Raw genomic sequence first — 68,900 nt, 5'->3', positions numbered from 1 at the left:
AATCTTCTCATCTAACTACATTTTTAAGCTGAATTTATTGGTGAGATTACCTTTTGACTCACTCTGTGAATCATCTGATCCATCGCTCTCAGTAGTTTGATCCCGTCTTCTCAGCGAGTGATTGGAGAGGTACAGTGCTCAGCGATGCTGGTTTCTGTGAAATAAACCTGGTGCTGGTGGTAGCGCAGTGTCCGTTTATACGCTTTGAAGACGCCCGTGGGTAAGTCTTTACAGAGAACAATACTTGGTCTCATAAGCTTTTTTCTTGGCACACGTTGCAGATTTACTGAATGCCGTACTTTGTTTCCAGCTCCTCGGCTGCTTGTCCCAGGTGTATCATTCTCAGTTTGTCCAACAACTCGTGCAACAAGGGCCAGTGCAGCATTCTACCTCGACCTCCTCCACCTGCACGTGACCCTCTCTCGGCCCACACCCTCAGCATCTGGTAGTTAGCCTCGCGGCAGGATCGGTGATCCATCTCGGCTTGTTCGATCTCCGTATCCTTCACACCGAGAGAACGCACCAGCCGCTTCACTTGCAGCACGGGAACCAGATCCAGCACAAAGTAGATCAGGTCAGGGACTGTAGAAGGGAAGTATGAGAGGGGAGGGGGGTGTTGAGGGAAAGCGATAAGACTTAGTACAATCGTTTTGTTTGAGCTGAAACACACTATACCATGTGCTGCTGCTATGTAAAGTATAAAATACACTCACTCCTGATCTCCAGGGGGACACAGTCGGGCAGGTTGGACGGCTCCTGTTCACTCGAATAACTTTGGGGAACAGCCCGAACACTCAAGTTCTCTAAAGGTTCCTCACTGTGAACTAGGACTTGCTATGAGACAAGGGAAGATTAAATGTTACAGACTGTAAACGCACATTCAGCAGACGAAAGTAACCACCAGTGTCATTGCGCTCAAACAGGAACACTTTTTGAGGGTTTGATTATTTTATCAGAACATTTCATGGTACACTCACACAAGCACTTATATATTAAGTATACAACACTAAAATGGGTGAATGAAGGGTGTAGTGCCCCCGTTGCCTGTACAACTACGAGGCTCTACTTGGCTGCTCACTTGAGTGTTTGTTCTGACACGTTTAATTGAAGACGTTGCCGCGAGGCCATGTTTATTCTTGTTTTCATGTTTATTCTTACCAAATAAGCAAAATAATAACCTCATCGGCATACCTTAGTTGCCGGGATTCAAATCATAAAACAAACCATAAAACGGTTAAAAACTGTTTGCTTTCCTCACAATGAGCAACACCAGGCCCCAATACCTCTCTTAATTATTTAGGGCCGACAGCCATAGCAGTCGGCCTTGCGCCCCATTGATGGGAGGTCCAACATACTCAAAACATGCAAAATGGCCCTCACAAAGAGGAACATTGACTTCAACATTGATAACCACAGACTGTTAAATCAATGTACCTCGCATGAGTCTGGGGAGACGTCCGATGGTTGGGCGGTTCGCTTCAGCAACTTCTTCTTTGTGGACCGTTTTGTGATGAAGTAGGTGATTATAACCACCAGCATTAGTGATACCACAGTAACAACTACAACTCCAGCAATTATGTTGATAAGATATTCGTCAATTTTAGGAGCTGCATAAGGATCCGAAGGGGCACATAAGAAAGAAGACATGAAGATGGATACACGTTAGAAAAACGATTGTGTTTTAAAAAAAAAAGAAAAAAGATTGATAGACTGATAAGTTGAAAATGATTTCAGTTCAATTAAGTTTTTGCTAAAACTGACACATTAATGTCTATAATGATACAATTAGCTTCATAGCTACAGTATAGCTGTAAAGTTTGCTACAGGTCTGAAGCTGCCGAATAAAACTCCACAAAGAAGTGGCCATTATGCAAAGTTGTGTATGTGTGTACTTGCTCTATAACTAATTTTCTCTTCCGTAACACACGTGTGGGTGCATGTGTTAGGTTGACTAAATATGTACTCAATTAAAAAGGTATTTGCTAAAACAGGACGTGTATGATTAATTTCCCTCAGATATTTAGAGACTTTACATTTAGACTTAGTATTAAGATTAATTAAAATAAAATGTAGATGTTATAGATTTAAAAGATAAAACCATCTGGTATGTCGAAAAGACACAGTGAGCATGTGTTCATGTCAGATAGTTGTTCAACACCTGGGTACCAACATCACTACAGAGCAGCTGTAGTTCATTCAACATGGACAACACAGAATCATTCCAAATATTGTGTAATTCATTGTGCCAATGTGTTAACGCTTGCTAAAAGCTGGTCAGATGATCATATCGTTGTCACAATTGCTCACCTCTCGTAATCTCAGAAGAGGGGACTGAGCAGTGATGTTTGCACTCAGCGGTACAACTGTGAAGAGAGGACATTTTTACAACATGGAAGTAGCACATATTAAGAGGAAGTGATGACCACGAACACAGACATGCCTTCTTCATCACCAGTCGGAGTTCAAACCGTTGACACTATAAATATGGTTTCACAGTTGATACTCCACATAAAACTGGTATCAGTTGAAAGAACTGCAAAGCTAAGAGTGTAGCTAAGGATTAAGGTTCCTGTGGGCTCCCCTACCGTTTCCTCTTTTAACTGGGAGAAATATCTTTGTATGTCCCCCTACATAACAATTTACTCAACAAATAATAACTAGACACATTTCTCACTGAATTAAAAACTTGTTGGGCCACAGCCGGATGAGAGTTGATTGGCTCCCCCTTTATATTTCACTAATAATTACCGTTTCAAATGCCTATGTAAGCAGTTTAGTAAATGTAAAAAAAACAGTACCCCAGCTAAAGTGTGTTGTAACTTCTCTTATATGTTGCCAACAAATGGAAAGATTTAACAAAGTCGGAAGTGAGCCACAAGTTTCGATTCAACAAACCAACTTCCCTATTAACCACTCTAATAAAAACCATCCCTAACAGCAGAATGGGAACAATGCGTGTACAAAAACGGATACACAATGGTGTACTCACTTCTTGCAGGGTGTACACTTGCCCGCGGCTCTGTAGTAGTTCTCTGTACATTCACACACAGTGTTTTTCTCTGGTGTACCTGTGCACAAAAAAAACATTATATTTAAACTAAACTGAGGAAATACTTTATGAGCCACAGAATGAATAAAGAAAAATATTTTGCATAGACATAACTAAGGGTTAGTAAACCATTGCCAGGTGTCAAGACTCACATGTCTCTTTTTTCTCTTCATCCTGTCCACATTGTGTACATCTGTAACAGTCGTATGTTTCTGAGTCGATGTTATACTTGTAATAACCGGCCTTACAGCGACAAACTGTGTTTTGCTCTTTTTTACATGCTGATATCTCCACTTCATGCTTTGATGCTGTAGAAAAGATGAAAACATTAACAAAGCCAAATAGAACTTATTCAGAATTAAAGGTAATGTTGCCGTACCTTTGCAACGCCTGCAACTTAGACAGTTGGGTGAATAGTTCATCCGGTCTGTGTATTGTCCAGCAGGACAGGGTTTGCAGTTACTTCTCTGACCCGTAGCATTGCACTTTTCTACAAGCTTAAAACCTGGAAGACAAGATCGTCACATGTAAACACAGTTACTTTGCAGAATGGATTTAATAGTCAAAGTCTGCCTGGGCAATATATACAAAAAAAATGAGTATGCAACTGTAAATCATGCACATTGCGCTGAAAGCCACAAAGTACCTCGAGGGCATCTGTTGCAACAAATTCCCTTTTCAGCAGGATAGTCCCCATGTGGACATGTCTGCTCCTCTAGAGTCAGAGTGGGGATGGACATGCACTGCAACACACAACACACAATGAATGTACATGGAAAAGCTTTTTGTCCGTCACAAGGAAACTTCTTGTGTATTTAGGGAGTCACTTAAGTTTTTTCTCACCACGAGGAGCAGGATTGTGCACACAAGGTTTGTTTTTATCCATCTTCCCCGGTGCCCAGCTTCCTCCATTATCTTACAGGTTTGGCTCAATCCATCTGAAGAGACATGAAAGGAAAACAAGCTTCAAAACAACTCTAATAGCCAATGTAGTAGCGATATAACTCACAGGTTTCGTATACTACGGGGTCTATCTGTTGCTGAATGATGGACAGACAACATCCTCTGGGCCCACACACTACTCATTCAAACAAATAATTGAATGCCTTAAATTCCCTTTAATATACAATGGAATCAAGATGAGCTCATCTTTCTTAATGTCAGAGGTATAAACATCTGAAGGTTAGCTCAGGCTGTCGTCAACCAAAGAAATTATTAGTTGAGTAACACACAAATTATCTTGTTGTCGAGTGTTTCCACAAATAATGGGTTTTTACTATCTTTATTTGGGGTGGTTTTTCCTGATCCGATGTGAGGTCCTGGAACAGGGATGATATGTGTTCAGATTGTAAAGTCCTCCGAGGTCAATCTTGTGTTTGTGATTTTGGGCTATACAAAATAAACTAACTTGAATAATCACACAAAAGCTCCACTTTCAATCTTGTGTTTACCAGAAATCGTTATGTGCTCATATGTTTTTGAGAAAAAAGTTATTAAGTATGAAAAAAGCATAAAAAACAAATCCACTAAAGAAATCACTGTTGAGTCGGACCGAAACAATTGATTAGTTGACTAACTAAATAAGAGGTGGCATCTTTGGGACAGCCACCTGTTTGTTATAATGCCACCTAAAAAGTATGTAAAAACAATTACAACCAAATAACGATTATTTACATTGTTGATAAATTTGTCAATCCTTTTCTAGATCTGTGTTCCCCAAAGCCCAAGATGACGTCCTCAAATGTCGTCATTTGGCCACAACTAAAATATACTCAGTTTACTCTCATAGAGGAGTACATACACCAGAAAATAATGCCATTTAAGAAGATGGAATTAGTGAATATTTACTTTTCTTTTACTAGAAAATGTACTCAAACCGATTAATAGATTTTTAAATAGTTGACAATTACTCAAATAGTTGACATCTAATCATTTGCAGCCCAACAGTTATCGATATACGATACACATTTTAATCTCGCGCCATTGACGGGTCAAAATGTATTATTCTAGCAGCTTCATCACCTTTGTATTGAAAAATAAACCTAAACACCATCATGTTCAGATAATCCTGTCGGGGGGCCCATCATTGGCACACAATGACGACAACGGGGCCTTGGGTTTCAGTGTATATCACGCTTCAGTGGTGCATATTCTCATTTACAGTTTTAAATATAATATTACAAATGATGAAAACCCAGTTAACCTGGATTACATGTCAAATTAAAGTTGAACCAAGTCTGACAATGTAAAGGTGAGCCTTTATTCAGGTGCTAACTCAGGATATATTTTAGAAGAATCACCACCTTTTCTCTAAATATTTCCGTCCATGAGTCAATAATGTTTTCTACAAAAGATGTGTATTTCCACATGCACCGCATTTAAACAGTGTGTGGTTTTAGATTCACCTGTTGAGGTTTTGAGTCATCTAACTCTGAAATCATAATAAATGGTGGTCAAGGAAGTTTCCTTTGAGGCGTTAAATATTAGTGAGGATCATCAACAAAGGGACTACTCTATGACAAGTTAATAATTAATATAAAAACAGTATAAGTTTTAGGTGGTCTTCTCAACACAAATCAGATGAAACAAAAACACCTGCAAAGAGATAAGCAAGAAATTGCTGATTAATATTTGGATGAAAAGTCAAATCCACTGTATTTTATTTTGTTTAAATAAAACACCATATCACATCATAACATACAACGCATTTGAAAACAAAGGCAAGTTCCTGGCAGATTTTTTTTAAATGTCCCATGCATACATTCTCCTCTGTTAAAAATAACCCTTTGTCAATTACACACATAAATACAAATAAAACGTATTGAGTTTATTGAGTCTGTAGCCCGATAATAGCTCGTGGAGAAAATAGAATTAATTGGTCTCGAGCCATTAAAAAAACAACTGTTGCATATTTTGTGCCACTTGTTTGGCCGCTTCGCCCCTCACTTCCCGGTCGTAGAAACTTCACTTTTAACGATTCACTTGAAAAACTAGACAATTTACGTGTTCATAGATAACGTTAAGAACTAAACCTACTCAAGATTTTTACTGTTTTTCCTGCTTATCGCTCTGGTTTCGGTTTGACTCACACGACGCCCACCCCGGGCGCCTCTATCTCCCTTTCCCGCTGACTGACATGCAGCTACTCGTTTACCGTCACTTACCTGAGTCACACAGAGGGGAATCGCTTTTACTTCAGGTCCATACAATCGACATGAATGTCAAATTAATTTAACAAAACAATCTTTATTTATTTGTTGTATCGACGGTAGAGCGACCGCTGCCCCTCTCGACCGAGCGCGAGCGGCTTGGGGGCGGGCTCGAACGGGAAACAGATTGGTCACGAGACCAGTTACAAGGAATGGGCAGTACGGTGAGACGCGAAAACACACGGGCTCGTTGGCAGGACGTGTGCACAAGCAAACCTTTAAGTCTGGAGGTGAGTCACTTTCAGGTGATTACATCTATGGCATGTACGTTCATTTATTCTAATTAAATTAGTTAAGAGCATGTTCAGAGGAAGAGATACGCATCGTGTCATTTTGCATGCTGACCTTAATCAAACCCTGAATTTATTTTTGAACAAAATCTTAACATCGTGAACATTTCAGATAAGCACTTTCTACTGTTATAACTAATACTTACTAAAGTTCCAGTTGACAGTTCACAGTCTTCCCTATTGAGCAAGTAAACAAACAGCATGCACTGTTAACACATTCATAGGTCTGTAAACAATTTTATTACTTTACTTTAAAATTCCCAGTTATTAGGGCATAGCGTAATCACTTTAAATCAGTATTTTTTAGGAATGGCATTTTAAATCATTGTTAATTGTGGGGACTAAAGAGGATTTTATTAAAAGGATAGAATAAAGATTCATAGTGAAAATGCCCCATTCATTGTTGGGCCATTCCTGTATAGAGTAAGTGCATACTATGATGTAAGTATGACTAGTTTCACTGTAATTATGAGGCCTATATTTGGAGTATAATGGTACTTTAGTCGGTGAGCCACCAGAGTGTATCCTCATGTGACTTTGCTGCTACAGTACATACACATTCAGTCAGCAGAGCAAGACAAGTGCTTTCTCAGAAAAACCACATCCTTTTTCTTGTCAATGAACAAACCAAAAAATGGGTCTTCATCTCTCCACTCTTCCTCCTCTCCGTCTCTGTCTGGCATGTCTCATGCACATATTCTGTCAAATACTAAATGGCACATATGGTATACAGACACTTCAAATAGATGTTTTCATTCATGCAAACACTCTCTCTAATGAGTTTCATACAGCCTGTGAGGACGGATCTGAGTCTGCATGTGGAGTTTGTAAAAGTAAAAAAAAAAACGTTTTGTGTATTTTCTGTTTACTTCATTGCAAACCACCTCAATATGTCCCTGACAAGTTATAATCAAACGTATTTTTTCGTTTCGGTCAAAGAGCCTGATACTGAAAACCTCTAAGCATGACCAGGTTTGCTCTCAGTCATCTACGACTGATTTTAATGCTCAGTCATCTCTCTTCCAGTCATCCCTGTACTTTAATGTTTTAGAGGCAGCCCCTTTATGACACTGCCTCATCACCCTGAGGCCCGTTTCACAGTTGACAGGATGTCACGTGTTGTGAGAAGAGCATTACATGACACTTGAATGTTGGATGTGAAGGAAGGCTGTCTAATTCAGTTTGTGTGGATTAGGATGTTTTTGTGAGTGGAGACTGTTCGTTTTGTTTTTTAAAGACACTGGTGGTGAATAAAAAGAAGTGTTTGGGAAATATCTTCACAACAATGCAGATTAGCTGGTCATCACCAAAGTAAAGACACAAAAATGTTCTCACACTTACAATGTTTATGCGGAAATAGAAGACTTCCCCAAACACTCATTGCTCTACTTATTGACCGCAGAATTTTACTCTCATCTGAACAGTGGACACATCTTAGCTACCACACACAGGAAATGCAGTTTGGAGAAATTCAAACATTTTGTTACTAATATGTTACACGCCACTATATCTGAAGGCAGGCACATCAGATCATTCACAAAGGTATATCTTTATATCTAAATGTCATTTTTGTTATTTGGTATGATGATGGAGATCTGTTTTTATTGCTCAGTCATGTGTGTCATAAGGTTGCAGAGCAGCTCATCAGAGTAATGTAGTTTCATAGTATAATGTTTATCCCCTCAACAGCTTTCTGGAAGAGCTTCAGGAGGGCTTGGAGTCAAAGATACTGAAATGACCTTGTCATGCAAGTCGAAATAGAGAAAAAAGAGAGAGAGAGAGAGAGAGAGAGAGAGAGAGAGAGGGAGAGAGAGAGAGAGAGAGAGAGAGAGAGAGAGAGAGAGAGAGAGAGATGTTGTCTGCAGCCGAAAGATTGATTTTTGATGAAACGAGAGAGATGTGTCTGTGGAAAGAAAGTGGAGGCTGGAAAAGCGCATGTTTTTGTGCACAGAGCCAGGGGGTCGCAGCGAGAGACAGAGACAGACTGAGAAAGTGCGACAAATAGATTTCTACGACACTGTTAAGATGTAAGATCTCATAATGAGTCATCACTGACTCTTTACGATCTATCCCCTGACACACTTCTGGTCCCTTGTTCAGTCTCCCACTCAGAGGGTCCCAGGTTACATCTCGTCTCAGCTTCATGTGCACAGTAAGTAAAGACTTTTTCAACCCAAGCTGTTTGTTAAACCTGTTTAAAAAAACGTCCATAATCTCCCTCGTACTAGGATGTAAAGTTATACGCTGTTTGTATTATTCAAGACTTATTTTTGTCCATCATTACTATGTTATATGAAAAGTGCATGGACAATATTGTGCAACTAAATGAACAAATAATGTATTTATTATGATGTGTGAAAATTATAAAGTGTGACAGACTTTTTACGGTTGTTTCACTCAGGCTCTGTTTCATGAAAATATCTGATAAAATAAATCATTATTTTCCTCCACCTCCACACTATGGGTTAGGGTCATCTTCTTTGTCTTCCTCTGGTTTTCTTCTTTCCAGATGCAGCCACTCTGTTGTCTTGTTTTTACTTTCCTGTGCGGTCTCTCTTTCCTCTCTCCTGTGCTTTCCTTGCACTGCAATACAACACAATATGGCTGGCCAATGGAAAAACAGCAGTTTTGCTGTAACATGTGCCCACCAGGTACTGTGCAATTACTTCTTTTTGTCTTGATAAATTTCAAAGTTTTAATGCAAACAGGTTACATTATTGTGTAATTCCAGGTAAACGTATGGCGCGGCGTTCAGTCACCTCTTGTGAAATTGAGTGTGAACTCTGTATCGATAACCGATACATGGATACCTACAACAACAAGATGAGCTGCGAAATTTGTGAAAACTGCTTGAAACGTGAGTCATTTTACAGCTTTACTTTTGATGGTGTGTTAAATACATGTTGGACCTAAACTGTATGAAAATCCTACATATAGACACACAACTGAAACAGCATTTGTGACAGAAATGATACCACTATCGTTTATCTGATATATGTTATTGTCAAGAATTATGAATGAATATAATATGGACATGAGACTCTATCATTATTGAAGAATAATGCTTGAAACAGAAACACAAAGCAGTAGATGCCGTGTGTAATAGTTTCAATTTTAAGTGATTAAATATTACTAGAGCAATTTTGTGAAACATTGCGGTTCACAGATGTGCGTCATATCCTTTGAGCGTTATATGATGTGAGTTGTGTAATGTGACCAGTCCAGTTACAGGATAAACTCTTACAGAAGACGGGCTGTTGTTAGTTGTTACTCAACTCTGTCTATAGATCATGATTTCACAGAAGTTTGCTGACAGAGACCTCTGGCCACAGATGCGAGGGGATTTCCCGTGATGTGTTTCATGGTGGGATACAGTCAGAGAGAGATTAAAGGGGAGAGGAGTTTAGGGGGGGTCTGAGAAACCCTCTGTGAACAAGCTCAGGAAGTTATTAGGGTGGGATTCAAAAGCTGTAACAACACCATCAGCAGCACAGCCTACCAAAGTGTGGTAAAGACAGGAGGAGGATAAAACATTAGACTGTTATGTCGGTGGCACAGAGAGAAAAACACTGTCAAGTGATAAACATCGGAAAGAGCAGCAGACACAAATGTCATATTCTATGTTATTACTCAGGTCTCTGCCCTGTTGCAAGTGAGCAAAAACACCCTGTTGTGCTTATTTTTAAATGTCACTGGAAAACACAGAGGGGAGAAAACACAGAAGTGACATGTGTCAATCTAATGTTAAGTGCAGCCGTAAACAAACCTGTAACACTCTGACATTACACTGACAGGTGGGTGTTCAAAAAGTCAAAAACATCTAATCCTGCAGATGAAGGGGCTTGATTTAACGTAAATTAAATTTAACGTAAGTTAAATCAAGTCCTCCCTATATATACATTTAAACAAACAATTAACGTCTATCGAAACTAATTCAAATGGAAATGATTCAACCCACACAAAAACCTCATAAACTGCTCTGACAGTACAACAGTATTCATATTTTATTTGGTTATACTTTGGTCTCCATCAGGGTTTGAAAGTGCAACAGTCTTAACAGAGGCAGCATTACACACATTATAGACCTTTATACAAATATGTTTCTATGCAGTATAATATTTCAGTTTACAAATCCTGTTAAATTAGTAACTTGATGTATTATGTGTCTGGTCTGTGTCGGGTCTGGCTACATAGCCTATTGTATGGTGACGGTTATAATATCAAGCTAGCGATTGATGCTAACATGCTGTCTAGGCTAGTGCATGGTCAGTGTTTATCAATTTAATGTATCACTCAAGTAGCTATAGAAAGAGGGAGTTTTGGAGCTTTTATGTCCATAAATAGTTCACAGTGAGCCAGGCTAGGACAGTAGTAAAGGCTAAGGTTAGCCATGCTATGACAGTAGTAAAAAAAAACCTAAAAAACATTAAACACGCAATTTATTTTATTCAAAAGGCATATTATGAAAGTATTCTTAGTTTTGTTAATTCATACATTCTACAGTTGGCCAGGTGGACAACATGTCTCAGCAAGATGATGTTCAAGAAGGACTAGAAACAAACACTTTTTGCAGGAGTTACCAGAGCTTTGTTTACATTGAATAGCCCAAACCTGAAGGCTCTGCTATACCAAATTGTGAGAAAATGGAAAATCCTAGTAAAAGTATTTCCTATATTTTAAATACATTTTCTGGCACCAGTATTTTGCATTTTTATTTTAATACATTTAGTTAAAGGGTATTTTGTATTTTCTATGAAAATACACAATAATGTATTTTTGCCCATCTCTGGATACAGAATATAGCCAAGACAAGAGTCCACTGATGGTGAAGTATATAAACTTTCTAAAATGTCTTTATAATTAGCTACAGACACTCAACATGTACGGTTACATTCATGGACAACATTAAACCACTAAGATCTGAACTACGTCTAAGTATTTGAACTATATGACCCTAAATGACACAGAAGCATAACCCTTTATGAACGTCTTTGTTTTTAAACAATATTGGACTGGTTATTAAAACAAATGGTTTGTAATGACTTTGTCTCCAAGACTCAGAGATGTGTTTTTCTCTTTGTTCATTGCTGAATTGATGTTGAAGCATTCACATGAACGCATTATTCTGAGAAACTGAAATTCTGTTTTCACTGAGAAATAACAGTTGTAACCGTCTCTAAAGAACAGGTATCAAAAGTACAAGTACAACCTGCCTTATGCCTCAAAACCAAAATCTTTAGCCGCCAGTTTGTGACTAATTTCTCATTTTCTGATGTATCTCATGTTGTAAAGGTCACTTCTGTGCATGTGTCACACATGCTAACATAGTCAGAACTATGATCAACTTTGATCATTTATTTACTGTGGGTTTTTTTTATTATTTTTTTACAGCAAACATGGAGTATAGGTTGCACTGTAACGTCACTCACAACGCTGTGTGCAAATGTAAAGCTAACTACGAATGCAAGGACCAATCCTGCAAACAATGTGTGCCGATACCATCCACTACCACCAAATCCACACTCCCTCCATCCACTACAGGTACCTGAGAGTCAGCTTCAGCATTACATTTGAACGACTATATTTAATGAGGGGACAAAGCTTTTCCATTCTGTTCAATTGCCAGACTTTTTTTTTTTACCAGGGGCGACAGTGGCTCAGTGGTTAGCATTCCAGTCTTTCAATCTGAGGGCCGGTGGTTCGAGCTTTGCTAGTCAATGTCTCCTTGAGTAAGACACTTAACCCCGAATTGCCCCCTGATCTTAACCAGGCAATAGACTGTACAGCAATCCAGAATAGTTAGGAAGATTAACTGAAAGACTGTCATGCCCATGTAATGATTAAACATAACCCAAGCCATGTTAATAATGTCAATAGATTCTTCCCATGGTCTGACCTTTGTTCACCGTGCAGTATCATTTGTGTAAAGTCACACACACAAAGGGTCATGATTTCATTATAAATCATGTTGTGTGGTTATAATACAGCACTGTTAAAAATAGGGGACCTCAGATAGATCTCACTGGCTAATCTGAACCACAAATAGTTCAATTTGTCCATTGAACTATTCAAAATGCCTGCACTGGGTTAAAACGTTTTCTTTTTGTATCCCTTCCGCTCCCGTTCTGAAACCAGGAGTCATCTCCATTGTCTGGACACCTTCTCAACCAATCAAAGGTACGGTACAGTTCTGTGTGTGCCAGTTAAAAGCAAGGAAATCATTTAACTTCTTCAGTGAGGGTTTATCTCAATCTTTCAAAAATGTCTGACTCTCACATTCTTCCAGATACAATCTGGTTCCTGGTGATAATTGCCCTCCTGTGTGCAGGAATCGCAATTGCTGTTGTCACAAAAATCCATCCCTTTATTCTCTGGATCAAATCCAAACATGGTTAGTAGGTTATCATTATGAGGCAGATAACCTGCTGCAGAGTACAAACACAGGAAGTACACTGATCTAAAGGGATTATGACCTTGTTCTTCAATCACTAAACTTGTCCTTATTCTTACGTTGCTCAGGCTACCTTTTGGCTCAAGACTCTCTACCAGAACCATCAGGCTGTGAAGAAGTGTCTACGCCTGTCCAGGAAGTGCTTGGGAAATGTGAAGTATGAGTTGTGGAGACTGACTTTGGATGAGCAATTTGACAGGCATGCATTAATGTCCAAAACATCTCCTGCTGCTTTGGACATTCATGACAAATTGGGGGCAAAAGTTCCTTGGCCCATGCAGACAAAGGGAACCATTTAAAATGTTTGTTTCAGGAATAATGAAACTTGACTGTTTGACATCTGTGATATTAAGATGACACATGTATATAAAAACACAGATTAAGAATCTGAAAGATAACGAACGTACCGGATGCGACGCTGTATTGGTAATGCAGGAATTGCGCAGTATGTTTCTAAATGCAGGTATGTACTATTGTACACAAAGTTTAGAGATATTTCACATCGTACCATTTATAGGTGTATATATAAATAGACTTTTCTCACAATACATATCAAATGTGAATGTTTTCAACATGCATTTCTATTTTTTTTTCATTCTAAATAAAATTGTGTTTCAATCAAAATGCTTCATAAATGCAAAACATCAAACATTCAGGTAAAATACTTGAAAGCAAGCTGACAGGGCTTATTAAAGAGTATTACTTTATATTTTAAATACTAGGTTACAAAGCAAATCACCCTCCAGCTGTTCTGTCTCCGCAGAGCAGTGAGATCCCTTTACAGTTTGCAAAAGACCGATATGGATCTACTGCACCCTCATCTGTGCTTTCACAGTTGCTTCCTTGAAATGAATGCGTCTGGGATGAGTCTGGACATAACCACCAACACAAATCTTGTTAGGTTTTTTAGGATGCATCATAGCAACTCCTCTTTGGACATGTGGAAGTCTTTCCCCTGCTCCTGGGAGGGAAAGAAAACATTGTCAATCTCTCCGCTGCTCTCCTCAGAGAGATGGATGCTGGGAGAAGATGTGGGATGAAACACAGGACAGTGTTTCTCGTCTTCTTCTTCACCAATAACTCCTTCAGCTGTCTTCTCACATTCAATTGTCGGTCCAACTTGGCCTGTAAACTGATTGAGCAAGCTAAAGATGACCGTCCCTGGATTGTGGACATGGACTGGACCTACAGGGATCAGAACAAACAAAGAGCGCTCTTAAAGGAACGTTTTAATTGACCCATTGAAGTTCAGTAAAATATACAGAGTAGGAAAACTAATCACAACTCAGACTCATTACAGTGACACAGCTGCATATTTTACATGTTTATGTTTTATTTTCTTAATGACTCTACAAAGTGAGCCAAGTATTTCACATGAAAGTCTTCATTTCACTCATCAGTACCCAGATTAGCTGCTGAAAGGAACGGTGGCGGCTGCTTTGCACTGAATGAGTCTGTGGGAAGCTGATGAGTTGAGTCGGTTGGCTTGTGAGAAGAGTCTCTTCCCCCCTAAAGGAGAATGTGTTCATCAGTGGGGTGCAAACAAAAAAAGAAATACATGATATTGTGAAACTTGGAAATAATCTACTTACCTTATTGCAGAAGTTTTTAATAGCTGGAAAACAATAGATACATTAATTAATAATAGAATGTCAGTTTTTACACATGTTTACCAATAATAAATCAACATGTATATGATTTATATACATCAACTAACAGCCTACAAAGCTCAGGCTACATGTCAGGTATCCCAGTAAGGACGTGATCATAAAGTTCAAGGGGTTCGACTGATTAAACTGAAACACCAGAAACTGAGCCTGTCCTGGATGTAAACACCACATTACCTTGCTTGAAACATGTTTCTTCTCGGGGGCGACGTACGAAGAGCAGGATCACAAGGGCCACGCATCCCCCGACAACCACTGGACACAAGATGGCCGCCAGCTCATTGTTCGTCTTGTCTAAGAAAAAGAAACAAGACTTAAGACTCTACAGCCACTGCTGGGCTATTAGCTGGATACCAACATGCTTGCTTTGACAATGTTAATATGCTGATGTGCAGCAGGTAATATTTACAGATTCGCCAACATCGCTGAAGCCTCTTAGCATGCTGAAATAAGCTAATTCCCAGAAACCATAAAGTTCAACTGAGGCTGTTGTAATTAGTTTTGCAATTTTAGTCATAGACTAATTGGACAAATTAGAATATTTACATTATGATATCCAAAGTCAGGGATGAACCACATTTCATCCAGTAGTTAGAGAGCTAGAGGGAACCGTCTGGTGGTGCGAGAGGAAAAGTCACCGCATCACCAAAGTAAGCAAGATGTATGATGAGGGAACCATCAATGCTTGTACACAGTACATGATGAGCTATTTTACAGCATAAACACACAGCATAAACTATAAATCAATCAACAATATTGTGCACTCTCCACAAACCTTCCCCTCTTTTGGAATGTGTCCCATTTCCTGCCGCTTGGCCTGGCCGAAGGTCACACCTGTGTGAGATAAGGGTGAAGTGATATGTCAGGTATCTCAAATATGTGACCCTGTGAACAAAGACCGACTGCGATGTCTGTAATGTCTGAACCAAATGACAAAATAATCTTGATAAAAACACTGGAACTATGGGAGCATTTTAGTTTGGGTTTCATGTAAATATGTACTGTATCTAAGGAAATCCATGACATACTTGGGATATCGGCAGGGTTTGGCAGAAGTGCTGCTTTGTCCGGAGGAAGCTGAGGATGGAGTGTGTTTATCTTTGCCCCGAGTAACAGGGGCTACTTCTGAAGAACAACAAACGTCACGTTTGGTTTGAGATTTGAGGGGAAAACACAAGCTAAATCTCACTGACATGTCTTTGTATTGGCAATAAACTACAGATATACATGAGAAACATCTACAGGCGTTTGAGTCACACCATTTCATGGACAGCTGCTTTGTGTGGAAAAGTCAACGTAAAACAAGCACAATTCTCAATGCCATATAATCTGGTACATGTGCTACACTGAAGTGAAAGTGCAGCTTGAAGCAGATAATGTGTGTGAGAAGGGAACATCGTTCCTCATCGTCATCTTCTGTTTTGGGACTTTGTATTTCTAAATTACTCCCTTTCAGTTCTCACGTGTTCTCTTATCTGAATACATGAAGCTGACAGCTGTAGTTACTTAGCATACTATCATTTTACATTCTTCTTCTTAAAATAAGAATGAAATATCCCTGTTGTTGTGTAAAAGTCAAATCTTTGTGGCTCCCTAGGAGCCTCGGGGTGAAGGCTCAGACCATGAACTGCACGACTTGACATCCGGTCAGCGCTGAGACCTTTGTTGTATGTCCTTCTCTTCTCTCTCCCCCTCATTTCCTGTTATCTCTCCTCTGGCAACTCACATTAAATGCATATAATGTTCCACTTAAAAAAAAGTTTGGAAAAAGAGTTGACATTTGATCCCTTTAATGACTTCAGTGACTTCAGTACCATTATTGGTCATTATTGGTTGCCTCTCATGACGCCCCCTGTTGGTTGACAGAATTAAAACTCTTCCATTTGGTTCAGTATTTACCAGTCGTGGTTGTTTCCTCAATCTGGACACAATATCTGCAGTTTTCAGAGTATGGGACCATTTCGGTGCACATGAAACCATCCTTACAGACGCACTTCACATTTGTCTCTCTGGTGCAGTTCTGAACCACCTTCAAATCAAAATCTGCGACAGTGGAAAACAGAGATGATTTTAATGATGTTAAATCACTAAAATAAAATTCCAGAAATACAAAAAGATATTTTTTTTCTGTTTATTATAGAAACCCAAAGGTCACATTGGCATCATCATCCTCATCATCATCAGTGAGGGATGAAATTGTTAAGTCGGTAGCATGACTCATTGTTTCTTTACCTGGTCTACAGTCTGCGTAGCAGGGGTGACAGTCGCGCTCACGGTTCAACTTAGTTGTGTAATATCCATCAGGGCAGGACATGCACTCTGTGCAAGACTTCTGGTACGTACCTGACGGATTAGAAAAAAACAAATGACAACAACCGGATGAGCAGCGAGAGGCGGCTCGCCCAGAGCGCATATCAATGAAGGATGTGGTCGTATAGCACAAACTCTCTCTGCAGCGAGCGTTATTTTCATCCAGAGAAACAGAGACACAGACAGAGAAAGATAGTTACCGAATGTCTCAGTGCTTTATAGTAATTTCCAAAGATGAATGATCACTGATTTATTCAATAAAAACAGTGACTCAGCACTAAATGAGGAACAGAAAAAAAAACATACAAAAATAGATGACGCTCACACCAGATATCGTCTTACCTGCAGGGCACATTTGACATATTCTGCCGTTCACAGTGTAATACTGGGTCCCATCTGTCTGTTAACACATCAACACAATTAGATACAAACCTCTATAGCAGCAAAGTCCTGATTAAGTTTCTATTCATGTTTATATATGACAGCTATTTTGTATACTATATCAAACAACACTACTTTTTATTCATTTTACAATTATGTAGGTCGATAAACTGAAGATAAAGTTGACTACCAGCGGAAAGGTGAGCGCCAACTGTGCAGAGGACATCAAGAGGATCATAAAGCATTGTACAAGTCCCATTCTACGGAGAAACATTAAAAGAAAATATTGAAACAAATGACTTTTATCACATGATCAGTGAAAACAAACAAACATTAAAAGAGCCAGTTCTGTAAAGTTTAGTGCACCAATAAAATGTATAGTATCATAAATAAGCTGTGACAATAAAATATCATAGAACTTGAAGAAAAACTTTAGTTTTTTTTTTACCTTTGATATGATGCGTCCTTTGTTCTCGTTCTATCGTTTGTTAACTTCCTCAAGGTGTGACACTCTTTCTTTTTGTCTTTCTTTCTGTCCTCTCACTCACTGTTTCCTTACCTGCTGACTTCTTCCGGTCTCTCGCCTACTGATCTCTACCAGTGAGCTGCAGTTGTTTACACGTTCGGCTCTCACATGCAGTCACGTCTGCACTCTGACTAACGTTTCTGAATCAAAGCCTCATCACTTTCCGTGCAAACTGCAAAACCTGACAATGTTGAAGGAACAGACTCCATTTCAATTTTGCTGACAGTACATTTTCGGTACATTACTCAGATTTCCTACACATTGTAAAAGATGTTCCCCGCCAACCATGAGATAATCTTACATCTACAACAGTTATTTGAAATATACCATCTTAGAAGTTTAGAAGGGAAATCTCAACAACCTTAACAAGCTACTAACAACTCACAGATATCTGAAACATGACATTACAAATCGGTCCCTCTTAAACAGTCTGGCAAAGTAGAAGTATGAAGTAATGTAAAAATGGAAGCAACTCTAAACTATTGAACAACATTTCTATACATATACTACACATCTGCAGAAAGTTTCCTTTGTGGGGTTCACTTTTAAAACATCTTTCCAAAACAGTGTCCACACAGGGCTCAACATCAGCAGTTCCTTCTGCCGACTGTTACTGATAATTAACCAGAGTCTCTGAGACATTTCACCTCCATTTGTTATGTTTTGTTGCAATTTTAGGTGAACTGACCCTTTAATTTAAAGACAGACAGCAGAAGGTAAACGGAAACACATGCAGTAGATTCAAAATAATAACACATAATGTTGCTCAGTTGCGTCTTTTATTCTTTCAGTCTCTCTTGACACGTTACATACTGTAGCTCTACAGTGAAGCTTTTCTTTAAGCCTAAATTACTGTCTTGATATTTAAAGCTGCAGCGTCACACGTCTGAAGAACTTGATCAAAACAGGATTATCATCAAACTGTTTTGCGACACAAATTGAATCCATTTATTTTGTGTCCTCTTTAAAAACATTAAAGAAGGGACAAAACACATCATATCTTGTCATTGACCACCCTTTTGTCCATTGAGAAACAAAATCGGGCCATCAGATAATTTTATCTTAATTCAAATTTCTTCCTGTGTGACTCTGGACATTCTTCGCTTGCAGTCTTTGAACATAAGTATATATTCAAAGCTATATATAATTCACACATATAATATCAAAGTCATTGTACAGTCATTTCACGAAAGCATTTGCATTTCAGTAGTTTTTTTTTACGCAACTTATTTTTAAATTGACTTTATTTGGCAACCATATACACTCATAAAGAAAAGGTCTCAATGGAAATAATAACTCCATTGTGATTGGATTTAGACATTTTCAATTTTTGAGGTGAATTATTTTTTTAAGACAACTCAGTCCCAAATGCCAAACACAGAGACAATATCAAATTGGACTTATGTTTCCTTCTTCTTCATGTTGTACATTTTCACCAGTAAAAGTCTTTTTAAAAACACTCACTACAGACATAACACCCACAAACAGACACACTGGCACATGCATACATAGAGACCCACTCAGTGTGTGAAAGTAAAGCTATACAAAAAAGGGAAATGGCGTGTTTTATGTCTCACAGAATTGATCTCTGGCATCCTCCTTCTGTGTTCAAACAGTAGTGGAAACTCTGCGATTAGCACTCTGAGTCCAACAGCTGAGTCCAACAGCCACACATGCATGAGTTTATACAAGATTAAATGATGTCCTCTTACTGTCTTTATTAATGAAAGTGTTGAAGTGTGACTTCAAGTGGAAGCACAATAAATATTTCCACTGGTATTGAAATATCCCAGTTGAAATATTTCAACTGGTACAACTAGAGAGAAGAAACTCGAGCCGGGACTGTAGTCTCTGGTAGAAGAGCAGTGAGGACAGTGGGGTTTTACAGCAGTGTGCTAGTATATGTTTTACTGTAGCAGTGTAAAAAGTTCATGGTTAAATGTACCTAGGAAAACATAAATAAAGTAAGAATGAGGTATGTGTTCGTGGTAAATTCATTATTCTAGTTCCCTACCTGCAACATGTAGAAGATTAGTAAACATAATAGAAGAAATACAGTTTTCTATTTCCAGCGTGTCGACATCTTTATGTTACATGTTTTACAAGTAATAGTGATGATTGTTTCATTTACATTTTTGCTCTGCTCTTCCTTTCTATGTGCAAACAGGCTCAAAAATAGGTTTAGTTATATACATCAAGCACCTTGGTGAAATAGCCTCGGCAGCTATATTAAGTCTTTTTTTTCTTTCTTTTTTTAACAGTAACTTCCTGTTGATTCACATTCTGACCATTTTATTTTGGCACTAAATGGCTAACTTACTCTATTTCTTTTACTTTCTTTTGTTTTCCTTTAAAAATAATTCAATCATGCAGTTCTGCTCAAACCATCCAGGACCTGACTCTAATCTTAGACATTACTGCTGAAAATAAAAGTAATTAGTAACAGCGACACAGTGCACTAAATCACACGGTATGACTATTCCCAGACAGCAGAATAAAAAGCCAACACTGACTCTAGATCAGCTTCAAGAGGGTGCTTTTAAAAATGAAAACAAACACGCTTCCTTTGGACACTGACCACATCCGTCTCTGCCGTCACCTGAAACTTTGGGTTTGTTATGAAGCACCTTTAACAGACGTGTGATGTTCAATGTATTTCAGATGTTTTTTTGTTGTTGTTGTTGTTGTTATGAAATGTTGTCAATGACCTTGTTGGTGCTCTACTTTGATATTTTCCGAATAGATTTTCAACAATTCCCGCTGACATTGATGTTGGTGACTAATAATAAATCACATGTTACATTTTGGTGAGCCAGGAAGTCCAAAGCACAACAGCAATGAATAACATTATTACACTTTTTTATAACGGAATTTTCCATAAAATCTAGTTTGGATTCAGGTAATTCACAGCAGATACATGATGGATTGAAATGATTTGATTTACCGTTTTCAGGATTGTACCCAATTCATATTTATGAGATCAGGTTTGCATTGCCTTTGGTTTAATTGGTTACTACACTGTAAAGCAAGCTCTGAATCTGCAGCTGAAAGGCAGGAAAATGCTGAATCGTGACATCTTATTAGACTTTAAAGACTCAAGCTCCTCATTATTAATATAAAACTGACCAATCAAACTCAGAAAGACACTCCAGGACAACCTTTCTTTCTTCAAGGCTCGAACTATCAATTTTGTTTGTCCCTTTAGTGATGCATTGTTAATAACAGGCCTGTAAATTTGTGTGGAGTAGACTTTACAAGGTCCTTGCATCTGGTTGTCATATTAGTTTGATTACCTTTAAATGCCCAGGTTATGAAGTGTGTTTACTGTGTTTGGCTTTAATTATGCTATGCTTTCTAGTAGCATGCAGCACTGCACTGCAATGACATCAGCCTATTTATTTACAATAATTCCTCTACTTGCTGAATCTTCACACTCCATCATAAGATTCACTTAGTGAACTACTGCTGGCAAACACAAGATGACAATGACCGACTATAAGAAGACCTCTCCTCTCTGGGGGACATCATTGACATCTGCATGAAGTAGTAGTGACAGAAATCCAGATACTCAATCACAGTTTCAGCGCTAAAAAGTCTCCTCAGACCAAAGCGGAGTTGCGTGAACAGCAGGAAGAATTAACAAAATAACTCTGTACATGAAGAGGTTTGTGTAAACATGGTGTTGCCATATTTACAGGTGTGTTACTGCAGCTGGATGCGGTGTAGGTCACGTGAGCACAGCCCCCGTTGCTGCCGGAGGGAGGAAGTGTCACGATCTTCTAGTGCTCGAGGAAGAAGGCGCCAAGGATGATGACCTGTCGTTTTCTTTCTGGTCACCGTCCTCAGTGGACGCAGGAGCCGCAGAGTCACTGTGAGACACACACAGACATATGCTGGAAATGCAAAAATGTGACATTTTTTAAATGTATGCATAAAGGTGTGTATATATATATACATATATATATATATATATATATATATATATATATATATATATATATATATATATATATATATATAAAAGTCTAAAAGTCTAAAAGTTAAAAGTCTAAAAAAAGTCTAAAAAGTCTAAAAAGTTAAAAGTCAGCTAAAAGTCTGTGAGCCTGACTGGGAAGCTATCACGCTATCGACCCCTGTGCAGGCACAAGCTTCCAGAAAACCGCCTGCTAAGCGCTAACGTCAGCCTAGCTATGACGCTAACCAGCGCTTTGACCTAGATAGACCCACGAGGAGCGACTCAGCCACGTTTTGGTCCCGTTGTCCGACCGAAGAACACTCAGTCCAAACAACTGTAGCTTTTTATTTTTATTTTATTATTTTAACAAACGAGATAAAAACAAAAATTGTCCGTCTGAAGTGTGTTTATTTAAGTTTGTTCTTGTTACCCTCCAGAGAGGAGGACAAAAAGGTGACTATACCATCTGATGTCCGTGTTCTTCATTATTGATTATTATCATTTCTAAACTTCAGTCAGGTGTTACTTTTTATTGCCATTTTAGTGATTTATTAATTACTTTTTTTTAGTGAATTTAACATGACTCATGCTGCTCTATATATGTTTTTAAAAGCAACAATTTAGTCATGAAAGTTGAGTGTTGCTAAAAGTAGCTCTTTGTAGTCATAAAATCCTAAAGATAGCTAGATACTTGGAAAGAGAGGCGGAGCCGAGGGGGACGTTGTTGCTTGCGATCTGCAATCTCACCACTAGATGTCTCTAAACCTCACACTCTGTTCCTTTAAATGTTTGTATACTGCTTATAAATGTTGTAAGGGACTTAAGGTGAAGTCTAACGCTATGGACTAAAGATGGAACGTTACCAGAAGAAACACAAATGGACCGACAGGACGGGCAGATAGGTCACGTGGAAATGAGTGTGTTTGTGTGCGTTACCTGTCTCCACTGTGTGTGATGAGTCTCCTGCAAGTCTCCATCTGAACATCTAGGCCTCTTTTCATTGAACACATCTCCATGTACTCGTGGAGGTGCCGGTTCATGTCACTCTTTGCTGTGGCCAGTTCCAGCTGGAGTCAGAAAACATGCAGTCAGTCATATTACAAATGTGAAATTACAAATGTTATACCACGTGTTTACTAATAAAACGTTTGTTTACTTCTGTAAAACACTGTAAGGTGTTGGCTACGTGCTGGAGTATCGCCACGCTTCACATGATTTTATGTCTTTTATGTCATGTCAAAATAAAGAATAATTTCAAGAGATGTTTGTTTGCACATGTGGAAGATGAAAAGAAAAGATGCAGTACGAAACAATCTAACAGGAGAACAGGACGGACAAATTAATTAAGTGACTCTTGAGCCTTGGTTCAGGAATTTATCAAAGCATATTTAAAAGATGGAACAACTGTCTGTCACTTAATCCTGAGGCTTTATGTAAATCATCTTTTGTGAATGTTTCAGCGCTGCACCAAGACAGGACAAGGGAATAAACAAATCCAACTGATCATGGAAAATAGACATGAACAGGGATATTTTTTTAATAAAAAAAATGTGTCTGACCTCAATCTGGTCAATTGTCTCTTGGTATTCCTTCTCTCTGGACTTGAAAAGACATTCTGTGTCATTAATCACCTTTTCCAGACAGTCATCCTGGTTGAGAGAGAGAGAGGGGGAGAGAGAGATTTTGAATATGTTTGTGGTCAGGATATGGAAATACATGGGATAAAATGCTTGCACTAAACAGAACATGTGTTTGTGTGCTAATCAGAGCACAATCAGACTTAGTGAGGTGATACGACTATCAAAGTACAGATGGCTCAATGCTCCAATGAGCTCAAATGTCACCTCTCCTCTGCTGACTGTTCTCATACCACACAGCGGTGAATGAAATACAATACCTACATGCATTTCTTGGAAACAAACACACTGAATACCAATACAAGCCAGACACATTATCTGTCTGTCTGTCTGTCTGTCTGTCTGTCTGTCTGTCTGTGTGTCTGTCTGTCTGTCTGTCTGCCAAACTACAGCAGAGCAGTGGAGGTCAGTGTCCTTGCCTGAGACAAAACTGTATCGACCAACACATCGCGCTGCTACTCTGCACATCTACTCAATCAGAACTTTAAAAGCTTCTTTGAAATCTGAACCAACAGTATCAATACGCAGCTATCTGGAGGATGACGAGTAAAAAAAGGTTCAGATCCTGATCACAGACACAAATTCTACTTTCATGGTGTACTGTATTTTCATGGTAAGAGAATTACTTTTAAAAAAGATGAATAGGATCCTTACTGCATCTGAAGGCAAGGCATGAATGATTTATAAATGTAAGATCAAAACAAGTTGGTGTGGATATATATTGTTGTTAGTTTTTAACACAATTATCGTGGCAGAAAATGTAACAACTGGTTTTCTTTTCATTGCTAACAAATATAAGACAAATTATATTACAATCAATACAACTGAGACTTGTCATTGGGCAACCAAAGAGCTGAATCATTACATCTCTGACACAGTTAAGGGTGTATTTTAACAAACGGGGGCGTTAAGCTTCACAAAGTTATATGTTGTATTGAACTGCATGACGTGGCCAAGGTGTTGCCATTGCCTTTTCCATCATTTAGGCCCAAGTATATTCCTTTAAACCTGATCTCATTGAAAAAAGTTCTGTGACCCTGGCCTACCTCTCCTGGTGGGTGGGCGGGGTCCGGAGGCAGAGTGCATCCTGGGAAGTCCTCCCAAAGAAGCAGTGTCTCTTCAGTCTCCTCCCAGGCCAGACTGTCGCAATCATCCTCAAACTCACATTCACGTCTAAAATAAAAGCATAAATGTACACACACGTTGGTGAAAAGGACTGAAGGACAGTAACATAATATTCCATTTCAAAGTCAGACCACCCACAGTTGGTTGAGCATCCTCTGCATCTCCTCATTGATCTGATTGGCTGATGAGCCACAGCGCTCATCATCTTTGACCGCGCCTCCATCACTTTCAGAGGTGCTGACAGGTTCGTCACACTCGCTACCGTTGAAAGACAGAGGGGTTTGTTTCCGGCGGAAGTTTAGGGATGATTGGTGGTGCGGGACCTGCAGGGACACAATCAGGATATATCGTCATCAATCTACCAGACACACACTTTACCACAAAGTGACTTGATAACTTATGGAACGAGGGCTTGGCAATAATTTAATATGATCATTTATGTCTTAATTGGAATCATGTTGTGATGAATTCATATATCAAAGTATTTTGATCCACAATTAAGTTGTCTAAATCACATGAATAGGGCACATGTATACAGGGTATTGGGTAAGAGTATAAACAGGCTACACAAATGTGGAAATAGGCTTCACAGTGTGGTTATTTCTTATAGAGTATGTATGTATTGAATGATTATGAGTTATTAAATGACTGGACCTGGTACCTGGTACATCTGGATCACATCTTCACAGTTCCTCTGCTGAGCTACGTCACAGAGACGAGCGGTGATGTCGATCCTGCGGCAGATGTCCATGTCCACCTTCATGGCTTTCTCCTGGATCTTACTGTCCAACTCTGACAAGTTCTACAGCGAGGATGGAAGGAACCACACCAAGAAACGTACCAGAAAAGTCATTAAAAATGTTTACCTACTGCTTTGATAATGTGAATGAATCAATGCTGTAAATTAATGCATTACTCTTGCTTCACATAAGCCATTAATAAGAACAAGTTTTGGGTTGCCCATTAAAGACGTATCCGCCTTTTCTCAGGTGTTATGTGGTCAAACGCTCCATCGATGGGGTCTTCCTCATAAATGAACGGGCTGGTTAAAAAGAGGCTTAAGGAGGATAAACAGTACACCTGCCAAACATATCAACCCATAGTTGTTCTTATTACTCATGTATAAAGCAGCCGTAAATGGTCCGAGGACTGAGGTTTTTTTCAGACGTCACACTCAAGCTATTTGTTACAACTTATGAACCCTTTATGATGGGTTTCTTATATATATATATATATATATATATACATTTAAAAAATGTAAATTATAATATAATGTTTCTGTAGTTATTTGGAGAGTTGAATTCCATCCACTGAAAAGCAGGAAGACATGTAATTAGTGCTCATGTGCATAGCTTAGAGAGTATGTGACTGTGTGGTTTGTACTGCACTCACATTGCTCATGAGGCCTTTGAAGAGAACCAGCTCTGCCTTCAGCTTCTGAACTCTGACAGCTAGCTCGTCCTGACAGCCTTCACTCTCTTGCAGATCCTGCACGCATAAAAAAGAAAAACATAAAGAACAAACACATATACACCCACATGTCCTCCTGCATCTCTTTACAGGAAATTACAGTTTACATTATGCAAGCAGGGGTCATCAACATAATTAATAAAAGTCTATCACTGCAAAGTGCACAAAACATTGTAAATCCTAAATGCATGATGTCCTCTGTGGAGGTCTAGATTTGTCTCATAGCATCATCATTCTCTCTGTTAACTCATTTATATGCTACAATATTTAAATCTTGAGTGTTGTTTTACTGCTTGTGGTCTCCTGTTGATGATGTGCTTCCTGCTAAATGGGGTCGGGTACAGATTCCTGGCAATGGCAGACGTGCATTCAAACACACAGGTGCTTGTGTACACACACCCAGCCACATACACATGCACACACACACGCACGTGCACACACACACACACACACACACACACACACACACACACACACACACACACACACACACACACACACACACACACACACACACACACACACAAACGGAAATCAATAAACCTTTTGGTTTATAAAGACAAAGCTGCAGGAAGCACAAACATCAAATCAATCTGACAGCAGGTGACTTTGATATTTGAGATGCTATTTCATTCAAAATAAAAAAACTTCTATTACTTTTAAATGAGAACAAAAAGTAATCAATAATCAAAAGAGTGAAACAGTTTTGTATGAGTTAGGACTTGAACCAGTGTAGTCACACTGCACAACAGAAACAATCCACTGTAGTAAATTCAGCAAACTGTGTTTAAACTAACTAATATTATTATTATCAGTTTAGCAAAAAGTCTTATCTATTTAACCATTAACACACTGGTTATTGTTGAAGTGCTAGAAAAACACACATGGTGTAATGTTCATGGTATTTATAGTTTAGCTAAGCTACGGCTGAAGTATCACACCCAACACTTTATTTTGGAAGTTTTAATGACTCTGCCTGATGTCAAATCTTTCAAATGTAAAGTGAAGACTCAAAGACTAGGTTTATACACATTGCATAGGCTGCAGCCATGTTTAGTCCACACATACACACACACACACACACACACACACACACACACACACACACACACTCACAAATTTACCTCTTGTAGGTCTGACATTTTCTGCTGCAGATCCATCCTCATAGTGTATTCTTCTTCCCATCTGAGGGTCACATTGGATATAAAAAGTAAACGATATTTTAGTGCTTGTAATGTAATTAGAGAACATACAAGACCATGGGTTTTACACACACATTTGTTTATGCATCTTCAACATCCACTTAGAAAGACCACTACAGTATAAACTTAACGAGAACCATGACATGACGAACAGGAGGTTGAAAAGTCAGAAGAGCTGAAAGGTACTGAAGCCAATTTTAAGTGCATCTGACTAGTCAAACAAAAACTACAGAAACCAAATTCTTTAGATGACGCTCCCGTCAAGGACAATGAACACCAACTTAACTTTTGCTTGTTTTACAAGAAAAGAAAAGAAAATCATCCCAAGCATTTGCAATTTACGGGACAGTCAGTTTAGTTCAATGATATTAGGATACAATTCTGGACACAAGTTGAAGACACCATCAGGTTTAAATGGGAAACGTGTGAGTGAGAGATTTGCTTATTCACCCAATGATCAATTGCTTGTTTGATGAAGTGTGTGCTACCGTGGTGCAGCTTCGACAGCTCGCCCATGAATCTGAACTTTAATACATTTAAAAGGTTTGAGCGCAGAGCCTGTATGTAATCTCAGATTCAGTGACTTCATACAGCACACGTGTCCATGGGAAGTAGAGTCACTGCAGAGGATGTAGCCTCTTATATAAATGTTGTTTTAAATGCAGAATGCTGCGGCACATCGGAGCCTTTAGGGAATACTGAATCTGAAAGAAACTGAGTCATGAATCAGGAGTTGTTGCTATTGTAGAGGATGTTTGTTTTATCAGTAAGGTGAGAGCTGACAGAAAGCAGAGAGGTGCATCCTTCTGCAAGCCAAGCCCCCATCCAGCAGTCACAGTGTGCAGAGCATGCTGCATTGCAGATACGGTGTGGAGTGTGAAGCGGGGGATGCGCAGTAGGAGAGACGAGAGGAGGCAGAGGATATGAGAGGAAGTGCTCAGTGTCTGGAATTGGTTTATGAGAGAAATTCACTGTGACACTACGGTGGGCAGAGTGAAGAGAGTCAGGGGCCGGGGCTCAGGGCGGGTAACGAGGGAGAGAAATAAATTGTCCTTGAATAAAAAAAAACACAAAATGCTCCAAAGGTTTGAGATATATTAATTCATAGGTGAGTTTAGATACTAGAACATGACTCAAAGGAACTACAGCAGACATATCTTTATTATATATGACTGCATCGGTACTGGCAGAAATGGAGTTTCACTTGGAGAAACAGGCTTTAATGCCCCATTGTCTCGAGGAAAACTGATACCTGCAGTTAGCTCACGGAGCTTGAGTCCCCTCACAGAGGGCTCAATAGAAACTGATTTGAACACCAAGTACGACACTTATGTCACACACCCAGATTCACAGGTAGTGACACAAAACACGACTTTTCGGGTGAGAAACTCATGCGCTCTTCAGTCTCTACACACAAATACATTGTATATCTTAATTAACACATATTTGGGCTGTTTGAGTCTACCTCGTTCACAAAGAGCCCACTATACTGTGGTCTCCTCTGAAGAATGAATGGCTGCTCATTAAGACATAATTTGAGGGAAAGCAATGCGCCGGAACATGGAGCTACTGTCGTTCACTCAGGACAGATCATACGTAATCCAAATGTCCTTCAAAGTCACGATAGGATTTCACAGATGTGGGTGGTTAAACTGTGGGTGGTTTTCTCCCCAATTTAAATGAAAAATCCAGACAGATATCAATGAGTTATTCGAGTGATCTGCAAACGCAGACAGCTGTCTCCCTAAATTGGAAATCAGAGCACCCAGATTTGGACTGGTGATGTCATCGTGACTCATTGTTGTCAACTGGTACACTGGTGAATAAGCGATTGTGGGTTCAGAGATGTAACATGATGCTCGGGCCGCAACTACTGATTATGTTCATGATTAATTTTCCATTCTTTTCTTGATTATTTGTTATAAAATGTCCATACATTTTCCTCAGAGATGTTTGCTTTAAAAATAACTGCAATAATCAACTAGGAATTTCAGCTCGTGGTCAAACTTAGAGTTTATAAAGCTTACAGCTGTAAATATCAAACGTCCACATGTCCCAGTAAAATCACTGTGGGTGCTGTTCCAGCATCATAAGGTTTGTTTGGATATTCACATTGACCTAGCTGGACCACAGGGTCTCTCTTCAGATGGGACCTTCATAAAGTCTTTCATCTTCTCAGTTTCATAAAATAAATGTTGGCAGTGAAACCAACGAAAATTCTATTTCAAGATAGTTTTCTTTTAATAGTCCTTTAAACTAAGCCACCCATGGGTGAGTCATCTTGGGAGCAACATGAACTCTGAAGGGAAAATTTGTGCAGCAGACTGAGCTCCACATATCCCCGCTAATATTTGACCTTCATTCTTCTTTATATTTAGCGAGTGACGTGTTAATTTCTTTGATGTATTACTAGCAGCAGCACCTGCCTCTGTGGTCAGACATGAAGTGGATGCTGGGTCAGGCTGGATGTGATGGATGGGGAGGGCTTTGTGCTGACTCTGCTTCTGTTGGAGACAGCTGGTCTGCAGTTGCTTTACAGCTCTGCTCACTGCTCCAAAGTAGAGCATTACACACACTTAAGGAAACTACAGTACAACATCATGCCCCTGTAGGCCTGTTACAAGTACAATAAAAGAGTTTTACTCCATTTACCTGCGTTTATACTCATCTCGTTCCCGCTTCACTTTAGCCAGGACATTATACAGGGCTCTTATCTCAGGGGTGATGGTGTCAATCTGGACCCCGACTCCATCAGGTTGCACCCAGGACGCTCCTGGGCTGGTCAGGCGGTCCCCACCGGAGCCAAACTTGCGTGTGTGGTTGTAGGACCAGATGGTGCCCGGGAGAAACCGTGGTGGAGGGTTGGTGGAGCTCCCTGGACCTGCGCTGGTGTTGGAGAATGTTTTAAAGGCACAGCCTGGGGAGTCAACACAGGGAGAGGCCTGGCTGATGGTGATGGCCGGGTTACAAGTGGCATTTGTTTGGGTTGAACTGGAGTTTTCGGTAGAGGGTGACGCGAACAGTGTCGTAGGCCTCCTGGCTGAGTTGTTGGTGTTGTGGAAGGGTAGGGAGCCGGGCCTGAGAGGTACGGTCCCGACAAATCCGGTCTGTACACCTGCCTCCTGGGTATGTCCCCTGCCCTCACTGCATCCACCCTGACCGCCCTTGTTGGCATCCAGCGCCTGCTGCAGTTGTTTCTCCAAAATCTTATTTCTTCGCTCTAATTCATGCACTTTGGCTAAAAAGCATCTGAACCTCAGATTGAGCGTTTTGAGGACGCTGATGTTGGATCCCAAGTCGTTTCTCAGAGCCATGGCAGCAGGGGGATGCGATGCAACGCGATGGTGGTAGTGGCTGCGGTTGTGAGGGAGGTAAGGTGATGTCTGTGAGGGCGCGGTGAAGTCAGGCCCCGGCTGATCAGGCCCCGGCCCGGACTGCTCACCCAGCAAAAAGGATGTCGGGTCCGATCCACCGAAAACGGTGTCGGACAGGAGGCCCGAGGGAGAGTCCGGGTGTCCGGGAACTTGACTCTGCTGCGGATGCTGTTGGAGATGCGTGTTTGCCCCCAACAAAGGATTCATGCTATGGTATGGAAAACTAAAGCGCTGCAGATCTGGCATGAACACGGACGGGAATTGTCTTGCCACAAACAGAATACAGTGAAATAACAAGCTGTTAAACGAACCAGAAAAAAACGTCCGCTCAAAACGCCAGTATTTTTTTTTTTTTTTTACCTGATTATATAACCGTTTCTAAATAAGAATCTTATCCTTAAAGCTGAGAGGTCTTAACGTCGGCTTGATGGATCAGTGCTCTCTGACCGTCCATAATAAAACATCCAAAAGCAAATCCACACGAGCTGCGAGCGATAAAGGTACAAAATGCGGCAACACTGAACCGGCCCCTCGGCGAGACGTTTTGCAAAAATTAATCGGTGAATAAATGAAGGAAATGACGCAGAGCGTGAATAACAGAATAAAATCCACTGCCAGTGAAGTTCTGGCAACAAGATGTGACCGCAGGCAGGAGGAGCAATGCTGCGGGATTGGAGGAGGACTGCTACCGTAAACCCTGGACTAGTGTCGCGCTGTTTGTTTTCTGTGCAACACTATTACGTTTCTTCCTTTTGTTTTATACAATATTTAGTTCAGATTTTAGAAATAGTAAATGTAGTTATAATGATAATATTCAAATCTTCAAATACTTTATGAAATATATAATAAAATGATTACTAAACTGGCAATTTAAACACCTGCTTCCAAAAAAAATACACACAAAAACACTTTCAATGTGTCTGTGATTTGTGTTTTATGGTCATTTAAATACAGCACAAGCGCAATATGGTCGAGGTCGACCAATTATTGCCATGTTAAAAGGGCCTAATCCCAATGAGACCCGTCAGGCCTCAAACCCTGAACTCTCAGGGACTTACTGACTATTATCATAAACTAATGGGATTCATATTGATGAATATAAACAGACAGTGACAATCCTTTCATTTAATTGAATTTATTTATTTACTTCCAACATGTAACATATAACATGTAAGTAAAAAAGAAGAAGAATATAAAACAAAATGAACAATACATTTAACAAACTGTCAATGACCAAATTCTCATTTGAAAAAAAAAAGGAAAATATGACCTAACCATTAAATCTACATCATTGCACAAAGGAAATATTAATATTGAACAACCTGTCTGTCTATTTACATTTCTCTGAGACAATGCTGGATGTGGACTCCTCAGATCTCTCCTTGTCTTCGGTCCCCGGATGCTGCAGTGTCTCTCTGTGCAGCCTTTAGTATCCAAAGAGGCAAACAATGCATTTTCTACATCTCATCTACTGTTCACCTGGTTTTTCTGTTTCTTGAAATTTCTTTCTTCAACTTTTTTCAGGGCTCCTTCTCCTCTTGCAGTTCTGGCAGTAGGAGAGGCTGATGCTCCCTGAAAGAGAAGATACAACACAGACTAACAATATGGCCTGTGTGGCAGGAACCTGAACAAAAGAAAATCTGAGCCAGGTAAAGTTTACCCATGCGTGTTCCTTACTTTCACATAAGCTTTCTTTCCTCCCCTGCATTCGCCTCCTCTCTGCCTTCCCTTGGCCAAACACCATTGCGTAGATGTCATTCCTGAACTCCTTGTTCATGATCTGATAGATCAAAGGGTTGATCATGCAGTGGGACTTGGCAAATATGGCGGGGATCAAGGTGACCACAGGCGGGAGACAGGAGAGCGGCTGGGGGCTCCCGGTCATTGGTTCAGCTTCTTTGGACCTGAACCGGGCGTCACTCAGGCCGTGGATGGAGGCTGCATTCATGTTGTTCACGTTGCTCCACTTGTTCTCGTGAATGTTGTAGATTTGTCTATAATATTCTGCAGCGGTCCAGTTAAGCAATGAGGGGATATTAATGATCTTTGGAGCACCTGGAGAACTCACGGCCATATCAGTTGACTCCTCCACCACAGTCTGTAAAGGTGCCTCTTGATCATCTCTGGGAATGAGTGCAGAGACCAGCGACACAGCAGCATAGGGCATCCAGGCCAGGAAGAAGGTGGTGCACACCACAGCAGCAATCTGAAATAAACATATGGCTTTATTTTTTCCCGCAGAATGTTTATTAATGAATCTGAAAACAATCCTCACAGGGTTTACCTTTGTAAGTCTCAAGTCTTTGCCAGTGTGACTGACAGAGGAGGACTCTATCGACGCCAGAGTGCGATTAGATCTGAAGACCTGGAAACAGAAAAAACAGGTAATGCTGCTATTTGCAATTCTGCCTCAATTCACGAGCACTGACAGAGTTTACATACATTTAAAACTTCCATATTCAAGCCATTTTAAACTCTTTCAATTATAGCATATTTGTAGAGTGTTTTGCTGCTTCCTGCCCTTTAAGTCAACATGTATGCTGCCAAGTCTGTGTGGTTCCTCATCCTGATTGGCTGCTGTGTCTCTTTTGTGTGTCTGTTGTTGTACGAAAATTGTGAATTGTGAATGTACAAATTTCCACATATGTTAACGATTGTCTATTAACACTAGAGTTGTGTTTGCTTTTACTGTGATTTGTTTGAATAAAGCAACCACAAGTTGTTATTCCTTTGTAGCGTATATAGTGCTTATTGTATCTATACAATTTCAGTTTGTTAAACAAAAAATAAATAAATAAATTGCTCAAGTCCAAGACGTTTGATGTTAGAATATTAGAAAATGGACACAGAATGAATTAAGAGTCCTTGGGGAGCCTTTTCATGTGTTCCTTGTATCCGAGAGGAGGTACATTGTTGTCTGTCACAGGGTATCAATACTCTCACGAGGAGGTGCCAGAGTTGCACTTCGGACACACACCTTGTGGCTTTAAACAAGGGACATATACAATCCAATAGATCTGAACAAAAATAATTACAGAATACACACACAGATCCCAGACCCTCCATTTTGTGTTATAAAGCAACTTGTCCTTACCGTCAGAAGGATGGCCAAATATGAAGCGACGATGGTGAGTGTAGGAAATCCAAAGCAACATATCAGGATGAGGACAATATAGATTCTGTCATTCAGAGACGACCTCATGCTCCACCTTTAAATGGTTAGACAGGCAGACTGGTTATCACGCATATGATTGATTACGAATACTTGAAGAAATCGGAGGATACACAAATATCTGCAGATTTTGTGTAAGTAAACAATAGAGGATTGAGCACCACTGTAAGTTAGATTAGATATTACCAGTTGATGGTACAGCTGGTCCCATAAGGTTCTGGTCCATAACTTCCAAAGCCAAAAGCAGGCAGCAAGGCCCAGAACGATGCATAAACCCACACCAGCACGATGGACAGAGACACATGGCGTCGCTCAATCCATTGACCTGGAGAGCCAAGAAGCATGAAACCACTTAAAGAACTCCAAGTGAATATTTATTACCACTTAACCTATGATTTAATGGTCCTTTACTCTCACCTTAGCAATTATCAATCAATGAATGACTTTTAAATCAATAGGTCTTTGAATCCATACATTTTTAGAAGAAAGAGAGGGTCGAGTGCAGAAACTTTAATACGTGTATTGTGTTTGTAAGTTTTGTGTAAAAGCCTATGTGGCAAGAAATGCACCAATGTATTCAAGGAGAGCCAGATGGATTTGGAGCGCGGGCTGGCCTCAGTGGATGGTCCATAAAGATCTCAGACTTGCCATATCTTAAGCAGCAGATCTTCAGGCAACGGTCCAGAGAGATGAGACAGGTGGTGAGCAGAGAGCCGATGCCAAACACAAAGCCCTGAATGCCGTACCAAAGGCACCCCGTCTCCCCAAACACCCAGGCATGACACAGGCTGCAAGAGGCAGAGAGAAGGTTAAGGTCCCCCGCTTATGATTACATCATCCCCTTCTGTCTCTGAGTAGTGGCTGCTGTTCTCGATGTTATGTTATACTCACAGTGACATCACACTGAATTCAAGCTTCTTATTACTTAATAACAAAGCTCTGTACCTGGAAATGATGAAAAATGGCCCTCCCAAGAGGCTGAAACCAAAATCGCAGAGGGCCAGGTTCATGGTCATGAGCTCTGGAGGTCTGAGCTTCTTTCGTCTCCTGCAGTAGACTAATAACGCCACGCCGTTACCCAGCACTGATGCAACGACTGTAAAAGAGTAACAGTGAGGAAAAGATAGAAGACACAGTTTTGTCTTTGCTCTTTCAGTCCATAAAATACCAGTTGTGCATGATTACATGAAGTGAGCTACCAGAGATTGTCAGAGTGGATCAATGCAGTTATTCACCTTCAATCCTTTATTCAACACGCACAAACCAACGACTCAGCATTCACCAAAATATGACATTTGTCTGAGAGAGCAGAGTTGATTTGTTTATCTGAAGCTGCGCGGTGAAGAGGCAAAGACTAATTATTAGTATTTTGTTTTGAGACAACCTGAACTGTCTGCTTTAATGAGGTAATGTCTGATTGGGTCTTTTTGGTAAATAAGAAATTAGTCACACAGGACATACAAATTTTAAAATCTCACAACACATTGTTATATTTGGATACATTTCCAACAGTATGCAAGCGTATACCTTATATTACATTCACTGTAACACAAATAGTCAAATAAGTGATGATTAATAATAAAAATCCCTTTTTGTGAAATCTGGCATGATATATTTCCATATATTTGTTATTTTTGGATCAACTCCAGCGTGTTTGATGGTTCCTCAACTTCAAAATAAGAGTGGATAACGTCTCTCAAAAATAATCCTGAAAGTGATATGATGATAAAAGTGCCTTCAACCATGCTGACCTGTGAAGGTAAGGAAGACAGCGACGGTGAAGTCTGCAGAGGGCGACAGCTGGGAGAGGAACAGCGGGGGAACGGACGAGGGGACCAACCAGGAGCCCCTCGGTGAGCCATTGTCTCCCATGGATGTTCTGCACTGACCCACAGCATGCAGCGAGGAGGAGCAGCACCTGCAGCCTCAAAGAGCCACTGACGGCACGAACAACAGAATAATTCAAATGCTGTGACACCATGACAACTACGGTGGAATTAGAGAGCGTGGAAGTAATCTTTGCTCAGGGGGGGATGTCCTGCAGCACAGGCATTAGTATGCTGGCAACTATATTCTGATCGCTGCATGGTTTCGCTGAAGATTTTAACTCAATTTTAATCTGCTCTTGCTGTGCAGACAGAAACAACAGTAGAGCAGAAGCTCATTTCCAACATCCAGCTTAAGAGAGCAAAGGGAGCGTAAAACAGGAGTGGGAGGAAGACAGCAGGGTGTTTGGTGATCCAGGGCTTTAAGCTTCAGCATATTATTCATAATACAAATAGCATTTTTCTGTCACTGCATCACACAGTACACGTGTGAATTCGGCTATTGAGAAGTGTTTCTTTCGACGAAAAAACATTATGAATTACTAAATTATGATAATATGTGGACCATTACAAAGAAGATATATGTATGTTAAAACAGATTGAGGTGATATTAAGTCATCTTGACACAAATGGCGTACAGATCTTCTCTGATAGCGACACAATTTGCAGCTTTATTGGGAAAATCTATGTTATATTTCCATTGATTGTTAATTGTTCAGGAATATCACAGGAAAAGTGTCATAATACAAGCTACTTAAGCTTGTTACTAAAATAAATAAATGAATCATGATCATAAACAAAGGTTAACAAGTGGTCACAGGGAAAAACCAAGACCTTTCTTCTTAATCTTTTGTCCCTTCTGCTGGAATTGTATATTTATGTCAGCTGAGTCTCATTACTGACACAGCGGTCCAGAGAGTGATGAAGTCAGTGATGAAAAGATGCATCGTCACATCAAGATAACAGGTATGCAATCAAACAAAGCTCTTTTGTTCACAACACTCTTTCTCTGTCCAAGATACACACGTTCGAAAACACACCTGCAGGAGAAAAAAATCAGACTTAATTAATAAGCATCACCTCTCACCTTCTTGTGTGTTTCTCCGTCCTTCCTGTGATCTCATCAGGTCACTAAAGAAGAGAACTTCTCTTATTTTTTATTTCATCTTATTCTAAATACTCCCTCTATAAATCCATGTAGCACATCTCTGGAAAGATGATTCACTGTAAACAATCTAGCATTAAAGAAATCATCAGAGAGAGAGAGAGAGAGAGAGAGAGAGAGAGAGAGAGAGAGAGAGAGAGAGATTTTGAGTCTCTGATCTGCCTTGTGTCTTCGGCGATCTACTAAATCCATATTATCCCGAGGGATGATTTTGAAAATATTACAATCTCAAATAAACATATTTTTCTGTAGATTTGAAATATTAAAGGAACTTTAAAAGTGTCACAAAATACTGATGTTTCTAAATAATTGTCTTTGGTTCAAGACTAACTTTGGTAACGTTTGTTTTCATTTGACTTTGCATTAACATAAACACACAAACACTATTACTACTCACATTTCTATGTAGGCTGTTTTTTTCTTAGGGATGTATTGGAAGAAGAATTAGTCACATCTTACATATATCGTTTTGACCAGATATAAATTACATTTACTGTAAAGCCATTTCATTTGACAAAATATCTATTTTCTGGAAATTTCAAAAAGAAGTTTAGTTGAATGAATAATTCCCTTTAAAAATGTAATTCACAGCTACATTTCCTATATGCTATTCCTCTTGTAAATATTATTCTCATATGTATGCTTGCAATGTTATATAAACGATAAATCCTTTTATTTTATTCTTAAGGAGCCCCCAGTGATTCAGGCTGATAGACAGATCAGTGAGTAAGAACTGCATTACGTTTTGCAATTATTTTGCCATACATTGCCCTTTTGAGAGAGCAAATCCCCTGTAAGTCTGTAATTATGATCATATTGAACAATTACAGTGGGCTTTCTGTTGTTCAGGCTACAGTACCCTCTCAGATGGAGAAGATATTGAACAGCACTAAAGAAGAAAAAAAGAGCAGATTATATTACTTTAATAAAAGCAAAATGGTGACGCAAGAATTGATTTGAACAAAAGCTAAGTGCCGTGAATGTTTTCCCACAGGAGAAATCCTGAGATGTATGAGAGAGACTTCTTTGATCCATACAAGGATCCATCTGCCGAGATCAGCATTTATCCCAATGGAGCAGTTTCTAGTGTAGACACGTCTGTGCAAGACAAAAAAAACGAGAGTGCGATTCCACAAATAGAGGAATTTATTCCATCCCCGACTGCAATACTGCAGCAGTACAGACAGACAAATACTCACAAGAACAGAACAGGAACTTTACAAATGCGAAAAAGTAATTGGTCACCAATTTAAATCTCTTTCATTCGCTCTCTGTGGGACCTTTCTCAGGCATCTGATGTGGCAACCAGCCAAAGTCCTAGATAACAAACTGTTAGTAAAACTCTGGTATCAGGAGAATGTGGGTGATGTGGTAAAGCACAGTGACGAGCAATCAGCTGGTTGCTTTACTCCTTGCAAGCCATATGGGCCATCAGGTCGCAGACACGGTTGCTGTATGCAAACTCGTTGTCGTACCTAAGCAAGAAACACAAACAGAGTCAATATGCATCACTGAAAAGAGACATTAAAACATAAAAGTACTTCATACTGAAGGTTTACCATGAAACCAGCTTGACAAAGTGGTCGTTGAGGGCGATGCCAGCACCAGCATCAAAGATGGATGAGTGGCAGTCACCGTTGAAGTCTGAGGAGACGACCTGCAGGAGAGCGAAGAGGAGGACCCCACGTTACAAAAAGCCCAAATGACCAACCACCTTAAAGATCATGTACAAGAGAGCCACGCATACCTGATGGTCTGTGTAGGCCAGAATGCCCTTCATGGGTCCTTCAGCTGCAGCCTTCACAACCTTCTTGATGTCTTCATATTTGGCCTGTTGAATGTATTATACTGTCATTATCATCTTATTTACTATGTTTATTAAAAAGGACAAGTCTTGATTTTTTGTGTGTGTCTAAAAACCCCATTAAAAGACCCAAATCCATGATCGCTCTCAATATTTTCCGACTACTCATCTGTAAATCCTGAACTTTTTTAGTTTCTACTGAAGATGTACATTTAACTAAATATGGTCATGAATATACAAGACAGAGCAAAACAGTTCATTTACCACTGAGAAATAACACGCCAAACCAAGAGAGTCTCAGAACAAACCTGATTACCTGACTTGCAGTGAAATTCATTTCTGTTAACTAGTTTGTGGTCACTCACGGGTTTCTCCAGACGGACCGTCAGGTCAACCACGGACACGTTGGGGGTGGGCACGCGGAAGGCCATGCCGGTCAGCTTGCTGCAAAATACAAATGTTCAAGGTCAGAAACTGAACTCACTGAATTTAGCCCAAGTTTTTGCTCATACAATAATAAACGATGATGCGCGAAGGTTTCTGGCACGGACCCGTTGAGCTCGGGGATGACCTTGCCGACAGCTTTGGCAGCACCAGTAGAGGCGGGGATGATGTTCTGACTGGCACCACGGCCGTCCCGCCACAGCTTGCCGGAAGGACCGTCCACAGTCTTCTGGGTGGCAGTGGTGGCATGAACTGTGCTCTGAAGGACAAAGACACAGGAGGGTCACATGTGGGCCCCCTCTCTAACTTTGTAATGTTATGTTGGTGCGTTTATAATCTGGCGTTAAGGACAACTCGGCATCTCTGCTTTAATCCTCACCATCAGGCCCTCAATGATGCCAAAGTTGTCATTGATGACCTTGGCCAGGGGGGCCAGGCAGTTCGTTGTGCAGGAAGCATTGCTAGGGAGACAAAAGTGACCACATCAGTTCAATGAGGGTTTTCAAACGAACGCCTTCAACATACATTTTCTCTCAACTAAGCTTTTACACATCAGATAAACAATAAGTGAAACACTCAATGTTACAATTTTCAAACCATTTATATATACAAAGCAAAATGACCAAACAGTCTGTGAGATACTTTCTGGTTCTTACCTGACAACCTGGAGGGACTTGTTGTACTTTTCATGGTTGACACCCATGACGAACATGGGAGCATCAGCGCTGGGTGCAGAGATGATGACTCTCTTGGCACCACCCTTCAAGTGAGCCTGCAATGAGTTTTGAAATAGCATTTCATTTATGTTTTTGACAATTGACAAATGTTTATTTATGTTTTTACATTCAGGAGTTTTGAGGGGGGATTGAGATACGTACAGAGGCCTTCTCAATGGTGGTGAACACACCAGTGGACTCAACCACGTACTCGGCCCCCGCAGCCCCCCATTTGATGTTAGCGGGGTCTCTCCTAAAAAAAAGAAAAGAAAAAAAGAAAAGTTAACAATATATGCTTACTCAGTTATTCTCTTTGGCAACGTGCAAAGCTTTAATTAAACTTGAATGCTTTACGTAATAAAAGGCTGATGAGTGAACATACTCGTGGAAAACGGTGATTTTATGTCCATCGATGACCAACTTGTCACCCTCTATTTTGACCTCACCCTTGAAGCGGCCGTGGGTGGAGTCATACTTGAACATATAGACCTAAAAGAGGAAATGTGAAGAGATAAGAAGACAATTCACACCACATTACAGACAGCTGACGGAAGCAGAAAATATTGTATCAGTTTTAAAAGAGGAAACGCATATCTCTGATTACAAAAGCCTTTGCTACATCTTTAATTCAGACTATGCACATTTACTTTACTTACCATGTATTCCAGGTCGATAAAAGGGTCATTAATGGCCACAATCTCCACCTTCTTGGAGGTGAAACCAGCGCGGGTCACCAGACGACCGATACGGCCAAATCTGAAAATTAAACGTGTTGTTTCTTAGTCTGGCCTCTAGATGGCGGTATGACGCCATGTCACTGACCAACGCCATGTGAGACTCCCACAATTACATTACATTACAGGTCTGAGCTTGAAATAATCAGTCTGATAATCAGTCATTAATATGCTGAGTACATTTCTGACATTGACTTCAACCTAAGCATGGCCTACTTTTCCTTTGTGTGGGGTTCATAGCGTCCCCAGGAGACCTGAGAGTACTGATTAAGAAAGGCCCGGGTTCAGGAGGAGGAGCAGAGGGAGGTGTACACCTCACAGCTTATGGCTGCCCTGCTCTCACTCTCCCCACTAGGGGCTGAAGTCGAAATGAACCTCCAATGTGCGACGCCTGCTGATGGCAAGCCTGCTGTTTGATCAGCGTCCTAGTTACTTTTTAACCGCGGGTCCAAAATCCTGGCACAGATGATAGTCTGTCCCTGGACCCTGGGGGGAGGAGGCCAAGGGACAGAGAGATAACCAAACAGATAGGGAGGACATTAACGTCACACTATGCCTGTAGTTTAAATGTTAAACAACATTTAAACTATGCAGCACCCCTTCTACTTGCTTCAGACAGCAGAGTTCCCTGTTGAACGACCGCCATGTCGAAACCACTGCCCACATTGTTATCTGCTGGTGGGTCAAAGTTCAAAGATCAGGAGAAACATGAGAACAGCTAGGTTACTGTTGGTGCAGTTGCATATCCATTATTAATGCTCTTTCTCAGCTGCTTTATGGCAGCAAAAAATAACAAAGAAACATCTTAATATGCAAACAAACAAGCTTTAAGAAGCACTTGCGGTGCATTTTGAAAATATAACCAAGGCAGCAAATACACTAAATCTCCTTTATGCTCCCGGTGTACACTGATGAGGGGTGTGGCATTGGGAGCTGGAGGTTCAGCAAGCTCACCAACTGCATAATAAGAATGTGTTGAAGTCCAATGCATGTGAATTTGATTAAATTTGTTATGCGAGTGGATGAAAATGAGCTCTTACCCATTGATACCAACTTTCACCATTTTTCCAGGGTTGTCCTTGTCCTCTGGAAGGAGAAATGAGAGGAGATAGTGCGAAGTGAAATAATAATGCAGCCTGTTGAATATTGATAGAGCAACATTTACGGTGCCATATATTAGCTTTCACTTCAATGACAGCACTAAGAATGCGCGTTGAGATAAAGAGTTTATGCAAAATTATTCCACTAATAAGGTATTTGACCACAGTCCAAGTAAATGTCAATGTAAATCTGCAGTTATACCCAAAATTTCCCTGCAGGCACATAAACCACCAAATATAGATCAATGTTACATCCTCCTAAGCAGCAACAATTACATTTAAAACAAGAGTAAATGGGCAAGTGAATTCTTTTCAGCTTCATGGCCACATTTAGACCAAGCTGATTGTCCCCTGGTGATGAAAATCAAGTCCTGCAGCCTGTTGCTGAGGCCCTCTGTCTGAAATACTTTAGTTCCTGAAAGTATTTACCGTTTGTGAGATACCTCCGTCTGTCTGGCGGCTCCGGGTGTGAGTGGGAAAGAGCAAAGTTAAGCAGTGAGATTTATGATTGACCTGAGTTTTAAACCACGCCCCCTCAAGGGGCAATGCTCCTAGCCCCGCCCCCTGTCTATGAACGTCAAGGTCGTCAGGTCATACAGAGACTTGCAAGCTGGCCTCTGCAACTCAACTTCATGTGAATTGAATATCCTAGTAGCTTCTTTCTCTTCATCTCATTTCTGCTACTTGTCGACCTGAAGCTCTGAAAGGTTCTGCTTAGATCGACATCATTTCTGCAGAGGTTACCGTATAATTAAGCCTCTGTTGTGACTCCACCTGTGTCGACTTTAAGACGTCTGAATATAGATATTGAGATATCAAACTCCTCAGATAGTGGACTGAAAAAAGAGAGAGGTCCCTCACTGACCTTCTCTACAGTCACACAAGCGATCAAATCTCAGTCTTCCTGACTATGACATTTAATGTCCAAAGACCACGACCCTTCACTTTCAGACTTCCTGTAGCGACTGATCATTTCCCGCCACTCCATCTCCTCAGCAGGAGTCACAAGTTGAGTCTTGGTTGACTCAGCATGAACACATGACCATTACACATGTGCAGAGGAGGAGTCTTCAGTCTGTTTGAATCCATGTCAGGTAACCTAAAAGTGACAAACTGAGTCCGAATACAAAAAAGAAATATCATAGAGTTGCCTTTATCTGAATAAAAAGGCTGTTTTTAAGGTCTTGGTAATATGTTTGCTGAAAAATTAAATGTCTTCACTTCTGCCCACAGAATATTCGAAGGCATGTCAGAGTTTATCTGAACCAAAGCATTTGAAAAAAAATACAAAAAGTACAATATTAAATTAAAATAAAGAAAATGTTGGTTTAAACCAGAAGGCGAACCAAGTTAAATGTTGTTGATGGATCGCCCTGGCTGCACACTAACGCCTCACCAACGGGTAGTCCTGAGAGACAGGACTGAATCCTTAACCAGGGCATGGCATCTTGTCAAGACAGCAGAGCATGACACATCAACCCGAACCAAACATGACATTCAGGAACAAACAGTGTGTTTCACTTTAGAGGATCATGTGGTCCTATTATAACATTTTGCAGCAGGCTATCAGAAGTCTGCACCAGAGCAGGACGGTGTGTGTTAAAGCTGTGGTCCAGAGGTCTAGGCATAGCTGACCTATACAACCCTGTGGTCATGCCAGTCTTGGCCTCTACTTCGCCGCTTAAGGTCAAAGAGGGGAAGTAAAGGTCAGGCCAAGACGAGACGTAGGTTGGCTAGTAAACACTTGTCCGCTTTATACTCTCAGTATTGTAAATGCTGCCTCATACGAGTCAGGTGTTCTTTCTTACATCATAATTTCCATTTCTCTGCTCACAGGAAAGTGAGCGGTCGTGAAAAAAAGTATCTTGGGCATTATTATACTTTTAGTCTGGTCACTGTGAGACCCATTTAACAGCAGTGTTTTTTTGTAAATTATTTCTCAACATAAAAAGTCCACTCTGGGTAACTTTATCAGTAAATGTAGTAACATATATAGATTGCAGTTTGCTGATCTATGCAGAAGTATGTCTGCGTTGAAAGGGGCCCTCTTTCATACAGAGTGTTTCAGGTCTAGCGCAAAGTCCAGAGGGAGGCTTTGTGTGGTAAAGAACAAATAAACACATGGAATGAGACTGCCACCTAGTGTCACAATGAAAATCTCTGTCTATTTAACTTCAACTTCAAAGTTCAACTCAAATACCAAAATGAATAAGTAATATAAAGACAATGGTGGATATCATAGGAGAAAATAAATGACTTTTGCTCATAGTTCTTTCTTAAACTTGGAGAATTGTTAATTCAGTTTTTGTCTAAGCATAAAGTCAAACAAACACAAATATTACTAATTAAAATCATGTGATATGTTTAAAAGCTTCAGGATAGTTACTAAAAGGACCACGAGGTGACACTTGTTTTGTCAAAGTAGAAAGTCTTGGTTTGTTTCTTCCTTCAATATGAACTTTGGGAATTACCTCAAAGTTTTAAAAAAATCAATGTCTTGTTCTCAAACTGAACATTGCTGGTACGAAGCCCATCAAATGTACAATTGCATCATATTTATGTACGTGTAATTTATTTATATCAGTTGGAACGTCATATGAGATTATCCGCCAACATGTTTATCTCCATTTCCCTGTAAAACGATTAAAGATTCTTGCCCCAGGACTTTGGCTCTAGTGCCAAAGTAAAACCATTTTTGGAGGCAGCAGAGGAACCCAGATTGGACGCCATTCTCCAGAATGACGAAGGAAGAAATAGATCTTCCTCAAGCCTTCCTCATTACATAATGTATAAAGACTTCTAAAATATATATGTCAGGAGAATTTGAAGCTGGACTTTGAAGGACAAATTGAGAGAATGTGTGACAAACAAACTGATGCAAAAACCAGAAAACTATAACTGTCAAATCAATTTATTCGTGCAAATCATAAACGAAAAAACAATCAGTAGGAATCACACGTGCCATCATATTTTAATATCTAAGTCCATTACGCCTGATTTTACACACTCCCAATCCATAGATTTAACAATTGCCTACATTACATTTACTGTACGAAAACAAATGCTATAAATACAATAAGTGCCAATTTACTTCAAAACAAGCCCAAAAAACAATGATCATTTGATGTAAATACAGCTCACACAATGTTCTAATATTCAGCTTAATACTTACACATGGAATAAACTACAGCTGCTCTGTTAATACAGCCACAATAGTGTGAAGCATCTGCTCTACGCTGGATGAAACCACATTAGAAACGCTGCACGTTTACGCCACACTACACGTAGCCTACACACACGGAAACATCCTTCAGTGCACGTCAACATCTTTGCATGTGTTTTTCATTCTACTTAGGGAAGGATGTCATCAGTCTGTATTTTCTCTCCACTAACAGCCCAGTCCGCTCATGGACCCGATCCGATCCAGTTTCAGCCCAAAGCATCCTCGGTTCCATCCCCTCCGTGGCCGGTCCTGCTCTGCTCGCTTCTGATTGGTCACAGCTCCCTTCAGCAGGCGCAGCCACGGGCTCTCAGCCTGCGTTTGGGCATCAGCCCATTTGGGGTACTCGGCTGCTTTGACCCCCGCGGATAAGGTGGACTGCTCCTCTGGTTGGCTATTCAACAGGTTCTCCAGGTCATCCAGGGTCAAAAGGTCATTGTAGCGTTCCAGAAACTGCTCCATAAACTACAGAGGGGGGGAAAAAAAGATTACATTGTCAGTAAGTGTACGAGGGAGAATAATTCAATCATTCATACATTTCATTAGCCTTTCCTCTGATTCTTTCCTGCTCTCCCTCCCTTCTGCACTATTCTCTTATATCCGTCATCCACTCTGAATTCTCCTCAATCCACTCTTTTCTTCCTTTTCTATTCTCCCGGCCCCCCCTCCCCCTCCCTACCTACCTGCACAGCATCAGGAGGAGGGTGCAGAGCGCGAGCCTCCGTGATCTCCAGCGGTGTCAGGAGGAGCAGAGTGGCACAAAGCAGCACAGGGAACAGCATGGCAGCAGAGATGAAGGACAGGAAAAACTGGAGCAGGACTGAAAACACACTGCAAGGACATGATAAAGAAATGTAAATGACTTGTGCAGAAAAACACAAAAAAGACAAAATTGTTTTGAAAGAACATTGTGGGTTTATCCAAGCCTCAATTGATGATTTTCAGATTTTAAAAAAGATATATATATGTTCATTTCAAAAGGGAGCATACAGACACACATCGTTACAGAAAAGCAATGCAACAGTTGTGCTGTATAGAGGAGGTCTAACAGGAGTACATTTGCAGCCCCCCGTTCCTGGTTTAGCTTTTGAATCAAGATTAAAACAGCCAAACAAATAGAGCAGATCAAACGCTACATGTATTATATATCAGAAAAATTCTTTTATTTTTTTTGAGAAACGAATTTTGCTGCATTAAATTGTTACAAATTTTAAAAAATGAGGTGAGAATCTTAGAGTTAAGAATCCTGTACAAAAGACCTTTGAGAGATACATTTGAGGATTTCCTTACTTCATAATTATACAGAGGGTTCAAGTTGAATTGTGCAAATGCTTCAAAAAAAAAAAAAGACAAAATAATAACTCTAAATTAAAGAATACCAAAATGCATAACATATGTAATCATTGAAAAAAAATTGTGTGCTCACCCGTTTAGTTTCTCAGAGGGTCTCAGGGTCTTCTTCACAGACTCTTCTCCATCTCTCTGGTTCTCGGTCTATCGGGTACCTCTCACTTGTTGGCACCTACAGTGAGCATCACTATCTCACTCTGTTGACTCCTCCTACTCGTCGCTCTGATGGAATTGGAAGGATTTTTCTTCCTCTTGCGTCGGTCTTCTTGGCAGAAGCTGAATGTTGGGGCATCAGCTGGGATGCTGCAGCGGTTTTGTAGAGCAAGCGGCGACCCCCCCCTCCCCTTCCTCCATTAGCCCACCAACCCACCCCATCTTCCTCCTCATCCTTTCTTTAGAGTGATGTCATAGCATTGGAGAGAGTGATTGTCATTGCCAAGGTGACTCCGTGTACTCTGTATGCCAAACTGTGCTGCACCAAGCAAGGTCAGAGGGCAACAGCCAGCTAATGCCTCATCAATGGGACCGGTGAGTTATGAACCAGCTCCAAAGATTCACACGTTGTAATGTCATGACAATCTGAATTTTCCATTTCCTGTGTTGTATCAATGTTCCACATGCACATCAGCTTCCCTTTCTCCCCTTTGTCTCCAGAGTCTTTCCCAGCATGCACTAACCACCGTTCTCTGCTGGGTAAGTTACAGTCTGTCAGTGCCATCTGCTCCCTGTACCCCCTGCCGCCAAATTACTACACTCGGAGCTGCACAATCCAACACACCGAGCTCAAAGTTCAGCAGCCTCTGATTATTTCAAGTAAATAAATCCCCAGCAGTTACAAATGTACGTCAGAAACTGGACAATGCAATCAGTGAAAATTTCCTCTGTACTTAAAGCGGCTTTATGAAGCAAAATGGCCGATGTCTCATACCTGCACAAACAAGTTTCGGCTTTGTTAAATAAAAGTTACAAACTGAGCAGATTTACGTGACAATTTAACTACACTTGGCACCAACTGAAAACATTTAACTCAAATTTGTCGCCAGATAAAACCCTAGTGCTGTTGCTCACGTACCGTTAGCCTGTTGTTGGCAAGTGTCTTTACATAACGTATCAATCACATACAGAAATGCACCCCTCTCATCTTTTCGGAGAGGACGTGTGGGAGAGGGAGTAGGCGAAAAAGGAGAGAGATTAGTAATGAGGGGAAGGAGGGTTAAACTAGCGTGCTTGCCATGCAAGGGAAGAGAGGAGAGCTGTAAGAGGAAAAGTAGGCAACAAAGAGTAGGAGGTGGAGGACGGGAGGGAGAAAAGCACCAGGCAGGGAGCGGAGGGAAACCTACAAAAGAGATTGATTACAAGAACCGAGGCGGGCAACGAGGCAACAGCAAATGTTTCAGACAGAATAAGAGGGTGGGGGCATGACTAAATAAACAATATGCAGCCACACGCACATAGTTTCTAGTCTTATAAAGACTGAAATCCGATATGGAGCATCATTCTGTAAGAAAAGGGAAAAAAAAATTGAGGAAAATGAAGCATGCGGGGTGGTACTACTGTCTGGGCAAGCTGTGACAACCCATTAAACACCGCTGTCCAAACACATGATACAAGTAGACATTCAATGTCGCTTGTAATGGTGGTGTAAATTTACTTGACATAACACAACAGACACACAACTCTTCACACATTTCTCTGCGCCAGCCTCTGGAGGTTTCTTCAGGCCGGTGAGTGACAAAGCGCAAAATGAGACAGACAGCCGAGGAGTTCTTATCAAAACCAAAAACAAGTTTATTAAAAAACGTATTGATTCTATGTGATGAGATACGTTATCAGACTAGTTTAAATTGGTGATAAGTAGCAATCAATATCTTAAAATAAAATATACAAAAAGATCTAAAAAAAAATAAAATGTAATACATCATCTCAGATAAAAGATTTGAAAAATTAGACACAGAACAGAGACAAAACAGAAGATGGATCAGTTTCTGAGGCGAGTTCGTCGAGATGTGCGGGCGATGGGCGTCGTCACTTTAGGGGTCTCACTTTCTGCCATTACAGCATCTGGTAAAGATGTACACGAAGATTAGAAACTGATAGAGCAAGACCAGTCATGCAGAAGAAAATTTAAAAAAACTTGACTCAGGAATAGATAAACAAGGTATTTCAGTGAATGCTAAAGTGCTGAAAGATTTAATTAGAAGAATACGCCATGAAAATCTAACCTCCATATAAACACTATTCAAAAAGTCAGGTACGCTCCACTTTCTCCATTTAAATCTGATTTGTAATTTCATTGATTTAATCCTTTCAAGTTGTTTTCTATCAAAGCCATTAGAGAAATCCCCAGCTCATGGATTAGTGCTGCTGCAATGAACAGCTCCCTCAAGAGCAACAGTCCCAAATCCTCTTAGACAGACGGCTGTGTGGTTCAGGCCAGTGCTCCAGGCTACAGTACTTTGAACTTTGTGGTATTGATCTAAAGTATATTACGGACTTCTGCCAAAATAGGTGGGTCCATCCTATGCATAATACTAACAGCTGAAAAGACTAGTTGATTGGCAGAGAGAATAAATCAGTAAGAGTTATGTGCGGATTTTGAAAAATGTAATTTTTTCTCTCCTTTCTTTCTTCATTCAAGTAAACAACATGCCCTGTGCTGTTGTATTGTAACTGACCATCTTCCCAAACACAAAGATATTCACACAAAGAATACAATCAGACAGCTTTTTTCTGACATGTTATGGGTCCAACAACTAAGATTAAATTATAATATGTAGCTGCAACCCTAGATATATTTTTGTAAAAAAATATATAAACGTTAAAGTATTTTTTTGTAACATACCAGGTATGTTGTTTGACTGTTTGACACAATACAAGATCAACAACCGATTATGAATAAAAAATGAGAATGTAATATCATAGGAATCCTTAAAAACTATTTTCACCACTTGAATTTATGTTGCCACACTCACCCTCTTCATCCTCCTCTTCCTCCTCACTACTGAAAGTGATCACAGGTTTCTTGGACCTGCGAGATCTCTGAGGCGTCACAAAACTCTCATCGCCGCGGCCAGAAACTGATGGCGTCGCTTGACCTGTACCAAAATTATAATGTCTTTTTAAAAAAATAAATAAAAAAAAGTTTCCCATTTTTCTCTATGCACATTTGCATCAGGACACGGAAATTTTAATTGAATCATGAGACGACTGACCTCTCTTCGGCCTCGCTCGGCCTCTGGTGGGCAGAGGTGTACGCATCACGGTCTTCTCAGAGGATCCTCCTTCTTTTGGGTTTTCCTCATCCATCTCAGGACTCTCCACATTTTCCAGCCCCCGCGTGTGAACCGCAGTCAGACGTTTCTCAAACTCATCTACCTGGGCCTGGGGACACAAAGTTGCCGTCAGTAAACACAGAGATTGCATCAAAATAAACACAAATAAAAAGCACCAATCCACTTGGAAGTGGAGATGCAAGTAAGCGGCACCTTGAACTGGGCTTTGGCCCCGCGGCGGAGCTTGGCAGTGATCGAGAGCAGAGGCTGGTAGACCCCCGGCTCCGTTAACTTGTCGCTGTAACACTCCCAGCATTCCTGCAGCCTCTTAAAACCACGCTCACACATGGACAGCAGAGACAGAGACATGGCCAAGTCACACCACTGACGCTCCGTCCTGAGAGAAGGAGACGCAGAGAAATTACAGAATAAACCTGCTTAGAAACTATGTAAAATGCAAAGACACTCAGTCTCCTCAACATTACAAACCTCATTACTTATGAATATGGCTTTTCCCTGACATTTGGACCTAATCTAATTTTCCAGGAACCTTTTGCATCCAAATTAACTTTGCAATTGTGTAATATAAAATGTCCTTCCTTAGAGTATGGGTGAAGCATGAGTCAGAGGCAGCCGGAAGACTGGCCCGACCAATGAGTCCGTATGCAATCCTAAACTTAATGGAAAGATGTTTTCTGTGACAAAATTAGTGAATACAATGTCAAAGTAGGTGAACTGCTCTTGCGAAGGCAAGATATATTTATATAGTCACACCTTTTAACAAGGCAAAAAAGGAGATTTCTGCTTTTGCTTAAAAAGAAAAATAAATTCAGTAGAAGATAAAATTAAAAAAATACAGTGAAAGATAGGAATGAACAGGATTGAAGGATTATTCCAAATACTTAACGTTAAGATTCTTAATCTAATCACAATTTTTACAAAACGGTTCAATTTAAAGTATTTTGTGAGAGGGCTGAAGACTGACAAGGACATTTAAGAATTATTGGATTGCATCTTTTATCCATACCACTACTTATCAAAGGAATATATAGTGTGTTGGTAGTCGCAAATGTACGAGGCAGTAGGTCTGTGCCCAATGAAAGAAAGAATAGGAACGTTAGTGGAAGTAGGGTCGACATTTTGCACAAAATAAATACTGCAGGGCATAATCGGAAATGAGGGAAACAAAGAAAATGCAGGTGAGGTGTGGCGATTTACTCACTTGGCAGTCCTAAATCGCTGACACAGTTTCTCTACTAGAGACTCTGTCTGCCTTTCCTTGGTGATGTATGAGAACAATTGTCTGAAAACACATAGACACACAATACAGCATCTAAACAAAAACTCCCAAAATAGAAACCTATCAACTTTCCCCGTGAAAGCTTCTTAAATAAGTCATATTCCTGCTCAGAATAGTCAACTGCTCAAGGGAAGGCAGCAAATGAGACAAGAGATACTGAAAAGCCATGCAACTTACTTCATGATGGTGTTGAAGTCCTCTGAGGTCATGCCTCTCTCTGGGTCAGACAGGCGGCTGATGATATCTGGCAGCAGGTTGTAGATGGCATTGTCCTGATGGGTGACACCAAGAGTTAAAGAAAGTCCCAATTATTAAGACTCCATTATGGGTTATGGATGAGAGCGTGTGCGTGCGCGTACCTTGGAGGCCAGCTCGTTGAAGAAGTTCAGAGCCAGGCTGGTGATGTGATGTTCGGGGTCAATTAGCAGCACGGCCACTTCGCTGACTTGACCTTTGACCTTGAGCACATCCTTCAGCACCAACTGAGTAAGAACCGTCACGGCTGTCTGCCTCACTGAAGGAACCTCGTCACTGAGCCTAGAAGAGAAGAAGACGCTGATTCATGAGACATCTTCTGATTTTTACTTTGATTCTTGCTAATGTAGTCATTAATATTTGAAATCGCTGAAAAATGAAAAATATTGCAACCCACGTTATCAGCAGCTTGAAGGCATCAAAACAGTTACACTTCATCACGACAAAAACAAAACAATTTGACTAAGATGAAATATCAACAGTGATTAGGATACATCCTCTGGAAAACATGCAAACTGCCCAATCCATCTGGTAGATGTTGAAATATTTAACTGGTTATTTGACAGGAAATGGAAATTTAGGGGATCAAAGTCAGTGTTTCAGCAAGTGGGCACCATGAATTTAATGGCAAACCATTCAATCGATATTTCAGTCTGGACCAAAAGGGTTGAACTAACATTAGAGTCATGGGTGGCGATATAAAAAAGTTAAAGAAAAAGTCTTGCCACCTGTGCATTTGTTGTTTCGAAGTCGATTAAGCTTTCTGTAAAGACCGGGTTATTGGGCAGAACGTTACTGGCACCAAACAACTGTCACAGCTTTGGCTGAATACAATAGGATTGGACATGCTGTGCCAGAGCAATCCGATAGCTTTCTGAGACCAATTTAAATTCAACCTCACCCAAAACCACAGAACAAAAGAAACTCATTAACCATTTCTTGTTAATGACAGAGAGCAGGTCTCCGGGCAGAGGATCAGACACTTGAACATGGCACCTCCACAAGCCAATGGAAGGAGCTTGCAACTGAAAGGAAGCAGGGTAATTAATTCTTAATTCGCTTATCAGGAGACTCCAGGGCAGCATCCCAGAAAACAGTAGAGGTGCCGTGTGTGGGAGACAATTAGGGAACGCTATGTAACGCTTATCAGGTAAAAAACACGAGGGCAATGAGCCATTATAAATGAACAGAATGTTTTACACATCCCAAACCAGACATTGTGAGCATCATCAACCATTATAATTAAAAACGCACTTCATCAAACAGAGAAACTGCAGCTTCTAAGTTCGCGAAAGAGAAACAAGGAAGAGAACATTAAGCGTTTTTAAAATGAAAGCCTACCTACAGGCATAAACCCTTGTAGAACCTCTGTCTTCATCCAAAATTATTCCCTTCTGCTCATCCAACCGCTCTGTATAATTACAACACTCTCGTCATTGCTTCTACTCGCAATCTGCAACACACTAGTAATTAAGTTGTTCATTGTCTAAAAGCACCCGTGTCTGAGGCGGTCAAACGCTCCACCCCAGTTCACGTGTGGGGGTGTGTTTATCTACTGCCCGTGGTGACCGCAGAGGTCGGGATACATTATTGGCGTTTGCGACCACAGATCATCTCAAAGTTTGTTCCTCCCATAAAAAGTTGTGATGGGAAGAGTAAACTTTCCCCATCATGTGGCTCAGTGGAGCACGGTGACAGCAGCAGCACTCCAGCGGACGAGAGGAACAACACACTGAGACGTGCTGGTGGGATCAGGATGAAGATGGCCGAAGTGTAAAAGCAGAGTGGGGTGTTTGCTGATATGGAACGCCATTTACAGTACACCCACTGAGTGGAGCCACCAGGCGTACGCCATGCTTACAATATTAGGTGAAGAAAAACAAGCAAATCTGAGGATATTGTGATAATGTCCAGCGAAAACGAGTTCATTAGGAATGATGAGTTGCTACTGTGATAAATGAATGTTTCATCACTGGGCTGATTTAAAAAAGGTCAACTCCCTCTTCGTTCTTTTCCGGATTTTCAATTGAAAACACCCACTCAGTAATTAGCAAAAAATTAGGGCTAAGTTAGGAAATAACTGAAAGGGTTTTGTTTTGATTTGGGGTTATAGGAATACATGAATTTTATTGTATGCATTTTTCACTATTGTCATGTTTATTATTGTTTGCAATTAGCATGTAAAGTGCCATTAGTAGCTTTTAAAGCACTATACAAAAAAAATAAAATATTATTATTAATATTTTCTAAGGGAGTGGAAAAAAGAAAAATAGCATTTTGACAATAAAACATTATGTACAGCACTCAGACCAAAATTGTATTGGTTGGATTTGTAATACAACTGGGAAGCTACAGAAGGCTTAGAAAGAACAAAACCAATGAAAGTAATATTCCCACCCACCCTTTAAACAAACTCGTCAAATTACCTGGCATAGAGATTCTGAGTCCACGGCTCCAAAATGTTTGGAAAACGGACGGTGAGATCTCCCAGAGCTATTACGGCATTTGCCCGGACCACAGGGAGAGCGGAGCGCTCCAGCACGGTAAACATGAGACGGATGTTTTCTTCACACACCGATGGGCTAATAGAAGAAAAGAAATCACAGTATTGAAAGTTATTTGATTAATTCAAGTAAGTTTGTTTAGAGTTTCACTATATTTAGGGTTGAAACTTTCTAATATTTTCACCATTCATTAGTTTATCAATTAAGTGATTTATTGTTTGGGCTAAACAGTAATACATGTCCCAAACAAAGGTATAGGTTTAATATCAAAGATGGAGGAAGCCAGAATGTTTGCTTTCCAAAAAGGACCACACATCCACATGTTTACATATTTATATCAATGAGGTTAGACTAAATCCATGGTTCACAAATGGGGGTACGTAGAGGCACGTAAGCTTTTCCCCCCAAATATATCCATTTAAAATTAGCATTATTCAAACATCCTTTAAAAATTGTCATTTCATAAATATAAGTGAAACTGAATTTCATATATTCTATAATAAAATCAGACAATGATGGCACAACGCAGTTAATTACATCTTTTTTTCTAACCAGAAATAATTTTCCGCTGGTTGAAAAAACCTTTTGCATGGGGTACATCACTGAAAAAAGGTTGCGAACCACTGGACTGAATAACAAAGACTGGAAAGAGCGGAATAGGCAATATGCGTTTACCTTATCATCATGTACTGAGAGAGTGCCAGACAGGCAGCAGTGGTGAGCTGTGGGTGGGAATAGCGTCCTGGGGAGCTGCAGACTCTCACCAGCAGGGGAAGGAATGCACACAGCAGATTCTCCTCTGAACAGACAGGTAAGAGGGTGAGAAAACGTTTAATATATGAAGACATTACATTATCAAAACACTATGTTAACTGTGTGTATGCTGTCAATTATAATTCTTGAAAAGAAAAAGTCCATGGGTGCTGAGGATTTTCTTACCAGCGAGTAATTCAGTCTCACAGATCTTTCTGATGAGTTCAGCCTCAGTATCTTCAGCAGAGGCCCCCATCAAGCCCAGCTCCTCCTCCATAGCACTCTCATTGGCGGCGTGCTGTTGGAAAAACACAAGATCTTTACAAAACAGCCACCTGTCCATCTTAACATATTCCTAGAAATCATGAGCCTTCCAACTTGAAGCACACTACTGATGGTGCAGTCATTCAGATGATTTTTGCTTTCCATTCATTTCTATGGGGTTTTCAGTGACCACTTAATTGTTAAAAAGGTATTAATTTAAGAAATATGGTTCAAGTATTAAAACGCTGCCAATAGGTTTGAAATTTTAACAAGAAAAAAAATAAATCAAAACCTCCATTGAAACTCTTAAATCACTCATGCCACATTTTGCATAGATAATCACTGACAACTTCTCGTTCTGGCAGGAAAACCATGTGACAGTAGATTGCACGCAAAGTCAATGCACAGACTCGAATGGTTGCGAACAAATGTCCACCGGGCGGCGAGAATGGCGCGTTGCGAACAATTCGCCTCATTCACACAAGTTAAAATTCTCTATATCTGACAAAACATTTGTGTGACGCTGAACGTTGAGATGCTCAGCCCATCATCGTTGAACCAAACTGCTGCTGCTGATCCGCCTCAAGTAGCGCTAGATGCAGCCGTCATTCAGATGCTGTTCCAGAGCTGCGTGCGGCTACGGATAATATTATGAACTCGGAAACGATGACGTTTGATGTTGAAGTGTAAAGCAGAACTAGTGGTTATTTCAATGGCAAATGGTAACTGTAATTAATGGTGATAAGCCACACCCCCTATTAGGCACAAATGACGCGAACGAACCACATATAATCTATAGATATCCAATATTCGCAACGCTTTTGGTGTGAACGCAACATTAAACTCTCTGGTTATGAGAAAAAAAGATAACAAAAATTAAGTAAACAAATGAAAAATGACTTGCTAATTAGAAGAGACATTTATTTTTCTTGTTCCCTGATGAGCTGAACAATTATGAGCCATCACTCATCTGTCACTAAAATGAATCTAGGAAGGCCATCCTGTTGAGATACAGTCTGTCAAAACTATTTACCACTCAGGGAGTTGTTTTGGCGTCAAAGTTATTAAAATATCATACTTTTAAAACTCCACCATGAACTGAAATAGGGCTGCATTTTATGCTAATTTCTTGATTAACGAATACATGTTTTTGTCTCTAAAATTCTATAAAAGTGTGAAACTATCGTTTCAAAAATAGTTGTCAATTAATTAACCAACTAATAGTTTTAACACCACATTGAAGCTATTTAATGGCATGGTGCAAAAGACATCACACACACAGTTAATCAAATTCACCTCAAATTACCTGCAGACTGAACAATTACAGCTTAGCTAATATACAACTTCAAGGGCAATGAATTGTTTTATACTCCTCTGTAAGTGTACAAGTGTTATATACAGCCCCGTTACCTTAGCTTTGCTGGATGGACCCTTTTCCTTCTCCGCCCTCTCTTCCGTCTCTCCTCTCCTCCTCCTCAGCTCGGCACTAACACTGCGCTCGAGATGAGACACCTGCCAAAAAGCCACGCAGCCACACAGCGCCAACAGCTGGGCGAGACACACGCAGTTCACTACAGAAGAGAAAGACACATGGACATGTGATTAGAGTATGTTGGACATGTTACACCGAGTCAACGCAGACCAAAGAGACTTACCTTGCTCACCTGACTCATTGGACTCTTGAGATCCATCTTGCATTTGGCTAGCATCCTTGCCAAGTTCGCCACCTTCTGCAATCTGATCGAGTAAGAGGCGAGCGCAGCGCTGGAGCAGTCGGGAGCACAGCTGGTCAGGGGATTCAGCCATGAAGTAGAGGAGCCGGACAGCCTGTTCCATGAAGCTCTGCCAGTAAGGGTCTTCCATCACCACACCTGGAGCAGTTAGGTCAAAGGAAGAAACCAGTGTGAAGTGGTGAAGGCAAACGCGAACATATTTCTTAACAAATGGCACACTTGTCTCCATTTACCTTCAGCAATGGCCTGTGTGAGGCAGGTGAAGAGCTGATGGTCCTGTGGCAGTCTGAATGGAGCACCTTTTGATTGCTGGAGGAGACAATGCAGCAGATTATGTTAGCATTGTGTTAAAGCCTTTTTACATGTTCATGGGTAAAACGTCTACCATTGGACAGGTTTCTCTGCCCCAGAGTGTATAAATAAATCAGCTTTTCATGCATTGAATTATCAATTAAAAATATGCAATAGTAACAGCATGATGCAAACCTAATGTGAGGAAACTGTGGTTGGAAATGTGAAGGGTTTGATACCAGTCACGGTTGCCAAGAAATAAGCTGAATATTGCCAGCAGTTCAGATATCGAGTGTGATCATAAGTGGTGACTCATTTTCAACTCACAGGAAAACCTTTGTGTTTTGTTGACAATAGCTTTACTTCATTGTTTGTGAATTACAGACACCACCGTTTTGTATATCAAATTTAACTGCAAAAATAACCAACTAAAAATTGATGGTGATAAAATGAGTGTTTTTAAGGCTAAACGTTAGAAGAGCGCGTAATAATGTTGCCCTCTGGTCTGCTTAGAGGCAAATCATGACTTATGTCTCCTTACCCTGACATGGTTTGTGATGCTGGAGATAGTTATAACGGCATCTCTGGCTAGAAGAAAGTCTTCAGTCACTTTTTCTCCCAGAGCCACAGAACAAAGAGTGTCCAGATTACTGAGGACCACCTCCCTCTCTGCCCTGTTGGATTTGCATGAATACAAAAATGAAAAGGGCCATTAAGAATAGATTTTACATTTCACAATGATTATGCAAAGTGAGGTAATAACATCTGTCCTGCATCACCCCAACCGCTGTGTGCTGGCCTTGCCAGTGCACGGCTGCTGTCCAGATAATGTGTGTAGGAGGATGGGTTAGGGGGAGTGCATGAGATTTAATAGGTTAGGAACACTGCTAGCTGGATGAAGAGAGGCAGCAGTGTGGGTGGACTGCAGATAGTCTCTTTACACGCTCGCTCATCCCTACAGCGGTGGCAGTCTTTGAGGTAGATTGAGGAGGAACGCAGAATGTGAGTTATATTTTAATTTATATAGAGATAAAGTGGTCCATGTCTTACCGTGCAGCCATACCCAGCAGTAACACCGCAGCTCGCCTGTGTAAGTTTGATGTTTCTCGTTTGCCAGTAAATCTTTCCCACAAGACCTGCACAACAGTAGACTGGAGATTGCTTCCACTACCAAAGAACTCCTGCACCTGAAAAAAACAAACTGCAATTAGTCATGTTTAATACAAACCTCAGAAAAGTAACTACAATGTACATTTTATAGCTGGTCAATTAAATATCTTATATAATTGTGTTCTATAAATAACAATTTTTCTCAGAAATTATTCAAATAAGCTTAATAAAACTGTGACTCACTATTTCCTCAAGACATTGGATTGTTCCCAAAGATGCATCCACCATCAGTTCAGAGAGACTGTCAACAAGAGTGTGGGCTTTCATCCTAAAAGACGAGAGATTTACTTAAAGAGCGCAACTCAAATCTTCTGCTTGCATCACAATAATATCACCAGTAATATGTAAACAATGCAAAATACTAGAGAATCCCAACAGTCTCTCTCTCGATAGATAGATAGATATACGTTCAAAGATTATATTTGATGTTTTTGAATGTCTGTTGTATGGAGTGGTTAGATTGCTGCCAGATCGCCCTGTTAATCCTGTGCCGAGCAAGCAGGAGAGTTTCTGCTCGGCTAAATGACAATATTCAGGATTGAGGCTGAATATTTTGTTACATCAAAACATGTTTTGTAAATGATACAATTTATTATGATCAATTTTAATAAAGCCTAATTATCGGACTTTACAACACACAGTTTTTAGAAATGTTTGAGACACTTTTTTTTATATCTGCAACTGCGCAGAAATATCAGGTTTAAACAGAATGAACAGACAAGCAAAGAGGCTACACAAAGGAGCCCTACAAAAATGAATGCACCAGCTGAAATCAAATCAAATAGTCAATGTTAAGGCCATTCATAACATCATACATGTGTGAGGTAGTTTTACGTACCTAATGGAGTCTCCTTGAGGGTTCAGGTACAACCGCTTGTAGGCCTGAACAACAGCATCTTTAATGGCAGCGTCAGCTGACCAGACCAGAGGCAACATCTTCCTGACTCCACTCACAGAGTTGGCAACGCTGAACTCGCATACAGTCACACAAAACTGTACAGCCTCCTGGACAACTAAAACAAAAGATTGCAGTTGTCAAACATGAAAATATTTCTTTTAATACACGAAATGTGTACACATTTCAGTAAGTTTGAACTGATATATATGGCCTCTACCTGAAGTGGTTTTCCAGTAGAGCATGCTGTTGATGACAGAGATTGCCCTCTCCACTTGTAAGGCAAAGGTTTCTGTGTCTTTCAGGTACTGCACCAACATCTCTTGCTTCTTCAGCTCCCCAGCCTCTGCCTCCTCTGCCTCTTTTTGGGGGGTTGGTGGCAAGTTCTGGCTGAGATCAGCGGTGTCATCGTCCGAGCCTAAACAAAAAAACACCAAGTGTTATATGTAAAGTAGCCTAACCACAAAGGAATTCAAATAAACCATTTTTACATTGCTGCTTGATTACTCTACACTTTATGCCGCTGTATGCACTTCACCATGAGGCTTTTCTTTATAACAGCACACTAAGAAATAAGTCATCAATTATTTTAACTTCATTTTCTGGTGTCTGTCAGTATTACAGGGCCAGAGTACACACTGGAGGCGCACGCACACACGCACACACGAAATGCAAAGAACAGAAATGTGTTAAATGTGTTCAATCATGCTTACATTAAGATTCACATCAGAAAGCTCTTAGGAGTATCTCTCTGCTTAAAAATGAGCAGGTGAACCAAGTGCAGTCTTTACCTTTGAATATCAGAGCAAGTGTGTCCATTAAAGTCTCAGGGGTGATATCGGACAAAGACGCAAACATGTCAGATTCGGGGAACCAGCCGTAGCCTTTTATACAAAGACGCACAGCATTCCTGCAGAGAGGAAAGACAAAATACATGTCACATATATTGTTGGTCAATTGAAAGTGTGGGAGTAAGAAATCCTTTAGGGAGTGAGTCTTGGTCAACTTGGTGGTTAGCATCACCTGTATTTGTTGACACGGAGGTACTGAGCAACCATCACTGCAGTCGCTCTGTCGTTCTCTGCCTTATTGTCTTTCTCCCTTTCATCGTCCTCGTCCTCGTCGTCCTCCTCCGCTTCTTTACGTATGGGCTCCAGCTCTGCCATGACAGTGACGAGCAGCTCAGGCTCCATGGCGGCCCACAGCTCGGATGCTTTAATCACTGCCACTGCCGGGAGGGAAATTCAATAAGGATGACTCAAGTAATAGCTACAAAGAAAATGAGGAGGAACAACTGACAGAAAAAGGCCACAAATTAAATCAATTAGCAGAAGTAGGGCAGAACGGGAAGAGAACTGTCCTTTGGATTAAAACTTTTAGATTTTAATATTGGCTTCCAGAGTGCCAGCATTTGATCATATTTTGTTAGTGTCACATTTTCCTTTCTTATGTTAGACACATGTATGTAAATTGTATTTTAAAAGAATGGTGGAAGTTAAGGGCTACACAGAATAGTTCATAGCTTTATTCATAACATCAACATTTAAATTCTAAATTGAATCTGACAAAAATATTCTGTGTCAATCAAATTTTTGAGCATTTCAAAAACATTTTTATTGCCCTCAAATTAAGGGTTTTGCACCAAAGTTCAAGAACTTGACCCTCAGATTTCCAAAGAAGCAACTCACAGCTGACTGAACATTGAGAGGTGGGTGAACTTCTTGCCCTTTGCACACATACTGTCAGCTTCATACCCGTGATTGTCCACTCTAACTTTAAAGAGGACTAATTTGGGTGAAGACAAGTCACTGTAGGCAGGCCCTTACAGCAGAACAGGAATGCTCCTCTGCACAGCCAAGATTACCTGCCAATAGAGGCAAGAAGAACCTAGCTCCCTTTCAGTAAGCTCGTATTCGCCTTGGACTCATCATTGAGCAAAATATCAGAACATAAAGGAAAATAAACTTCACTGGGTTCATTCTTACCCGGTGCTTTCCCCTCCAGTTTCTCTTTCATCCCTCTCAATTTAGCGGCCTCTTTCTCCAGCGGTTTCTTCAGATCTGCGCTGCTAAGCTAAAGAGACAAGAACACATTTTAGTGAGATTGTGAAATCTGAACAAATAGCTACTGTGAGTCTTCATTAATCATGTTGCTTTTAGTGACCTTGCAGCTATATGGGTTGTGTGCGATGAACGCTGCTAACAGCTGGATGGCGCTCTTCACTGCATTTATAGACTTGTCCATCAGTCGCCCCACGGCAAGCTCCATCACCTCACTGTACTTACACAGGGGCAGTGCCTCAAGACAAAAGATTATATTTATTACCAACTGGAGCGTTTAATAACATGCATTTACAGATAATTAAGTGAATCAAACCTACTTTGCTGTTGACTATGCGTGCATAGACCTGCAACACACGTGCCCTAACATGGGAATGTGTGTCATGCAGATGTTCCTGCAGTGTGTCAAAGAAGCGGTCGCGGTCAGCTTTACCGGAATCGTCAAGCTTGTCACCACACAGGACCCGCACAAGGATCTCTCCTAGTACCTCACACACAGCAACGCGCATTGTGTGGCTCTGGAAGACAGTCGGAAAAGGGGAATACGTCTGTATCTAATCTTGTACTTGTGTCATTAACATCATGTTTTGTATCTACAACAATCATTGACGCTTTCATAGCAAATCTGGCAAGAATGATGCATTAAAACTACTTGAGCAAATAAAATACAACACTTGAGAATAAACACCTTACTTTGTGTTCAGTTGAGTTTATGAACTCTGCCCTCAGATAACCAAAGAGCAACTCATTGGGGAGTCCGTGTTATGTGTAAAAATATTGCTTAATGTGGTGTTACCCCATGTACAAATTGGTGCACATTACTGCACAACCCCGCATAATTAAATTAAATTATGTATCCAACAGCTCTGTCATCCTCAAACTAGCGAACAACATAAACCCCTACACAAAGTTTTGAAGGGCACAAAGAGCAGTGGTTGTTGGGAATAAGAGGTCTCATTAATATCATTTAACGTTTATATTATTATTTGACAACAGTGTTCAATTCAGGAGCAGTAAATTAATGATTCAATGTTGGTAAGATGAACATGTTCCAAGTATTCTGTACCTCTCCTTCCAGGTGTGTGATGAGCACACTTATGTTGGGGAGCATTAATTCAGGCACCAGGGAGCCGAGTTCTGCAATAAAGGAAGAAAAAGCTTTGACCCCTGATGCGTCTCTAGCTAGCTCTTCACTTGACCTCTGACCAATCTCCCTGAAGGAATGAAGAGAAAAAAAGAGGAATGAATTTCTATAACGTGATTATCTGCAGCCAAAGATTCGATAGCATTAACAGATTTACAAAGAGGACCATTTGTTCTGAACTCTTTATGCACAGAAAAATATGCTTTCTCACCGTATAACTTCTCCTATGATCGCCCTGACTCCATATTCTGTGCTCCACACAGACACGGCCTGGGCAAACACGGATGACAACTGCTCAAAGTGTTGCAGCAACTGGATCACCTTTACACTTGCACCTGTAACAGTTAAGAGTATACATTAAAAAAATAATATACAATGTATGCTTAATAGCAATAGCTTATTAATTAAACTGAAAGTGTTGATAAGCTCTTAGTCACAACTGTTGCTCATGTTTAGCATGTGACTGAAACTTACCCAGAAGGTGGTTGTACTTCTTAATTAGAACTCCCAGTAAGTGGATTATACAATCTCTGGTGGGTTTGCTCTTGACATGGCTGATGGTAGGGTTCTCAAGTAGTTTATAGCAACAGCAGGTCACACAACTAAGAAGGGACAAAACAAAGAATTTAAAAGTTTGTTCATGTTATGATGTCGTAAAATCTGCAAGAAGTGTAACTACATTAGTCTCCGTTAGTTACTTTGCAAAACTACAGGTGTTTGTGATGGTTCTTGGACCCAACCACAAAAAAAAAAGAAGTTGTGGGAGCCTTAGCAATGGGCTCAAGAAAAAAGATTTAAAAATCAAGGACTGTGAGGAAATATTAAATAAACATTAACGTAAGAAATTGAACAACCATCTAATTGTGTTCAGTTTGATGCAACAGCATCAATGGAAAGGTTATGTTCATATGACCTCCAATGTTATCACTGCCAGGGAAAGAAAGTTGGAAATCAACTAACTGAATAATAATAATAATAATAATAATAATAATAATAATAATAATAGTCTGACAGTGTACTCTTGCCTAGAGCTCCATAATCAGCTGTGAAAAACAGTCAGAAAAAGGAAATAAGTCTGTTTCTACAACAATCATTGACTGGGGATTTATTAGTCTTGCCATTTCATGGCAAATCTTGCGAGAATGATCCATTAAAACTACTTCAGCAAATTAAATACAATACTTGAGAATAAACATTACTTTTTGTGCAGTTGTTGCTGCCCTCAGATTACCAAAGAGGAACTCATTGCAAACTGAACAAAGAGCTGGATGAACTCCTCGTCTCACACTCTCTCTCTCACACATACACACACACACACATATACGCACGTACACACTGTTAGCCTCATCCCAGCCATTACTCCGCTTTGACTGTAGAGGAATAATTTGGGTTAAGGTGAGTCACTGTAGGCAGGCCCTTACAGCAGAGCAGTAATGCTTCTCCGCACAGCCAAGATTACCTGCCAATAGAGGCAAGAAGAACCCAGCTCTCCTTCAGTAAGCTCGTATTCGCCTTGGACTCATCATTGGGCAAAATGTAACTGAACAGGGCAAAAAATAATAAAGACAACAGAGACACTGTACTCTTGCCTAGAGCTCCCTAATCAACTGGGTACCTAATGAACTCTTCCTCTACCAGGGAGAGGCTCCAGAGGGAACGAATATCCAGCTGGAGGAGCTGCAGGAGGGCCTGCAGAACCTTCTCTCTCTCGCTGTCCCATTGTAGAAGTCCATCGCCTTTGCCTTTTTTACCACCCTGTGCAAGACAGACAAAGCATGTTAAATTAAATGTGTTCTGCCTAAGAAAATACTCAACTCAGACAATAAAATGGACAATTGCAATTAACTTTGAGTACATGCCCTCAGTTTACCAAAGATTGTAATTCATACTTGTCAAACCAACGATAGACTATAGCTTCTTGCCAGCTGATACATGTACATTCATACCACACAAAGACAGAAACATCCACACATTGTCTGTCATCTTCGACCTCACCCGTCCCACTGCTCTTGGGGGGGCAGAGATTATCGAAGGTGACAAGTTTACTGTGGATGGGCCCTTACAGCGATGCAATAAAACTCCACCACACCACCAAGATTACCCATCTAACAGCAGGCTAGAAACAACAAATCTCCTGGTCTGACTGAATCATTAAACTTGCCATGATATCATCATGCGGGCAGTAAAAATAGTTTAACATAGCAACAATGCCGTGTCATTGCCAATAACAAAGTGTTTCTTAGCGGCATGATCTCTTATAAACATACCTTCCCAGGTGCTGTGACAATACTTTGTCTACAGGAGTCACCCTCAAAGATCTCTGTGAGTTTGCAGAGTAAGTAGACACTCATTTTAACTGCATTAAGTTTCTCTTTGCGCTCTGCAGCTGAGACGGAGGTAGAGACCAGAAACGCTGGCAGGGAAGCAGCCAGACCGCTAACCACTGAGAGGAGGAAAAAACAGACAAAGTCATCACATAGGCATACCAGTTGTATTGTTGTCCATTTAAATGTAGAAACATGAAAAGGTGCAAACCTTGTAGTAGTAACTCCAAAGTATCCTCTTTCAGACTCAGGTTTACCGCATTGCATTGCCTGAAAAAGAGCATTTTGTACCCATGAAGTTCTTAATAACAATAAATAGAGCATGTTATACACAATCAATACTTACTGTAGCACGCTGTAGCCTGTGTCAAAGTGCTCCAATATACACGAAGGGCCCTGGCTCCTCAATGCAGCCTTAAACTCTGTGTGGAAGCGAAACAGAAACCGGTCACAAATCAGCCCAACTGAAAATGTCAAAAATCATCTTCACAACTTTTAACAACCAAACCAGCTACTTACTACAGATATAGGGTGGCAGCTGTTTTGGGGGCACCACATCCTGAACCACGTACTGGTTGATCCCCCCGGTCTTTACCAGGTCACCGACGCACACAGGCACAAAGAAGTCCCACGACATCCCTGATAAATAAACATTATACTTGGTTTTCATGCATCATTAAATTTTCATTTTGTCCGCATGTCAAATAAGAACAATGTAGTGAAACTACTTTAGCAAATTGAATTCAACACTTGTGTCCAGTTGAGTTTATGAAGTCTGCCCTCAGATCACCAAAGAGCAACTCATTGCTAACTGAACAACAAAGAGGTGGCTTGAACTCCTTGATCGAGGTGAACTCTTTGTCTCTTGCCCTTACAGCAGAGCAGGAATGATACTCTGGACAGCAAAGGTTACCTGCCAAGAGAGGAAAGAAAAACCTAGCTCTCCTTTAGTAAGCTTGTATTCGCTTTGGACTCATTACTGGGCAAAATATCAACTGAACAGGACTACAAATAAATACATATTAATTACTTCAACAATTGAACACAGTCATCTAACAGTTAATTGTGTTCAATTTGATGCAACAGTATCATATGCGTTACAATGTTATCAAGTGTGTACAACTCATTATATTCAGTTCTTAACGCTAACTAGGATGTTTATGTGAACGACTTAACTCTAATCAGCCAGGTAATATTACTCTCTATGATCGATTCAGAAAAAAAGATGAATCGTCTTTCTTTTGTGCAGACAGCAAACAACGAGCTGCGAGCAAATCTAGCAGGCTAGCTAGCTAGCTTCTAACGGCGTCTCTTTACTCGTTAGCTGTAAGTTATTTTTAACTGAAACGAGAGTAGTTAGACTCAGCCAACTACTTTTAGTAGGTTAGACAGATAACACTCACCTGTGTCGCCTGCAGTTCCTTTATCCACAATGACGACCTCTGGAGACTAAAAGTGTTGGGCGCTCTCTCCGCCGCTCTCGAGCTGTTTGAATCCGTAAGTTTTTCAAACTTATTTGGATATCGCGCCAAAGCAATGGGGCTCTGACGTCACCCGCAACCCCACCCCCTACAGGAAGACTGTGAACACTGCCCCCTGCAGGAGGACTGTGAGCACTGCCCCCTGCAGGAGGACTGTGAGCACTGCCCCCTGCAGGAGGACTGTGAGCACTGCCCCCTGCAGGAGGACTGTGAGCACTGCCCCCTGCAGGAGGACTGTGAGTACTGCACCCTGCAGGAGGACTGTTTACACTAACACAACGTCAGAGTTGAAAAGGCAGATTTATCTGATAAAAAAGACCACAGAGGCACGTTTTTTTTTGAGGTAGTAGCTGTATTCAAATGATTGACAACACAATCACCCCCTCTCCATTGTTCCAATGTTTCAGCTACAGAAATGACAATACTTTTCACGAAATGTCTTACTTTCTATACAGCACTCAATCAAATGTTAAAATTAAATGGTATTAACTCACTACCCAGAGATAACTAATACTGTCGGGATGCAGCATTTGTCCTTGTGTTCGTTTGACGTCTCCTTATACTTGAAACATAAAACTAGTGTTTCAAGGCTACGCACAAGAAACTAACTATACAACAAAGCAAACAAGTATCCATGGCCTAACGTGTTTCAGAGAACATTTTGTAGTACATGTGAATATAGTATTAAGTATTGTGACAACTTGGAACTGTTAAACCACTGGGGGCAGTTGTAGTGTTTATTATTCATGTCTGAAACAAAATGTAAAAAAATAAATCACAATAAGAGCACCAAAAGTAACGGGGAAAAAACCTGTTAACTGTTTAAAAAACAAATATTAAATACATTTGTAACCACTTGGCTCTTTCACACACACACCGCATCAGACCAAGGCAAATTACATAAACCAAAAGTAAATGCACCAAAAGTTAAGGAAGATGAGAAACAAAAATGCTAGTAACTAATGAAGAAATATTCTTCTCATTTTCCATCTATCTGTGTCCATGTTTTTTTCCAGTTTTTATTTTTATTTTCTCTTTCTGTCTTGAGAGCATCGTGGACAATACCTGCATAATAAAAAGAAAACACCCAGCAAAACTATTTAGTTGACTTGAATAAGTAACAATTCACACTTCAGGATCGTACATTACAGCCTGGGTTTCTTACCATTTGCCTCTCGGTTTGGTTGTCAGGCCCACGCATGCAAAATGAAACCACTCAATGGAGCACTGGAGAAAAGACCAAACAACAAAACAATGTTCTGTTTAGTTTTCCTGCAAATAGAGCACTTAGTCGAGACAAAACATGAGCTCAAAAGTAAAATCAATCTTTTGAAAGAGAGACATCACATATATTGTGGAAAGTGTTGCATCTGCTAATTTATCCCTTGCTCTGTCATCTGTGACCTTGTGTGTGTGTGTGTGTGTGTGTGTGTGTGCGTGCATATATATATATATATATATATATATATATATATATATATATATATATATATATATATATATATATATATATATATATATGTATATATATATATATATATATATACATACATATATGTATATATATATGTATATATATATATATGTATATATATATACATATATATATATATATGTATATGTATACATATATATACATATATATATATATATGTATATGTATACATATATATACATATATATATATATATGTATATATATATATATATATATATATATATATATATATATATATATATATATGTATATATATATATATATATATATATATATATATATATATATATATGTATATATATATATATATATATATATATATATATATATATATATATATATATATATATATATATATATATATATATATATAGGATGTACTGGTACTCTGTACAATAGCACATTATTGATATATAACATATATAACATATTAAAAATTCTTATTCAATCTTCTCAATTTCAGGCCTGTACCATTAAAGTGCATTGTTGTTGACCTTTGTGATAGTTGGTATTTGACGTTAATGTTATTGAAATAAAAATTTAAAAAAAACATTGAATTATAGGTTGTTTCAAATGTAATGAAAGGTAATTCAAATGTCATGTCTTTTGAACTGAAATAAATACATTGTCTGTATTATCAGATGTCATGCATGTCCAAAAAATATATAATTTTTTAGCAAATATTCATACAAAAACTCCACAATTATTATTGATGAATATAGGCAGTGCAACTCCTCAGCAATAGGGAAAACGGATATACAGTCCAGAAGGTACAAAACAAAAAGGAAAACCATGATTTTTATATACCTTTATCAGAAGGTATATTAAATCTTGTGTCGTATACTTTCTGATGAAGGTGAAATATTCTAACTGTGCAATATCCCCACATAACGTCCATCTCTTAAAACGTGCAATATCCCCACATAACTCTCCCCTTTTCCCTCTTTTCACAATCCAGGAACAGCACTCAGGACTAGCCTATTTATTACTGTTATTTAACATATATGTATGTATAGTGTTTTATATTTTATACTTTGTCTCTTTCTTATTATAGTGTTTTTAATTCCAAAAATGTTAACTCAGAGAGGCACAAAAGGCAAAAAACCTTGAATCTTGTCTTTTGAAAAATGTCCGTATTCATTAAACATTTTTCTTTGTCTGTATTTTTGTCCATTCAGGTCTGTATTTGTATTTGCAATGAGAACCATGTTGTGAGCTCTTTTCTCCTATGTTCTACCCTCTTTTGTTGCCTGTTAAATTCTCTTAATCTACATTTGTTTTCAATATATTTTTTGGTTTTCAAAAAACCAAACTTACATCAGTGTTGTCGCAGCCGATCATCTCGCCGTAAGAGACCTGATGACACAGACAGTAGGTGGGTTCGTTGGGGTCCACGGGCATGTCCAGCACATCAGATGGGTGCACATTTCCAAAGTTGGTGGCAGGGCTGTTGAATTCTCCTCTGATGATGGAGAAAAGTAATGAGGAAGTCAATATGATCATAAAACTAAAATTACAATTTCAAACCCAAAAAGTAAACACATAGCCATCACAAGCTGGACATAAGATACACAACATACGGTTGGAGAAGTTTGACTTTCTTCTGTGCACTCTTAGGACTTCCATCTTCATCTGAGCTCTTCACTTTAGACCTTGTTTTAGCTGTCTTCTTTTCCTTCTGTCTGGTTTCAACTGGAATTACAAAACAACTTTATTATTTCACTAGATGTGGTTTTGGTTACCCTGACAGTCTTCCGTGCAAAAAAAAACACACAAGACA

The 68,900-nt window shown here is 40.0% G+C and overlaps 9 protein-coding genes and 3 non-coding genes across 13 annotated transcripts in view; 1 reads left to right on the top strand and 11 right to left on the bottom strand.

The window, feature by feature from the left end:
* The window catches only part of tnfrsf1a (tumor necrosis factor receptor superfamily, member 1a), a 7,258-nt gene extending 904 nt beyond the window's left edge, over positions 1-6,354 (bottom strand). Inside the window, exons 1-10 of the mRNA XM_068569982.1 lie at positions 6,214-6,354; positions 3,893-3,987; positions 3,696-3,792; positions 3,429-3,554; positions 3,202-3,357; positions 2,990-3,068; positions 2,308-2,363; positions 1,435-1,607; positions 714-834; positions 1-582 (exon numbers count right to left, since the gene is read on the bottom strand). The exon at positions 1-582 is cut by the window's left edge and continues 904 nt beyond it. Of these exons, the coding sequence (XP_068426083.1) occupies positions 284-582; positions 714-834; positions 1,435-1,607; positions 2,308-2,363; positions 2,990-3,068; positions 3,202-3,357; positions 3,429-3,554; positions 3,696-3,792; positions 3,893-3,961 (1,176 nt within the window). The 5' untranslated portion in view covers positions 3,962-3,987; positions 6,214-6,354 and the 3' untranslated portion in view covers positions 1-283. The remainder of the gene's footprint in view (positions 583-713; positions 835-1,434; positions 1,608-2,307; positions 2,364-2,989; positions 3,069-3,201; positions 3,358-3,428; positions 3,555-3,695; positions 3,793-3,892; positions 3,988-6,213) is intronic.
* Positions 6,355-8,663: 2,309 nt separating this feature from the next.
* On the top strand, positions 8,664-13,525 carry LOC137781710 (tumor necrosis factor receptor superfamily member 6-like). Its single transcript, XM_068570631.1, has 7 exons — positions 8,664-8,700; positions 9,058-9,199; positions 9,280-9,405; positions 11,940-12,089; positions 12,684-12,725; positions 12,835-12,939; positions 13,068-13,525. The coding sequence occupies exons 1-7, from the start codon at positions 8,692-8,694 to the stop codon at positions 13,160-13,162; spliced, it is 669 nt and encodes a 222-aa protein (XP_068426732.1). The 5' UTR covers positions 8,664-8,691; the 3' UTR covers positions 13,163-13,525.
* A 318-nt stretch (positions 13,526-13,843) lies between these two features.
* si:dkey-260g12.1 (tumor necrosis factor receptor superfamily member 5) lies at positions 13,844-17,954 on the bottom strand. Its single transcript, XM_068570680.1, has 11 exons — positions 17,806-17,954; positions 17,548-17,617; positions 17,319-17,376; positions 16,899-17,009; positions 16,566-16,709; positions 15,695-15,791; positions 15,442-15,500; positions 14,844-14,960; positions 14,592-14,614; positions 14,403-14,508; positions 13,844-14,184 (listed from the first exon to the last, which is right to left on the bottom strand). The coding sequence occupies exons 2-11, from the start codon at positions 17,614-17,616 to the stop codon at positions 13,916-13,918; spliced, it is 1,053 nt and encodes a 350-aa protein (XP_068426781.1). The 5' UTR covers position 17,617; positions 17,806-17,954; the 3' UTR covers positions 13,844-13,915.
* A 698-nt stretch (positions 17,955-18,652) lies between these two features.
* Positions 18,653-31,283, bottom strand: iffo1b (intermediate filament family orphan 1b). The gene is made up of 9 exons (XM_068569946.1): positions 29,925-31,283; positions 27,195-27,255; positions 25,993-26,088; positions 25,262-25,402; positions 24,739-24,923; positions 24,522-24,648; positions 23,398-23,487; positions 22,775-22,905; positions 18,653-21,752 (listed from the first exon to the last, which is right to left on the bottom strand). The coding sequence occupies exons 1-9, from the start codon at positions 30,890-30,892 to the stop codon at positions 21,653-21,655; spliced, it is 1,899 nt and encodes a 632-aa protein (XP_068426047.1). The 5' UTR covers positions 30,893-31,283; the 3' UTR covers positions 18,653-21,652.
* Positions 31,284-31,886: 603 nt separating this feature from the next.
* Positions 31,887-35,731, bottom strand: opn9 (opsin 9). The gene is made up of 8 exons (XM_068569947.1): positions 35,570-35,731; positions 34,764-34,914; positions 34,467-34,606; positions 34,005-34,143; positions 33,741-33,855; positions 32,931-33,011; positions 32,324-32,852; positions 31,887-32,218 (listed from the first exon to the last, which is right to left on the bottom strand). The coding sequence occupies exons 1-8, from the start codon at positions 35,688-35,690 to the stop codon at positions 32,157-32,159; spliced, it is 1,338 nt and encodes a 445-aa protein (XP_068426048.1). The 5' UTR covers positions 35,691-35,731; the 3' UTR covers positions 31,887-32,156.
* Positions 35,732-38,001: 2,270 nt separating this feature from the next.
* On the bottom strand, positions 38,002-41,585 carry gapdh (glyceraldehyde-3-phosphate dehydrogenase). The gene is made up of 11 exons (XM_068570685.1): positions 41,548-41,585; positions 40,430-40,529; positions 40,156-40,262; positions 39,936-40,026; positions 39,714-39,829; positions 39,437-39,518; positions 39,165-39,316; positions 38,979-39,057; positions 38,557-38,640; positions 38,369-38,466; positions 38,002-38,284 (listed from the first exon to the last, which is right to left on the bottom strand). Exons 1-11 carry the CDS (start codon positions 41,568-41,570, stop codon positions 38,215-38,217), a joined length of 1,002 nt encoding a protein of 333 aa, XP_068426786.1. The 5' UTR covers positions 41,571-41,585; the 3' UTR covers positions 38,002-38,214.
* Positions 41,586-44,500: 2,915 nt separating this feature from the next.
* On the bottom strand, positions 44,501-46,445 carry nppcl (natriuretic peptide C-like). The gene is made up of 3 exons (XM_068570320.1): positions 46,254-46,445; positions 45,511-45,658; positions 44,501-45,292 (listed from the first exon to the last, which is right to left on the bottom strand). The coding sequence occupies exons 2-3, from the start codon at positions 45,607-45,609 to the stop codon at positions 44,996-44,998; spliced, it is 396 nt and encodes a 131-aa protein (XP_068426421.1). The 5' UTR covers positions 45,610-45,658; positions 46,254-46,445; the 3' UTR covers positions 44,501-44,995.
* A 1,562-nt stretch (positions 46,446-48,007) lies between these two features.
* ncapd2 (non-SMC condensin I complex, subunit D2) lies at positions 48,008-65,658 on the bottom strand. 2 transcript variants are annotated; one of them, XM_068570667.1, is made up of 32 exons: positions 65,546-65,658; positions 64,662-64,781; positions 64,489-64,564; positions 64,354-64,412; positions 64,086-64,261; positions 63,434-63,573; positions 62,293-62,420; positions 62,030-62,153; positions 61,741-61,888; positions 60,995-61,192; positions 60,778-60,912; positions 60,600-60,687; positions 59,638-59,842; positions 59,406-59,524; positions 58,835-59,032; positions 58,558-58,732; positions 57,903-57,987; positions 57,600-57,736; positions 57,091-57,223; positions 56,492-56,567; positions 56,181-56,396; positions 55,936-56,096; positions 54,448-54,559; positions 54,184-54,307; positions 53,431-53,586; positions 51,109-51,286; positions 50,927-51,021; positions 50,672-50,752; positions 49,663-49,846; positions 49,390-49,558; positions 49,150-49,272; positions 48,008-48,238 (listed from the first exon to the last, which is right to left on the bottom strand). In XM_068570667.1, exons 2-32 carry the CDS (start codon positions 64,777-64,779, stop codon positions 48,156-48,158), a joined length of 4,200 nt encoding a protein of 1,399 aa, XP_068426768.1. In that variant the 5' UTR covers positions 64,780-64,781; positions 65,546-65,658; the 3' UTR covers positions 48,008-48,155. The 2 variants fall into 2 exon arrangements, with proteins under 2 accessions (XP_068426768.1, XP_068426769.1); XM_068570668.1 differs by having other exon boundaries at positions 56,190-56,396.
* On the bottom strand, positions 60,273-60,550 carry LOC137781829 (small nucleolar RNA U85). The gene has a single exon (XR_011077236.1). It is a non-coding gene; the product is annotated as a small nucleolar RNA U85 (small nucleolar RNA).
* On the bottom strand, positions 63,036-63,349 carry LOC137781828 (small nucleolar RNA U85). Its single transcript, XR_011077235.1, has one exon. It is a non-coding gene; the product is annotated as a small nucleolar RNA U85 (small nucleolar RNA).
* Positions 63,675-63,998, bottom strand: LOC137781827 (small nucleolar RNA U85). Its single transcript, XR_011077234.1, has one exon. It is a non-coding gene; the product is annotated as a small nucleolar RNA U85 (small nucleolar RNA).
* Positions 65,659-65,959: 301 nt separating the features above from the next.
* Positions 65,960-68,900, bottom strand: part of ing4 (inhibitor of growth family, member 4) — a 4,919-nt gene continuing 1,978 nt past the window's right edge. The window contains exons 5-8 of the mRNA XM_068569807.1: positions 68,701-68,812; positions 68,438-68,582; positions 66,789-66,850; positions 65,960-66,688 (exon numbers count right to left, since the gene is read on the bottom strand). Of these exons, the coding sequence (XP_068425908.1) occupies positions 66,649-66,688; positions 66,789-66,850; positions 68,438-68,582; positions 68,701-68,812 (359 nt within the window). The 3' untranslated portion in view covers positions 65,960-66,648. The remainder of the gene's footprint in view (positions 66,689-66,788; positions 66,851-68,437; positions 68,583-68,700; positions 68,813-68,900) is intronic.

The sequence above is a fragment of the Clinocottus analis genome, unplaced genomic scaffold, assembly GCF_023055335.1.
Source record: "Clinocottus analis isolate CAN_PGR_092001 unplaced genomic scaffold, fCliAna1.0.p SCAF_9, whole genome shotgun sequence".
In the NCBI taxonomy this organism is placed as follows: domain Eukaryota; kingdom Metazoa; phylum Chordata; class Actinopteri; order Perciformes; family Cottidae; genus Clinocottus; species Clinocottus analis.
This window is presented reverse-complemented; position numbering and strand designations above follow the sequence as displayed.

Coding starts and splice junctions, on each gene's coding strand:
- LOC137781710 (XM_068570631.1), top strand. Junction 9,406..11,939: donor TTGTGAAAACTGCTTGAAAC/GTGAGTCATTTT, acceptor ATTTTTTTACAG/CAAACATGGAGTATAGGTTG. Junction 12,726..12,834: donor ACCTTCTCAACCAATCAAAG/GTACGGTACAGT, acceptor ACATTCTTCCAG/ATACAATCTGGTTCCTGGTG.
- si:dkey-260g12.1 (XM_068570680.1), bottom strand. CDS start 17,616: ATGGGACTTGTACAATGCTTTATGATCCTCTTGATGTCCTCTGCACAG. Junction 16,710..16,898: donor CTACGCAGACTGTAGACCAG/GTAAAGAAACAA, acceptor CCACTGTCGCAG/ATTTTGATTTGAAGGTGGTT. Junction 14,961..15,441: donor ACATTCCAAAAGAGGGGAAG/GTTTGTGGAGAG, acceptor TCTTTTTCTTAG/ACAAGACGAACAATGAGCTG.
- iffo1b (XM_068569946.1), bottom strand. CDS start 30,892: ATGCCAGATCTGCAGCGCTTTAGTTTTCCATACCATAGCATGAATCCT. Junction 27,256..29,924: donor CGAGATGAGTATAAACGCAG/GTAAATGGAGTA, acceptor TGTGACCCTCAG/ATGGGAAGAAGAATACACTA. Junction 24,649..24,738: donor CAGAGGATGCTCAACCAACT/GTGGGTGGTCTG, acceptor CTTTTATTTTAG/ACGTGAATGTGAGTTTGAGG.
- opn9 (XM_068569947.1), bottom strand. CDS start 35,690: ATGGGAGACAATGGCTCACCGAGGGGCTCCTGGTTGGTCCCCTCGTCC. Junction 32,853..32,930: donor AAGACTTGAGACTTACAAAG/GTAAACCCTGTG, acceptor TGTTTATTTCAG/ATTGCTGCTGTGGTGTGCAC. Junction 32,219..32,323: donor GAAAGAAAGCTTATGTGAAA/GTAAGGAACACG, acceptor CTTCTCTTTCAG/GGAGCATCAGCCTCTCCTAC.
- gapdh (XM_068570685.1), bottom strand. CDS start 41,570: ATGGTGAAAGTTGGTATCAATGG. Junction 39,317..39,436: donor GCATCATTGAGGGCCTGATG/GTGAGGATTAAA, acceptor TTTGTCCTTCAG/AGCACAGTTCATGCCACCAC. Junction 38,467..38,556: donor TGGCCTACACAGACCATCAG/GTATGCGTGGCT, acceptor GCTCTCCTGCAG/GTCGTCTCCTCAGACTTCAA.
- nppcl (XM_068570320.1), bottom strand. CDS start 45,609: ATGCTGTTCCCTGTGCTGCTTTGTGCCACTCTGCTCCTCCTGACACCG. Junction 45,293..45,510: donor CTCCTCCTGATGCTGTGCAG/GTAGGTAGGGAG, acceptor CCCCCTCTGTAG/TTTATGGAGCAGTTTCTGGA.
- ncapd2 (XM_068570667.1), bottom strand. CDS start 64,779: ATGTCGTGGGACTTCTTTGTGCCTGTGTGCGTCGGTGACCTGGTAAAG. Junction 62,421..63,433: donor GTAGAGGAAGAGTTCATTAG/GTACCCAGTTGA, acceptor GTCCCTTCTTAG/TTGTGTGACCTGCTGTTGCT. Junction 58,733..58,834: donor CTACTGGAAAACCACTTCAG/GTAGAGGCCATA, acceptor CTTTTGTTTTAG/TTGTCCAGGAGGCTGTACAG.